The following is a 67,604-nucleotide window of genomic DNA, read 5'->3' as shown; positions in this document are numbered from 1 at the left end:
TCAACTTGGAAAACAAGAGAAGTAAGGCCTTTCTTTTTTTTTTTTTAATATGAAATTTATTGTCAAATTGGTTTCCCTGCAACACCCAGTGCTCATCCCAACAGGTGCCCTCCTCAATGCCCACCCCCACCCCCCATAAACCCTCAGTTTGTTCTCAGTTTTTAGGAGTCTCTTATGTTTTGGCTCCCTCCCTCTCTAACCAAAATGACATATCGGGCAAAGACTGGTAAGGCCTTTCATAATTCTGTGTATTACCAAATAGTTCAAGTGTTGTTCAAGCAGCAGATATTTTCCATAAAAGAACATCCCTTGACCGCAAGGAGCAGATTAGCACCTACAAACACTTTTAGCTCTAAAGGTTTCTATCCATATAGAAGAAAAAAAGTTACTTCCTCTGAGGCTGAGGGGGGAGGGGATAACTTAATAAAACCATCATTTATATTTATATTTATCCCCCAGGCAAACCAGAGGATAGAGGTCATCTAAGGATGTGCTCAAGATAGAAGCCACTCTATTGCCAAGTTCTCTCTGTTCACTCTCAATCTCTGGGGATAAGAGAGGACGAGTCATTTAGTGTCATTCTGGAGCTGACCCAGAGCAAAATGGGCTATTTCATATCTTGCTTGCCCTTTTGTTATCATTTGGATCCACAGTAATAATAACCATAGCTAATATTTATCAATCTCACTAAACACTGCCTTCAAGTCTTACTTGTTTCATGTTTGCAATAGCCCTGTGGTGCAGGTACTACTATTTTCTTTATTTCAGAAATAAAGAAACTGAGGCACAGATGTGCCTGGATCACACTGATGGTATTCTGCTCATCTTTTTGTTGCATGGTGAATTATCTCAAAACACAGTGGTCTAAAACCACATTGATTAGAGGCGCCTGGGTGGCTCAGTTAAGCGTGTGACTCTTGACTTTAGCTCAGGTCATGATCTTGCAGTTTGTGAGTCCCCTGTAGGCCGAGTAGGGCTTCGTGCTGTTAGCTTGGGATTCTCTCTCTCCCTTTCTCTCTGCGCCTTCCCTACTCACATGTGCGTGCGCCGCATTCTCTCTCTCTCAGAATAAAGAAACATTTTTGTAAAGACCACATTAGTTACTTCATTGTTACCTCTCCTGGTTCTAAAGCTCTGGACTCAGCTAGGCAGCTCTCACTTAGGGATTCTTGCTTGGGGTCTGCTGTGCAGTTGCAGTCAGACAGTGGCTGTGGCTGAAGTCGTTTCTTGTCGTGTTCCCGCGCTCGTGCGTCTGGTGGCTAGGACCTAAGATGAGGTCATCATCAAGAACCCCACACATGACCTTTCCACATTGCCTGGCCTTCCTCCATTGCATCCCAGCTGGGCTTTAAAAGCAAGCGTCTCTAGAGAACAAGTAAAAGCCGTACTGCCTTGGGGTGCCTGGGTGATTCAGGGGGTTAAGCGCTGACTTCAGCTCAGGTCATGATGTCATAGTTTGGGAGTTCGAGCCCCACATTGGGCTCTGTGTTGACAGCTCGGACCCTGGAGCCTGCTTCGGTTTCTGTGTCTCCTCTCTCTCTGCCCCGCCCCTGCTAGCATTCTGTGCCCCCCACCTCTCAAAACTGAATAAATGTTAAGAAAAAAAATTTTTAAGCTGTACTGCCTTTAAATTTTTTTCAGTTATTATAGATTAACAGGAAGCTGCAAATACAGAGTCCGATGAATCCTTCACTCAGTTTCCCCCAGTAGTGAGATTTTCTTGAACTGTGGACCAGTATCATAACCCGGAAATTGACATTTGCCCAATGCTATTAATTAGATTATGATCTTACTCTGTTTTGCCAGTTTTTACATGTACTCATGTGTACATGCGTGTATGTCTGTGTTCTGTGCAATTTGATTTCATGTTACGATGTATATAATCACCACAGTCAACCTAAAAAACTGTTCCACCAAAGGACTCCCTCATGTATCCCTTTATAGTTTCTCCTACCTCTCTCCAGCCCCATAGTTGTCCCTTGGCAACCACCCATTCTCGATCTCTATAGTTTTATCACTTTAAGAATGTTACCTCAATAAAATTAGATAGTATGTAACCTCTTGAGACTGACTTTTTTCAGTACATATACTGCTCTTTAGATCTATCCAACTGTGCACACATCAATAGTTAGGGCTGATGGTTCCTTTTACTGCTAATAGTCCATGTGTGCCTTTTAAGGCCTCATCTTGGAAGTCATACAATTTCACTTCTATAATAATTACAGTCCTGTCCCGATTCAAGGGGAGAAATCTCCCCCCTCGCCCTCTGCCTGGCCCCTCCCCCACCCCACCCAACCTTGATGAGAGTCTTGTTGAGATCTCCTTGTAAGACGTGTTGAGATCTCCTTCTAAGACGAGCATAAGGGACAGAAGAACTGTTGTGGCCATCTGGGAAAATATAAGCCACCACAGATGGTAAGTGGCAAAGGTAGAATTCAAACCCAGGTAGTTTGACTTAGAGCCCATATTTTTAGGGTGACGACCTGGGTTTCTTGCCACAATGATGGGGATGAAATCATTACAAAGTTAACTGAAGAATAAGGTTATAAGTACTGTTTAAATACACAACATTAATTTAATTTAAAGAATTTGGAGATGAATAGGAAAGGATTGGCAACATCAGAACTCTACCTGCTCACTGGGGAAAAGTGCTGGTAGGAAACATTTAGTTAAGCAGCCTGGAAGTAAAACAAAGCTTATCATTCCTTTCTCCTTTCTACAGAACTTCTGACCTCCTAACTTTCTGTTTATTAGAAATACTCCACGAGGGGCGCCTGGGTGGCTCAGTCGGTTGAGCGTCTGACTTCAGCTCAGGTCACGATCTTGCGGTCCGTGAGTTCGAGCCCCGCGTCAGGCTCTGGGCTGATGGCTCAGAGCCTGGAGCCTGCTTCCAATTCTGTGTCTCCCTCTCTCTCTGCCCCTCCCCCGTTCATGCTCTGTCTCTCTCTGTCTCAAAAATAAATAAATGTTAAAAAAAATTTTTTAAAAAAAGAAATACTCCACGAATGTTTACTACTGAGGAAAATCTCCATACTTACTGAAGTTGGAACCACACTTTTAGTCTATAAATTTCCTAAAGGGTCCTATCTTTGCTTGGTGAATTATCCAGGATAGTTTACTAACAGGAAAAAAAATTCTGGAGCCACAGCATTGCTACTACCCCAAATAAATCAATCCTCCATTCACCATGTGCCCATCTCTAGCCCACAGGCACCTTCCATAGTGAACTGGAAAAAGACACTCCTTCCACTGGACAGATGCATCTCATGGCTTAGCCTCTGTTGCTGTGAAATAATAGAAAACATATGTATTGGTCTCTGCCCCCAGTTCCTGGCACAGAGCTTCTAAAACCCTTGTAATTTCATAAGTGAAAAGAATACCAGGAACATCTTTTGTTCTAATTCTGGTCTTTGATCCTGATCCCTAATGAGGAACTCCTAAATTCCCTGGAATTTCCAGGATGATAGGACTATCTTTTGTTCTAGTGAGGCGACTTCGGTCGGGCTCCTGTATGTAGAGCCGGTACCCAGAAAGACCAAGCCATGATCCAAAGCTTGGAACTTTCAGCTGCACGCCCCCATTCTCTGCAGAGGGGCTACGAATCAAGTTAATGAGCCATCATGCCTCTATGATGAAGCCTCCATAAAAATCCCCAAAGTACCTGGTTTGGGGAGCTTCTCAACTGGTGAACACATGGAGATTTGGGGAGAGGGGTGCTCTCAGAGAAGTCATGGGAGCTCCGTGCCTCTCCCCACATACCCTGCCCTCTGCAGCTTTTGCATCTGGTGGTTCCTGACCTATATCCTAGTAAGCTGGTAATGTAGTAAATACACTGTTTTCCTGAGTTCTGTGAGCTACACTGGCAAATTAATAGAATTCAGGGAGGGGGTCGTGGATTTACAGCCAGTCGGTCAGAAGCACAGGTCACAAACAACTGGACTGGTGACAGGCATCTGAAGTGACAGCAGTCTTGTGAGACTAAGCCTTTAACCTATGAGACCCAATACCATTTCCAGGCAGATAGTATCAGACTTGAGTTAAATTTGTGGGACACCTGGTCAGTGTCTGCTGAGATGTGGAGAATCGCTTGGTGGTGTGGAAAGACAAGAACACATGCTGGAGTTGCTTTCGCCAATGCTCAACTCACAATCCTGGTAGCCCTGCCACCCAATCTTTCTTCCATTGGTTCCATCAACATGGAAGTGCCTACCATGAGGCAAGAGCTTTGCCAGGTGCTAGAGCTCCAAGAGCATCCACACTGTCCATAAGGAGCTCATAGACAGCAGGAGGAGCAAGCCAGGTAAACAGAGAACCCAACGCGATATTGCAAGTAGATGACGGAACAGACGCGACCTGGAGGTACTCAGGGGGATGTGTGACTAGAGGTAGGGAAATGGCACTCAGGGAACACTTCCCAAAGGAGGAGTTTCCTGAGCTGAATTTTGAAGGTTAAGTCCCTGGCAAAAAGGACCTAGCCAAGAGAATGGGGGCGAAGAGAGAGAATGCCAGGCAGTGACCATAGAGGTGGGCAGGGGTCACAGAATGGGACTCAGGACCACTGCTAGCTCTACAGAAACTTTTGTACAATTTTATAAAAAGGCTTCCCTGCCCCCTGAAATGCCTTAGAAAAAGCACCTGTATTCATTTTCTGGGGCTGCTGCAACAAATCGCCACAAACTTCGTGCCTTAAAACAAGAGAATTTATTCTCACAGCTGGGGAAGCCAGAAGTCTAAAATCCAATTGTCCACAGGACTGGTTCCCTCTGGAAGGTCTGAGGGAGAGTCATTCCCTGCCTCCCTCTTAGCTCCTGGTGCCTTCCAGCAATCCTTGGCCTTCCATGGCTTGTAGACTCGTCACTCCAGTCCTCACCCATGTCTTTAGGTGAAGAAATACTTTGCCATGTTTCTTTCCTCTATGTCTTTCTTCTTATAAGGATACTTGTCACTGAATTTAAGGCCCATCCAGTTAATCAGAATGATCTCATCTCGAAGTCCTTTATTTAGTGCCACCTGCAAAGATCCTTTTTCCAAACAAGGTCACATTTATGGATACCAGAAGTTAAGACTTGACATCTTTTGGGGGACCACAGCTCAACCCACTACACCCCTCTCAGTGAGATGGGACCTAGAACAAGGCACAACTTGTATATGCATCACAGTAGGCCTGGCCCTGCTGAATTGAGCTCTGCCTCCCCACCCTACAGCGGTAACGGGTGGACCTACGATGAAAATGCCAGTCTGTTATTCCAGGGCTTGTGCTCATCACTTGCTACATCCATTTCTCACTCTGAAGACCAATAAAAAGTATCCTTTAAAACAACCTACAGAACCTACCAACCTTTCACTCTGAGTTGGAACCCACTCAGAAATGAGACTAAGCCCTGTTCAAAAAATGGTAACAGAGGGGTGCCTGGGTGGCTCGGTAGGTTAAGCATCTGAGTCTTGGTTTCGGCTCATGGTTCATGGGATAGAGCCCTGAATCAGGCTCCACACAAACAGCATGGAACCTGCTTGGGATTCTCTCTCTCCCTCTCTCCCTGTCCCTCTCCCACTCTCTCGGTCTCAGATAAACAAACTTTAAAAAATGGTAACAGAGAAGTTGGATTTAACCAAGCAAATAATAAATTAGAGAATGTGTAACTAGAAACTTAGGAAATGGGAATCTTAGAGGGAAAAAAATCCTCTCACTAAATTCTTAAATATTTCCTCAGATTAATTTGTATACTGCTATGTTATAGTGGTTATAATAGTGAGTTCGTTCAGTCTGAACCCTGTGGTGGAGAGGGTTACAGTAGAGTATTTATCATCTCTGTCATCTTTCTGAATGATCTTCTTTATAGAATTCCACTTTCAGAGCATTGCCCAGAATAGTACGTGGCTTTAGAATTAGCATCAAGTCTAGAAGAAATCGTGGAGGCATTGAATAGACTGGCTGGTATTTATTTTTATACAGAAAGGCTGATTTAAGCACTCTTCAGCACTCAACATTTAGAGCTTGTGTCCAGAAAAAGACTTAGTTCATTAACTTTACCAAAGCCCATGTCGAAGAACATTTATTCAATGAAATTTTTCACTTTAGAATCAAGAAACAGCCGTTCCCAGAAATTGTGGTTTTAAAACAATCATCATAAAGATTTAAAGTGTGGCGATCTATTAAACTAAAGATTCTTTTTTTAAATTTTCTTAACGTTTATTCATTTTTTTTTTGATAGAGAGAGACAGAGCATGAGTGGGGGAGGGGCAGAGAGAGAGGGAGACACAGAATCCAGGCTCTGAACTGACAGCACAGAGCCCGACGCAGGGCTCGAACTCACGGACTGTGAGATCATGACCTGAGCCGAAGTCAAACGCTTAACCAACTGAGCCACCCAGACGCCCCTAAAGATTCTGAATCCTTTATTTGAAACCTGAGCCAAGATTTTAGGTGTTAGAAAGGTCACAAGGGGTATATTCTGCATATTACAAACCACCTGCAAAAGGGTCTCGTTGCCTGTACTCAAACACAAAACATTTACAACCAGACATGAATCTTCTCATTATGGGACAGATTAAAATCTATAGCCTCATATCCGTTCAGATTACATTATTAAAACCTTTCAGCTTTCAGAACTGCTCAGATTTTAAAATTGCTGAAGAGGTATTGTAGACATGGAGGTAGTATTTCATCTCTTCTTGAAGAAAATAATGATTACCTAAAGCTTATCCAACCGTTACAGACACAGCTTCCTTCCAGTCCAGCTGCTGATAATGGACTAGGTTAGTTTGAACTCTGGTTATCCTTTGACCACATCCTGAAGCCACACAATCTATGGTAAGATTGGAACTAGTACCTACGACTCCAGGCTTCCAATCCGAAACTAATTCATTTCTTATAGATTAAAATTACTGGAAGTAATTACTTCCAGTAATTTTAATGCCTATACTTTTGCTGTTAAAAATGAGAACTCACTTTTTTAAGGCACAGGGCATGAGAAGATTTTTTAATAAGTGGAAAGATATAGTGTATTTGCACATGGTAGGTCAATACTATAAAAGTGTCCAGCATTCACAAATTTAAAGGTGGAATGCATTTTTCAATCAAAAGCCAAAAGGGGAGAAAATTTGAAAAAGCAATTAAACTCTGTTGGGAAGAAAAACATGCAAGAATAGTCCAGAAAATTTGGTAAAAGAATAAAGAATACTAGCATAGACAGTTATTAAATAGTCAATCAACGATAAGGTGCTAGTGTAAGAACAGAGATTCTTTCATTTTGCCATTAATTACTTCAACAGGATCTGGGGCAACTGGGTGGCTCAGTCAGTTAAGCGTCTGACTTCCGCTCAGGTCATTATCTCACTATTTGTGGGTTTGTGACTCTCCTCAGGCTCTGGGCTGACAACTCAGAGCCTGGAACATGCTTCAGATTCTGTGTCTCCCTCTCTCTCTTCTCCTTCCCTGCTCATGCTTGCGCTCTTTCTCTCTCTCGCGCTCTCTCTCTCTCAAAGATGAATAAACATGGGGCGCCTGGATGGCTCAGTCAAACGTCCAACTTCAGCTCAGGTCATGATCTCAGTTTGTGAGTTCCAGCCCCACGTCAGGCTCTGTGCTGACAGCTCAGAGCCTGGAGCCTGCTTCGGATTCTGTCTCTCCCTCTCTCTCTGCCCCTATCCTGCTCACGCTCTGTCTCTCAAAAATAATAAATAAACATTAAAAAAATTAAATAGACCCCTTTGAAACAGCGCCATAATATTCTCAGAGTGCCATCATCACACATATGTAGGCAAATTCTTTTTTTTAATGTTTATTTATTTATTTATTTTTAAAATATAATTTATTGTCAAGTTGGCTAACATACAGTGTATACAGTGTGCTCTTGGTTTTGGGGGTAGATTCCCATGATTCATCACTTACATACAACACCCAGTGCTCATCCCAACAAGGGCTCTCCTCAAAGCTCATCACCCATTTTCCCCCATCCCCCACTCCCCCACATCAACCCTCAGTTTGTTCTCTGTATTTAAGAGTTTCTTATGGTTTGCCTCCCTCCCTTTCTGTTGGAAACTATTTTTTCCCCCATTCTCTTCCCCCATGGTCTTCTGTTAAGTTTCTCAAGTTCTACATATGAGTGAAAACATATGGTATCTGTCCTTCTCTGACTGACTTATTTCACTCAGCATAATACCCTCCAGTTCCATCCATGTTGCTGCAAATGGCTATTTCTGAGAGAGAGAGAGAGAGAGAGAGAGAGAGAGACAACGAGCAGGGAGGAGGAGAGAGAGACAGAGACACAGAAAGCTGTCAGCACACAGCCTGATGCGGGACTCGAACCCACAGACCGCAAAATCATGACCTGAGCCAAAGTAGGATGCTCAACTGACTGAGCCACCCAGGCGCCCCCTGTAGGCAAATTCCTATAGAACTCCCTTTGGAGCCTGTTGATGAGCCTTGCATAGCGTTTCCAGCGTAATAATTTGAAGTTATTCAGAATTTATTTCCAACTTTGTTTCCTAAACTCACACCTCCAAAGATAGATTGACGTGGGCTAAGGTTATTTGTTATCAGTGCCTAGGTTTTTAGTTTGAAGAAAACAACCTTTTTTGGAGATTAGGGGTCAAAGTTACCTCATTGCCAATCTAAAAGTCTAAATTTCATCTTTTCAGAGATGTCAAGTGTCAAATACACTTTCCCCTACTCGAACGATTAAAAAAAAAGCATTTTTGGGGTCAAAATTTGTTCCATTAAAAAATAATAAAGCTCTTTATTTTTCTAGCCCTTGATATTTTCTTTTGTTCTTTATCTATTCTGTAACATTTAGTAGGTTGAGTATACAGGCATGGAAGACACCTGGACAATGTCCTTATCCTTCCAAAGAAAGAAGGTTTTAAAGAACAGGAATTTTTTTTTATATACCTTTTCTGTAATTATTACAATGTTCCAATAAATGTGCATTAATTCTATAACTAGAAAAGAAGATAGTAGGGGTGACTGTGTGTCTCAGTTGGATAAGTGTCCAACTTCAGTTCAGATCATGATCTCATGGCTCACGGGTTCAAGCCCCGCATCCGAGTCTGTGCTGACGGCTCTGAGCCTGGAGCCTGCTTGGGATTGTGTTTCTCCCTCTCTCTCTGCCCCTCCCCTTACTCATGCTCTGTCTCTCCTTCTCTCAAAAATGAACATTAAAAAAAAAAAGAAAAGAAGAGAGTAAAAACAGAACACTCCAAATATCTTGCATTATTGCTCAAGACTGGCAAATCCTTTTTCATGTTATTTCAATAATAGCCCCTTATGCCAAAGTACATTTACCGGTCCACACATATCATAACTCAGGGAAGACTGTTTCTACCGATAGTTTTTCAGGCAGCATGGAGGCATAGACCCCCTCCCCCAAAAATAAAGAGGGAAACTCAGAACTGTTTGATAGCACCCTTCCAAACCAGAATGCCACGTTTCTTCCACGTCCTTTGGAATTCTTGAAGCACATCTAAAGGGATGTTATCGCAGACGCTGATATTGTTTTTTTTTTTTTTTTTTAATTTTTTTTCAACGTTTATTTATTTTTGGGACAGAGAGAGACAGAGCATGAACGGGGGAGGGGCAGAGAGAGAGGGAGACACAGAATCGGAAACAGGCTCCAGGCTCCGAGCCATCAGCCCAGAGCCTGACGCGGGGCTCGAACTCCCGGACCGCGAGATCGTGACCTGGCTGAAGTCGGACGCTTAACCGACTACGCCACCCAGGCGCCCCGCTGATATTGTTGACATGGGTGGACAGTTTATGTCCAACTGCAGCAGGAATATGGAGATGAGGATAAAAGATGTGTTTGTGGGAAGCACAGGGACATTCGGGGCCCGAGGGCCTGGACTGTCATGTTCAGGATCCGCAGAAGCGATTCTGAGTTCCACGTCTGAAGGATGACGTGAAGGTTGTCAATCGTGGTTTCACGGGGTCTAAAATTCCACCACGAGGAAGCCTCCCTGTGCATTGCTAGGATGCTTAGGCTTCCAAGAGTTCCCTATAAATGGTGAACCACCAGTGCCCTCCCTGACCAGTGCTCCCCAGCTCGCTGCCTGGAAGGGAGGAAGTAGAGACATGACAGCTACAGCTACGCTAGACCAAAGGACAGAGGTGGGGCACGAGACGGAGGCGGGCTGAAGACCAACTTCCTGCTTCCCAGGTTTCCTAAGTTTGGCCCTGCACACCGGCAGTGAGGTTGGACAACGAGTCCTCCACTCCCCTGCGCCAGACAGAGCTGCAGCCAACACTCCCACTCGCCCCTGAGGCACAGGGGGTAGACATGGTGCCTGGGCCCGCCTGGGCCTCACCCGCCACCGGGCTAAGAGCAGCCAGAAGCAAAACAGGCCGGGCAATCACAAAGGTTTCTTTAACGCTGAGGTTGATGGTAAACAGAAAAGCGTCACTAACAAGTTTGTCTGAGACCCAGATACATCCCTGGTCTGACCACATGAGTCTGTGACGTCACCGCTTCTAAACATCCAGAGCCACCATTTTAAAATGTCCCAATCTTGGTGGTGTGCCAGTGGCACACAGATTGGTGTCCACAGATGTCTTCAAGCTTTGGAAAAGCGCCATTTATTTCCACATATTTCTCTCTATTTTTAAAAATTTTTTGATGTTTATTTAGTTTTAAGAAACAGAGAGACAGAGCGTGAGCAGGGGAGGGGCACAGAGAGACTGAGACAGAATCTGAAGCAGACTCCTGGGTTCCCAGCTGTCAGCCCAGAGCCTGACGCGGGGGTCGAACCCATGAGCTGTGAGATCGTGACCTGAGCTGAGATCAAGACTGGGATGCTTAACTGACTGAGTTACCCAGGCGCCCCCTACCTATTTCTCTTTTAGTACCTTTATTTTCCTTTCAAGGTTAGGACGTTATCTCTGAATCCTGCAGAGAGCCACAAACAGTGCTTGCCACACGGTTGCAGATATTGGTTGATTTACAATCAGTACGAATTCTGGATCTAATCATGGTCGGACATAATTACCCCATGTCTCTTGCATATCCTCTCTTCAGAACAGCTTTTGTATCGAGCTAAAATCTGACAACTTTAATCCTAAGGAACATCTCTCTTGCATTATCTAAAATGGAGATTGGCAATCTTTAAACTTGCTGTCCGAAGTGAAAGTGAGAGAGGCTTCATACCGCCCTCAGTAGGCCAGTTGATTTAAGGTAAAAGTCAGTGAAAACAGCCACATTCTTTCTAGGAACTATAATCAAAACCCGGAGTGTAGGCAAGAATATCACAAGGTATGGGTCATGCTACCTTGAGGAAATCAGGGGAAGACGTATAAAGAGGGCACAGAAAGAAAGAAAAGAAAGAAAGAGAAAACGGAGAGAGGGAAGAGAGATTTCCATCCCTTCCCAGCCACCACCCCTGTGCTAGACTCTTAATAGGTTAGGGCATCTGGGGGAGCACATGAAAACACAGGATGTCCTGGGGTGCCTGGGTGGCTCCAGCAGTTAAGTGACCGACTTCGGCTCAGGTCATGATCTCATTGCTTGTGAGTCTGAGTCACAAGTCAAGCTCTATGCTGACAACTTGGAACCTGGAGCCTGCTGCAGATTCTGTCTGTCTCTCTGCCCGTCCCCTGTTAGTACTGTCTCTCTCTCTCTCAAATCTAAAAAATAAAACATAACAAAAAAAAGAAAGAAAATAGAGTTAAATTTGAAATTTAACTCCAGTTAAATTTAATTCCAGTTAAATTTGAATTTCAGATAAATGATGAATAATTTTTTAATGATGAATAATTTTTTTTAGTAACGTATACCCAGATGGAATATTCGGGATATACTTATACTAAAAAAAATAATTTATTGTTTATCACAATAAACTGGTGCACGCTGCATTGTGGTGAGATCTGCCAGGATTTTGAAATAAGACAAATATAGCGTGACTCTTGCAAATGACTTACTAGTCATGAGGCTCTGGACATGTCATATAGCCTCTCTGAGCCTCAGTGTCACATCTCAAAATGAAGAAATGGCATTACTTCATAAGGTTGTTCCCAGAAATAGAAATAAGCATATACCGCAACTAGCAAGCATTCGACGAGTGCTCCGTTAATTCACTTAAACTGTTGTTATGTTTGCTGCCTCACCCTTCTACTTCTGAGTCTAAAGTATCGCTAAACTCCATGCATTTTTACCGCCATCCCCTCCCCCCCATCACCCGTCCACGTAACATAGAGAGTGCACGTTCATTTTCCACAGCTTTTTCCCCCGCTACAGAAAATGTATTGTCGTAAAGTGGCACAAAGCGTCATACAGGCTACGGCATTTTAATTCCCCAGCTCAAGAAACATGGAGGGTCCTGCAGAATTGAGACTGGGGTTATTCCAGGGACCAGAGGACAGCAGACTTAGAAGGACTTAGCAGCCACGGGAAGCCAACACTCAACAGCGTTGACGCTATTCACTGGAGGTAAACTGAGAGTTGATCAGGTCTCTCTTCCCTCGTAAGCTCTGGGAAAGCCTAAGGGAATGATTTTTAAGATTAAAAAATTGTTCCAGTTGCCCCTGCCTGAGTCTTTAACAAGGAAGGAAAGGGTTTTCTCAGTACAATCCAGGTCAGATATTTACAACTGACCTGCCAACCACACTATGGTCGGAACACAAACTACTGCTGAGGCTAGAAAGTGCGCCTTACAAGTGTTATTAATAAAACGCGGCATTATGAAAGAAACCTCACAGACATGAAGGGAAATGCTCACCGCAGAAACCAGAAGTGCACAAAGCCTGTTTCATGTCTGGATCCGAATCCGCAACCGAGGAGTTGAAAGACTGCCCGAGAGTCCAATGTACTCTGAAATATTTGCCAAAATTGCTCCTTGGCTATTCATGCAAAATCCTGGTGATCCCCCAATTGCACCAGAAGAATTAGTTGATAGACTCTACACTCACTTGTCAGAGGAAGAGGAAATAGAGACAACAATTCTAACAGTTTCTATCGATATTTAAATGCACCTATCCCTTGAGTTGGCAATTCCACTGCAAGAAATCGATCTTAAGGGCATGCTTATTCACAAAGCTAAATATGTATTTATATAAAGATGCCACTGCAGAATTGCTTAGTGCAGCAAACAACTAGACACAACCCAAAGGTCTCTTTCTAGAGGAACTGTTAAATATATTACGATGTAATACTATGGGATGTACACAGCAGTTCAAAGAAATGAGGCAGATTTATATATCCCAATAAGGAGAGCTTTCTAAGGAGGTTTTAAGGGGGTGGGGAAACTATACAGAATATCACTATAATCCCATTACACGAAAAGAGACACATGTCACAAGTGTTTCTACATTTACCTATGTATGGAAAGGCTTTGTGTTATGACTCAAGTGACACATACTTAAATGTTTATAATGCTTACAACTAGAGGAAAAAAAGTTTGCTGGGAGATGGAAGGAGGCTGTGTCACATGACTTAATGTATCTCCATGCCATTGGAGTTTTTAGCAAGAGCGCGTTTGAGCATTGCTTGAAGCATTTTAACCGATAGCTTTTAAAAAGAAATGTAAAAATAATTAAATTGGCTATTTTGACTATCCTCCCCGAATCTTGTTTACTTCCCTACAAAGACCTTCTTTATGAAACAGGGATCTCAGAGAGAAAAATCTAAATCACATAACTGTGGCAAATTCACACATACCTAGGGTTTCCTGAGAATATTCACCCAGGATCCTGGGATCTAATTGCTTCAGGAATGGAAGAGACCACAGAAAGAATCCATACCATGAACCAAGTGAAAATACTTGGTTCAGGGATTCAAGCTTAGTTCAAGGGTTCCACAGAACCATGCAAAAGGAGAGCAGTCATTCGTGAGTATATTCATGGATAATGCCAGGAGTTCTCGGGTTGCTCTCAAACACAGACTTATAACAGAGGCTTAGAAAGAGAAAGCTATTTAAGACACCAACCATCCAACAAAGTAAAAATAATCAGAATCTGAGTCACCAAGAGTGTCAGACTGTAACGCATTGTAAGCCGTGAGGAGGAATGAACCTGGGTATGTGTGGGCTGGTTTCTCCGTACCTGAGAGAGGTGACTGCAGGATGAGTCTGACCCAGGAAAGGGGGTTGACCTTACAGCTAAGGAGCTGAGAGTGACCTGAGTCTCAAGCCACACGGATTGAAGGAGGTGAAAGTGAAAACGTTGGCAGTGACCAGGGAAGCAAGAGACCAACTGCAGAAGTGGCAGAATAAAACTACACAAGTCAGCCAGGAGGCCCCCGTGGAACTTTATGAGCTTTGGGGGGAGGCTTTGTGGGAAACTGAGGCTTCCTCAACTCTGGTAAAGAACGAGTCTATTAACATTGCTCCTTATCACAATTAGAAGCTTATTACAAACTCTACCTCAGCCCCATTAAATGGGGCCCCTGTTAAATGTATTTAACCCAGCCCCTGGGTTAAATGTACACCCAGGTTACATTTAAAAACCAAGTCCAGGGTGCCTGGGGGGCTCAGTCAGCTAAGTGTTGGACTCTTGATTTTAGCTCAGGTCGTGATCTCACGGTTCAGGAGTTCCAGCCCCGCATCAGGCTCTGTGCTAACGGTGTGGAAACTGCTTGGGATTCTCTCTCCCCCACTCTCCCTCCACCCCTCTTCACGTGTGCGTGCTCTCTCTCTCCCTCTGCCCCTCTCCCCTGCTTGCACGTGCACACACATACTCTCTCTCTCAAATAAAAAAAACCAAGTTCTATAAAGTATCTATTCTTAGATAAGAGAACAATGGTAACTTGAAGCATGATCTTTATCCCTTCTTATTGGATTAGTAGATTAATTTCTAAGTTGTTTGTTGTTTCAAGAAAGACTACTACAGGGGAGCCTGAGTGATTCAGCCGGTTGAGCGTCAGACTCTTGATATCTGCTCAGGTCCTGATCTTGTGTGGTGAGATTGAGCCCCCTGTTGGGCTCTGCGCTGACAACGTGGAGCCTCTTGGGATTCCCCCCCGCCCCTCTCTCTCTGCCTGTACCCAGCTCATGCACACACACTCTCTCAAAATAAATAAATAAACATTAAAAAAAGAAATACTATTGCCAAGGCAGTATTTCAGAATGATTTATCTCCTTAGGTTGGTTGAGAACCATGACCTCTGGGTCAGCCCAATCCCTCCCACGCTTCCAAAACCTCGCTCGGAAAAAAAAATAAAGGTGGCAATATTACCTATTACTTCTTCACTGTATGTTTCTTGAAGTCATGGTCCTTGCCCTGTTGTGTATCTTTCATGAAGCCAGTCACAGAATAGAACAGCACTTCCATGTTTAGAGGCTTGTAGCGTAATAAGAAGAAAAAATTCAAAAGAGGTTTATAAAAATGGTAGTATATTTTAATTGTTGAAATTTAATACCAAAAATACTTGAATTATAATGTAATATAAATGTGATGTTCACAAGCTAATGATAGGAAGAAAAAGATATGGATCCATGTTGGTCTAGAAATAAGATACCTGTTTAAAGTTGATAGGTAAAGGTTGTGTTTCTGTTACATGCAGCCGAATGTCCTGTATAACATATCTTGCTAAGTCTAAAATGGTGGCTTTGGGTGCCTGGGTGGCTCAGTCAGTTAAGTGCCCAATTTTGGCTCAGGACATGATCTCATGGTCCATGAATTTGAGCCCTGCAACAAGCTCTGGGCTGACAGCTCAGAGCCTGCTTCAGATTCTGTGTGTGTGTCTCTCTCTGCCCCTCCCCTGCTCACGCTCTGTCTCTCTCTCTCTCAAAAATAAACAAACATTAAAAAAAATTTTTTTATTAAAAATAAAATAAAATGGTGGCTCTGCCCCCAAGGAAAGATGGCAGCTGGTGCCCACCAAAGGAAATATCACTGCTCAACTCACAGTGACTATCAAGGTGAAAGGGATCTGAATATGGCACCCCCAAATACTTAGGCTATTCCTCAGTCTTTCACGGGCCAGTAATTCTCAGCCTGATCTGTATATTGCAAACCCTGGAGAAATCTGAAGAATATGGATGCCTGAGTCCTACCCACAGAGATTCTGAGTTAATTGATCCAGGGAGTTTTAAAAGCCCCTCGAGTGATTCTAAAGTACAGTCAATGTTGAGAACCACTGATGCAAATGGAATCTTGGTGTACAAATCTGTGGTCCTCCTGACTTGCCCAGATCTGCTCAGACATGTCTAAATCCTAGGGTGAGTAGAGTCAGAGCTTTGTAACTCTCCAATGTCTGGTCTCTTGTGTTCACAGAGAAGATTACTAAATCTCATCTCTTTTTTTCCCCCCCATGCAAAACCTGTATGCTCACATATGGTGGCTGGCCGTAAGCTATTTACATGTGCATACAGGTTTTTCTCCTTACCAAATGCAACTGCTAAAAACACTACCATCTGGTCAACGCCTGCTGACCACCCCCTTCCCCAGTTGTTCGACCACTAAGGGCAAGAACATGCCTACAGATGAGAGAGCAGAGCTTTTATTTGCTAAATGTGTTCAGAGTTTACATTACGTTCAAGACATAAAAAATTTCTCCATGCCAGACAATATTTAGTGAATCGTGATATGTGCAAAGCATCATTGTGCCTCTCTTTTGGGGAACACAAAGATAGAAAACATAATGTTTACACTTTGGGAGCTTACCATCTATCTAAGGGGATTCAATACAAATCTGCTAAGAATACATTTTAAAGAACAAAGGATGAATAAATTTAATTGATTAAGCTGCAAAACTATAATAATAATAACAACAACCTATAACAGACCTATAATGTTCTAGGCCAAATATATGACATTTCTAACATTTGGAAACCTATGAGATAGATTTTCATTGCACTTTACAGAAGTTGGAAATAAAGTACAGAAGTTGAGCAGCTTACCCAAAATCACATAGTTGCCACCCCGTTGTCTATTGTGTAATAGTATTACTTTTCAGTAATTTAAATATAAGTCTTGATGACGATGAAAAATTCCTATCTACATTCTGTGGAAATGTTCCACAACATCAAGTCAATATTATTACATGCAGATATCTTGAATACTACAGGAATCTTAGAAAGTTTGAAGAATACATCAAAAAGTCTGGTGAAGATGCATTGCCTTGGGGAGTCAGACCCCAAGTGGATTTTTCCTCCGACAAATCATTGCCCTTTCTATCCCTTAGTCTCCTTATGTATAAAACATGAATATTATTTTTATATCTGCCTCAAAGATGTGCTGTGAGAACTGAGAATTTCTTGATGTGGTAGAAAAGTGCTTTGGGCTGTTGCGTTTTGTTTTGATTTTAATGTCTTGAGAATAAGAAATATAAGAAGGGGTGGGTTTTCTCACAAAGCTAAAGCAGCCAATGTGGAGGTCTCCTCACTTTCTTGGGTTCTTCAAAGGTTGCACGAGTTCCCCATGGGGGAAGTGAGCAGGGGCAACCTAGGCAGCCTAGGCACCACCCTCCATGCCCTCCTGGTGGCTGCCCTGGCATTGGTGCAAGGCACATTGCTACCATTACCTCCGCCAATGCTGGGTCTTAGCAACAAGCAATCCCTGTTGGTCCATTGAGCACCAAGACCCTATCTGGGTTTTCCAGGACTGAAGCTGGGGAGGAGAGCACTGCAATTGATAGATCTTAGTCTTATTGGACCAGCTGCAGTGACTTCAGCTGTGGTGATAGGGAGAGGGGAAGGGAGGCAGGGGTGAACAGACCTAGCAAGGTCAAGGCTGGAGTTCTCCAGGGTTTGCCCTCTGGCAAGGAGCATCTTGGGAGCAAAAAACTGAGGCAAACGTTATAGAGTAGGCATCACCAACAGGAGTCAGTAAGCTGAAAAACAAATTCTAGTTTATTCTAGTATTTTATTTACAATTAAAAATAATTGTGAACAGCCACACTAGAGGCAAGACTGAATTGTCTTTCTAATGTCTCAATAGAAAATAATATTATAAAATCTCGGTCGTATTTAGAGAAAATTTTTTTAACATTTATTTATTATTGAGAGACAGGGCATGAGCATGGGAGGAGCAGAGAGAGGGGGAGACACAGAATCTGAAGCAGGCCCCAGGCCCTGAGATGTTAGCACAGAGCCCGACGTGGGGCTCAAACTCACGAACTGAGCTGAAGTCAGACGCTTAACTGACTGAGCCACCCAGGTGACCCCAAAATCTCGGTCATATTAAGAAATAATTGGCGCCTGGGTGGCGCAGTCGGTTAAGCGTCCGACTTCAGCCAGGTCACGATCTCGCGGTCCGTGAGTTCGAGCCCCGCGTCAGGCTCTGGGCTGATGGCTCAGAGCCTGGAGCCTGTTTCCGATTCTGTGTCTTCCTCTCTCTCTGCCCCTCCCCCGTTCATGCTCTGTCTCTCTCTGTCCCAAAAATAAAATAAAAAACGTTGAAAAAAAAATTAAAAAAAAAAAAAGAAATAATCAAAGAGTATTATGTTAAAAAAAAAAAAGAAGAATTTTAGGGCATGTCAGTTAATAATAAAGTTAATATTAATACTGTGATTTTTTTTGTATATTTTTAATGTGTGGTATTTGTCAACTCTTTGAAATGTAAAACTTGAGACACCTGGGGTGGCTCAGTGGGTTGAGCATCCAACTTTTGATTTCAGTCATGATCTCAGGGTCAAGGGATCAAGCCCCGTGTGGGGCTCTGTGTTGGACATAGAGCCTGCTTAAGATTCTCTCTCTCTCTAAAAAAAAAAAAAAAAAAAAAAAAAAGGTGAAACTTGTGATCAAGGGTTCTAAAAAACACTCGATTTTGTGTTCACAATTTTACGATATTTTTCTTAAATTGCATAAAATTCAAACTGTATAAACTTTAGGCTCATAAAACCTGGAAAGGTCTGGATAGAGCATAAATTCATTGTGGAGTGAACAACTATTCTCGAAAAGTCCAGATCTAGAGTTTTTACTGTCACTCATAAACACCTGAGACATCAAGTAACCAAGAGACTTGGTCGGTGGGGAGGAGTGGAAATGCTCCTGATAACAGATGCCCAGGTGTCAGTGGGCCAGAACAAACTCTGCTCTGTCCAGGAGTATGGGGGAGACTTGCACACAGACCGTGGCAAGTTTTGGTCTTCCGCTAAGAGCGGTGGGAAACTGTGAGCAAGCTTGAAGCAGGGGAAGAAGTACTCAGGATGAAGAGACAAGTGTGTGAGCAGGGAGACCCCCTAGCAGGAGGGAAATGGTGATGCCTTGCACCAAGATGATGGTTCTTCAGGACTCCCACCGCACTGTCATCAGGTGGAACCACCCTGAATGCTTCGGGGCAGACGTTCCCCAGAAATCCCTGCTCAGTCAGTTGACTCCTGGGTCTGCAGCCAAGTGCTATAAAAAACCCTGGGGGAGGGGAGGGGGACTTCTTGCATCCTCTAGGCTTTCCGATTAATCATTTAGGTGGGAAACCGAAGCCTGTTCAGGTAAAAAGATACGTGAACTCCAGGTCAGGATCACAATCCTGTCTAAATATATGACATTCTTTCCCCTGCAGGATGGCAGGGGTTGGAGGAAGGGAGGGGATGGGTAAAAACAAATTATTTTCATTCAGTCATTGTTTCCTAGCAACCAAAAAAAAAAAAAAAGGCATGTGTTTTCCTGATGTCTGTGAGCACCAGCCTAAGACGATGATGTTCAATGCTCCAGCACGCCTCCAGAAGCAGGGAGAGAACAAAAGCACCAGAATCCGTCTCTGGTTGGTAAGAGATTCTGAAAGGGGAATTTATTAAGGGCTGGGCACCTAATAGAACACAATCTGAGAGTCCTGTATCATAGCTATAGGGGTGCAGGGAGGGGATCTGCATGGAGTATACAGATATTTACAGATATTCAGGGCATGATATTCTTACAGAGTATGTGGGCTGTGACTTCTGGGGGGTTTCTTTCTATGAAACAGCTAATGCCTGAGACAGCTAACATCTTTCCATTAGACCCTTTGTGTGTATTTCCTGCCAGAGTCTTGGTTTTTGTTAAAGCTCTGTAGACAGAAAAGAAGAATGACTGGCTGAATTCAAATTTAAACCAAATAGTCTATGCAAATGGCCCCCTTTCAACCACACAGAGCTACTCAATGTACGAAGTCACTGAACTCTACAGCTAGAAGGGACCTCTCCAATCATGCAATGACTGTTTTGCAGAAGAGGAAACAGAAAAACACAGAGAGATAAATTCACTTGTCCAAGGTGACACAGCTAGCTGATAGCCTTACTAGGTCTTTGGACCTCCTGGGGGTGAGGCTCGCTCATATTTTTAAGATTTAAACCTTTGTTTATTATGCCACGTTGAATGGCGTTGGGGAGGGTGGTCCAAGGGGAAGTTATCACAGTGGGCAAGAAATGCATATTTTATAATTTAAGTCTGAAGTTCTAAGGGCTGGCTCAGAATTACAAACAAGAATGGGTTAAAGCAAATGCTAAGTCTTTTGCTTTTTAAAAAAGCATCAAAGCTAAGGGAGCCTATCTGCCCCCTTGTGAACGAATTGAAATAAGACAAATGTTCGGCCGACAAATGCGTTTCCAACTCAGTGAATTAGAAGAATCATAATTTGTGCTAGCCTTTATGAAGTTTCGAGTGGTAGGGTGAAAAATGCTCTTGGTGATATTAACCAGGCTCATCATTTTTTAGACAACACCTGAGACTGGAATGCAGAAGACCCAAGAAGCTTGGCCACAGCCAAGCCAGTCGGTCAGTGGTACAGCAGACGCTACATCCTGGCATCTGGCCTCCCCCGTCCAGTGCTTTTCCTTCTCTCGGTTATGAGGTCCCCTCTCTGGCTTATAGTGTTCTCTCCCACTTGACTCTCCTAGAGAGCTATATTACTGTCTATACAGTTCATTCATCTCCTGTGGAATGTTCCTACTTTGTTCCCCCCCTTTTATCTTCTCTACATCCCATCCAAGACTGAAGCAGATGCAGTGGCAGCAAGAATGGTCCAAAATAATTAATTTGGTCTGGTGAAGAATTCATGTAAATTAAGGACATCCTGTCTTCTCTCTGCTTATTGTTAGAGAGCTGAATCAAATCAAGCATCATGTTTAATGTAGTTTACAGACTACATGTTTTCCCAGAAGTTTCTAAAGTTTTATTCAAACCGTACTTAGGGTGGCAATTTAAAAACACATGCACAATTTCAAAAGCACAGAAGGTAATAGGATGAACACCTATAGATTCATCTTCCCAGAGTCGACAAATGTTAACATTTTTTTATATTTGTTCTCAGCGTTCTCCAGAGAAACAGAGCATATATGTATATATGTATAATGTATATACATGTACAAGAGAAATTTACTGTAAAGAATTGGCTCACATGATTGTGGTGGCTTGGCCAGTCCAAAATATGAAGGGGTAGCTGGCAGGCTGGAGACTCGGAGGAGAGTTCTTCTGGCAGAATTTTTTCTTATTTGGGAGGAATCAATCTTTCTTTTATCCAAGCCTTCAACTGATTGGATGAAGCCCATTGACATAATGGAGGGTAATCTGGTCAACTCAAAGTTGATCGATTTAAGTGTCAAGCTCATACAAAAAATACCTTCACAGAAACACCCAGCATAATTTTTGACCAAATATATGGGCACAGTGGCCCAGCCAAGCTGACACATAAAAATAACCATCACAATTTGCTTTCCATCTTGTTTAAGAAATAAAACATTGTGGACATAGTTGATATTCTACTTATACCTCTCCTTAGATGTCCCATTTAAAAGTGATGATTTTTTAAATAAACTCCTTTTTGTGACCTCAAATGCCTTCTGATGCCATCACCTAAACTCCGGTTTCTGGCTCAATGTGGAGATAAGAATTGAAGACATGGCCTCACCTTTGCCATGATGATGTATTCTTTCCAGGACCCACCGGCCATAGGAATTTGTACACAGGTTCTATAGAAAACTCCATTATGAGCCATTGTACCAAGGTGGATTCACTGGGAGTCACTGTGTGGAATGCACACAGAACTCACATGTTCAGATCACAGCATGTTTGGATGTTTCTGTCCAAATAGTCTCATCTACTATTACATGAGCCATGACTATTTTACTTGCTTATTTATTGCAAGGATAAGTAAATGGTGAATGTTGGGAAACTTGGAAAGAATAAGAGGTGTCAGACAAATTCAAGGTACAGTGCACCGCCCTCCCACCCCCAAGCCAGTTTAATTCCAACCTGGAACCGGCTGGATAAGAGGCCTGAGCTCTGCACACTCCCGGATCCCTTCCAGAGTCTAGGACTCCATGACTGGTATTTGGAGTGATAGCATCCCTAACTCAAATTCTCTCTGATTTGCTGCTGTAGCTTGTAGGCTCAAAGAGGCTGACTCTTCCCCAAGGATATCAGGGGCAGTGTAAGCTACAGATATCTGCTCATCTGGACAAGCCTTAATCATGGAAAGAAAGCTCCTAAAGAAGGAAATGAAAAAACTCCTGTAAGTATGATTGAGAATAAGCTTTCGTTCATTACACTCGGCATTTGGTGGGTTTCAGGTCATCGATGGTTTGGATATTGGCAGAGGGTAAAAATCTGAGAGAAGAATGGATTCCTGCACTGTAGGAGAAAGCTAGATGATCTGGCTTCTGCCTCCTGCCTGAGAAGCCTCACGTGTGGTGCAAAGCAGGATGCTGACTCTCTTGGGAGAGATGTTTCTGCCAAGACCGTGCACTGCACATCCGAGGCATCCCCATTCTGGAACCTGACAGCTGAACCCCCAGGCCAGGCTGCCTCTACTGGACAGGGCGTGCCTTTGAAAGGGCCCTGCCAGGAACACAGGCGAGATTTCTGCAAAATGTGCCCAAAGGTACATTTATAAGTGTAGCCTGCCTCTTTCATTGTTAGTCTTATCAACTAAATAATTCATCTCCTTGTTCTTGCCATTTGAACTTAAAAAAAAAAAAAAGCCAAGTTCTCCCATGGAAAAATCTTTTTTCTCCTACGGTAGCTTTTCTATGATTTGGTACTTTGTTAAGAGGTTGGTGAAAATCACAGACCATATGAAAAGGGGAGAAAAGGCTGTTCTGTTTCATATATATTATAGGCACAACAATAATATCCTTTTTATCAAAGACCTTATCACAGTCTTCATCCAATGTCCTTTCTCTACCTACTAAGATAATTATGTTTTAACAAGTCCTTAAGAAATACTGGAATAAAATATGTAGGACTACACATAATTCCATGTATGGGCTTGGAAGCCAACATAATAATAATAATAATAAAAAAACCTATTATCAGGAATGTCAATTCCTCCATGTAGAACTGGCATTTCAAAACTGATATAAGAATAATTTTATATCTAAAGAATACATTTAGGCTACTTTAAATAAATTGCCTTGGAATTAGAAAGCAAAAATTTGAGAATTTTTTTTAAATCTTAGCCTAGTGACTCAGAACTTTAAGAAACCAGACACAAACTTACCACCCCCAGCCCCCACCCCACCCCACCCCACCCCCCACAGTAACTTGCCCATAGTGCTTGGTAAAGACCTTGAAAACAGAACTGGCCTTATGTAAAAGTGTGCAGATAGACCCGGGGAGCCAGAATCCTTTTTCCTTTATCAGGTCCTTCAGGCTCTTCTCCCTGGGGGGCTGGGGAGGGGGTGGGGAGCGGTAAACCACTTTCTCTTTTCCTGCCAGGACCCCTCATTAAAATCACTGGTAGGGAAGGATCGCACAGGACACACTAAAAGTGGAATTTCTGGTACGCTTTTCTGTATAACTCCTCCTCAGGGTATTTGCTTTCTAACGGGGGAAAAGGGGCCTTAGGGCGAGAGAATACATCCATACAGAATATCACAGAGCTAGAATTTTTCAACTGTGGACATTCTGCCTGAGTTTAACACGGGCAGCAAGGGAATTTTTGTTTTAAACAGTGGATCTCAATCCTTTGGGTTTTGTAAAACCTTTTCTGCGTGTGGGAATTTGTGACGCAGCCCCGCCTCCTGCTTTCCCATGAATCCTGTTCCGACTACGGGAGTCTAATTTTTAGATAAATGTGAGGTATGCTCATAGTGGTTGAACATTTAAACCTGCACCGTTGCAGAATTGCCTTTTAACTCAAAGTGAATATTGGCTGAGCTACCAGAGCTCTTGGGTTTTGGTGGGGGAGGGGAGGCACTGGAAAGAGCGCGCTTCGGCAAACTGAGCTCCCCTCTCCTTCCCAATGGTTCAATGCTGCTCTCTTGCTTTTAAGGGGAGATTATATTGGCATCAGACTTCGGGAAAATGAATTTGACCCAAAAGGAAGAAGGCAACTCACCTTTCTAGATGATATGGTAAAGAAAGGCATGCCGACGCAAGTCACATTTGTGTTTTTTTGTGTTCAGGGGACAGAGCTAGGACCTAATGTATATCCTAAATAAGCCTAATCTTGATCCTCCCGTAGTGTCCTCATCCTAGAGTCCTCCACACGGTCTTTTCGACTCATTACACTGAAAGCAAAAATAACGAGAAAGTCCAAGTTATAAGACTCTTTGCTCTTGGCTATTTCTCTCCTAGAAAAGATTAAAAAGCAAAATGGATGCAAAGTTAAACGTTACATACATGTTGTTCAACAATTTTTTTGACAAAATAAGTTATGCAGTTCTCTAATTTTATTTATTTATTTACTTACTTATTTACCGTTTGCATTCATGGAGAAAACCAAAGAATGGAATAATCAAAATCCTTCATCATTGTTAATGTTGAAGTTCAGATTCATGTTCTGTAATGAAAGTTCCCTTCACGGAAATTATGTAAAGGCCTAATTCACAAGAAATTAGTAAATCCTCAGCTTCTTTATGCTTACCTGTTTGCACTATTAAGGAAGAAAGGATGTGTCCCTGCCCTACCCTCCGTCCCTGCCTGACTTCCCTAGAGCTGAATAAGCAGTTAGGCCTGGTGTTCTAAAGTACATCTCTGTGCACATGTTCAGTGGGGAACTTAAATCGATCAGATAAGTGCTTTCAAACTTTAATGAGGTCTCATCGCAAGGCCCTTTTGATTCCGGAAGTTGGGGGGGTGTGGCTGGGGAATTTGTATTTGTAATGAGCAAACAGGCCACGCCCACACAGCTAGCCCTGCATCAACCTTTCCATTAGGTTTCAACCACCAATCACAGTTCTTTTTGCTGTTGTTGTGCACTCTCTAGTTTTGTTTAGTCACTGGAAGAAGTAAGTACAGTTGACCCTTGATTTGACCCCAGATTTGAACTGTGTGGGTCCACTTATGCACAGAATTTTTTAAATAAATACAGTACAATACTGTAAATGTATTTTCTGTTATGATTTTCTTAATCAACTTTTCTCTAGCTTACTGTATTATAAGAATGCAATATATAATATATACAACATATAAAATATGTGTTGATTGACAGTTTATGTCACTGGTAAAATTTCCAGTCCATAGCAGGCTATTCACAGTACACAGATTTTAGACTGCAGGGGTGGGTGCATCTAACCCCTGGGTGTTCAAGGGTCAACTGTACATTGTTTTGAAAAGGTTAGAACCTTAGAACCCATCTAAAACCCCGAAAACAAAACCAACCTTCCCTTTTCTGAAGGGGGGCAGGGTAGAGAGAGGAGAAAGAATATTTGGATGGGGGACAAGGTGAATATGCTTAGAAATTACCAGGAAAAGATGGTCAGCAGGCAAGGAATGAACATTTGAAGTGCTCCTCAGCTTTTTACTGCATACTAGACTCTTAGCAAGCCACTCATTGGGGTCTACCTCTAGTCCTTTGCTCATGCTGGTCCCTCCACCCTCGAGTCCTCCACCTGTCAACATTCTCCTCATACTTCAAGCCCCAGCTCCACCAGGACCCTCTCTCTGAAGCCTCCCGGGATCTCCATGACACCCCAGGTGGACACACCACTTCCCTGGTGCCCCTGGGAGCACATTTCTGACGTTCTGTTCACAGAATTCAAAATTGTTCTCTGAGGCCCTCTTCCCCCCACCTTCACTTTTTTCTATGTTAAAATTTGAGGACAGTGAGGTGCTGAAAACATCAATTGCTTACCCGAAGATATACCATGAGTTGTTGGCAATACCTAGATTTGAACCCAGATTCCCTGATTCCCAGTTTTCTTCCAAGAATCCACCCTTTCTTTTCCTGTCACCATAAAACAAAAACAAAAATCAGTTCTAGTGAGAGGTAAATGTAATGACTGAAGATCCCTAAATATTTCTGTCTGGGAATCAGGTTACTGGACATAGCTGACGATCCTCACCTTTGTGGATGTGACAATGTAGTAGAATAGGCTTAGCAGTGCCATTGTCATTGGGTCCAGGGAGTGCTTCGGCCAATGTCTAAGCCCATCCCTTTTCTGTCTGCTTCCCGCTCCCAGGCACACTATGACTTGGCCATCAATGTTGCTTTGCAATGGCTGGATCACTTGGAAGACTTCACTTGGCTGGAGTGGGAGAAAGTGTAAGTAGAAATGGTTTCTTTCTTTCTTTCTTTCTTTCTTTCTTTCTCTCTTTCTTTCTTTCTTCTTTCTCTTTCTTTCTTTCAAACGTATGACTATGAGTAGTGTTAGAGAAAACTTCTATCTGGCATCATCCACCACGAGGCACTCTGATTGGAAAATACTGCAAGGTGGGGAGCCTGGGTGGTTCAGTCAATTGACGGTCCAATTTCGGCTCAGGTTATGATCTCACAGTTCATGGGTTCAAGCCCCCATCGGGCTCACTGCTGTCAGTACAGAACCTGCTTCAGATCCTCTGTCCCCATCTTTCACACTCCTCCCCTGCTCGCATGCACGCTCTCTCTCTCTCAAAAATAAATAAACATTAAAAAAAAAAAAAAAAACCATTGAAAACACTGCAGGGTGAGTATCCATCCCTCTCCAGCTAGAATTGGTTTCTGTCGGATGAAGATCCTTCTCCCACATAATGTTCTGTCTTAGAAATATGGACCATACTTTACTGTGCCCATGCCATGATTTTTAAAATGGTCAATTCTGTGGGTAAAGGCTCTTTCGAAGGACTATCAAACACAATTTCTTAAGCATTTAGCTAAATATCTACCTGGGCTGAGGTGTTTGAATTACAGCTGTGTCAATCCTTTCCAGGATTATTGGCGTTTTCTGCCATGTTTGCCAGGCAGACCCACTCAACTGACTAAAAATAAGGAACTAATGAAGACAGGATTGAATAGCTTATTCCAGAGGCCAGTTATTTTTTCTGTTCCATTGCCTTAGAACACACACCTTGTCCTGGCTCGCTATATCAGTTAGGGTTTAGTTGTAATAAGCAGAAAATCCAGACTTAAGCCTTACCCCCCAAAAGAGGAGGGAAGAAGGAATTTATTAACTTTAGGTTTGAAAAGTCCATGAGTCGGTCTGCATTAGGCAGGGCTTAATTCAAAACTCAAATCGTGTCATCAGGATTTACTTCTGGACTATTTCCCCTGGGTGGACATTATTCTTAATTTCAGCCCATTTTATTGCAACATCCAGTCCAAAGGAGAATAGATTTTTAAAAAAAAATCACAGGATTGTGTCTCGATTGTGCCTCAGCCCCTGATTTGTCTGGAGGTGGAGGGTGGGGGGCATGGAATACACTGACTAGCTTAGTCCACAGTGTTTTACCCTTGGAATCTAGGGGTGTTCATGGCTTCCCTAGAAGCACATAGGCTTACAGTGGGTAAAGCAGTTCCCTCCATCAAGAAGGGGAAGAGGATACGGGTTGGCAAAACCATAAGCGTCCACCATAGTGGCCAATGGTTGCTAGCTGTGAAAACATGGACCAACGAAGGCAAATTCATCACCATTGTTGGAAGATTCAGAATTCTAAGTGTGTACTTTACTGAGAGCAGATTCACCACATTAATTTTGTAAATAGATGCATAACACATGGCCATTGGAGATTACTTATGGATTATTATTATAAACTTAATAGATGTCCAAAAAACCCAAAAATAAACCTTCCATTGTTATTTACTCCTATTCCCCCTTAGGAAAATGCCATTTCATGGCAGACCCACATATCCAAACCGGAAAGAAAGAGAAGCAATGATTTTATCATCTTACGCTGGAATCTTAATGGTAAGGTAAAGAACACTGTTTGCATATATGGGGATTTTATATTTACTTATGTGCATTTTGATATTAATGCATATTTATTTTATTTTTCAACCGTTCTTCCTAAATGCTTAAGGTTTACTAATATTAAATGTTCCGGTTTTAAAGATACAGTAAAAAATATTTTATGCCTATATGGTATTGTGAAAACCTTCATTTAAAAGGCAAAAAAAGGGGCGCCTGGGTGGCGCAGTCGGTTGTGTCCGACTTCAGCCAGGTCACGATCTCGCGGTCAGGGAGTTCGAGCCCCACATCGGGCTCTGGGCTGATGGCTCAGAGCCTGGAGCCTGTTTCCGATTCTGTGTCTCCCTCTCTCTCTGCCCCTCCCCCGTTCATGCTCTGTCTCTCTCTGTCTCAAAAATAAATAAACGTTAAATAAATAAATAAATAAAAGGCAAAAAAAAAAAAAAAAACCCCAGAATGAAAGACATAAATAATTGGATACAGGTGATTCTGATTTACCTGCTTATTCAGAAATTACTTGTTTAGTGCTCATGCTATCCAGGCATGATGCTGTACATGTTGGAGCTACAATTGCTTTGTGTCGTAATAAAAGAAAAACCATGACATGATAATACATTTGTTGGTTCTGTTGTTTTTTTTAACAGAACAGTCTCCCAGTTGAGGAAGTCTTTAAAATGTATGGAGCCGATTCTTCTACCAATTTTGGGGCCACCAAGGTAGGGGAGACCCGAGACTATCAATAAGAGGAAATTTTAGAGAGGATTTCTTTATTTTTATACATTTATAATGGATTTTTAACATTGTCAACTGCATGAAATAACAGTTGTTAATCGAAACATACAAACCCAGAGGGGACCACGCCTTACCTGGCTCATAAAGGTTTGTAAAACGCTTTCCTCACGTGAGGGCTGTGTTCATAAGGACAAATGTGTTTTGCGTAAGGCTAAGTAGAGGCAGCAAACAGGTCGCCAAGCTCTGAGTCTAGATTTTGCCTCTGTCTCTGGTGAACAGAATCTCTCGCTTACTCTGTAATGCACGTTTGGCAAGCCCAAGAACTCCCCTTGCATGATGCACCAGAACATCCAGAACTCAGGCAAGATGTGCAAGGTTTGTTCTCGTGATACATTCTGTAGTTTGCTGCTGCCACACTTCTTCCCGCGAGGGTCCTTTAATCACAACAGTAGACGCGGCAATTATCACAATTCCAGTGACCTGAGTTCTGACACCTCTTCTACAGAGCCCTCGGTCCTTGCCTTCTTTGATCTCTTCCATATACTGATCTAAAAAAAAATTGTTTTTTTTAGAATTGTGAATGGTCTTTACAGCCAATTCAGTTTTTGCTACTTATGGACGTATGGACATTTAGTGAGCATTAAACAAGAGGTGCTATTTAGATGTGAACTACCTATCCGTTTACCTTTAGATACCTGTAGAAAATGGATGAGGAAAGGCGGATGTGCAGTGGGAGTGAGGGACAACCCACACCCACATACCCAGCCCTCTGCTCACACGATCACTGTGGATGCCCCCACCAGCACTTGGCAGGGAGGCCAGGGCAGGGGCAGGGCTATGGTCACAGAAAAGCCCCCCCCCCCCCCGCCCCCGTTCTTTACCTGCAGACCATACAGCAAATCAAGAACTCACCATGTCCAGCTTGTGAGTCAAGCATTTACAAAAAGAAAGAAAAAAAGGAAAAAAAAATCAAGCATTTACTAAGAAGTGTTGTAACTTTGAATCCCACTGTCCCATCACCTTAATCCATATGTAAACTGGCTCTAGTTCTGAGACTCAAGTTCCCTTGATCACAGAGGAAGTCAGTACCTTTTCTCCGATCACTCTAGCTTCAACTACATTGATTGATTGATTGATTGATTCATTCATTCATTCATTCAATATGGTTGTAGGTGCAAGGGATATAATGGTGATTGAATCAGGCAAGATTACTTTTCTCATGGGTTTTATATCTTGTACTGGACCTGACATTCCACCTGGTTGAGATAAAGCCACTCTGTGCCCAGTTTTCCTCAGAGACCAAGCTGTTTTTGGTTTTTAAAGAAAGCCCAACCCTTTTGGTTCTTTAGAGAGCCAAGCAAACCATAATGCTTCATTCCTGCTGGGTTGTTTGCTTTTTTTTTTTCCCTGCAGCTTTCTCCCTTTCAGGCTGCCATCTTTCCCCCTTTCCCCAATACACCCAACACATACACATTAATATCTCAGCTTAACCCTTTCCTTTTAGCCATTGTGTTTTTCCTTATCTTCCGGTGCCTTGGAACAGCTGGGCAGTCATCAGACACTGATTGGTTGGTCTCACTCAAATGGCCAAAGGGCAAATATAAAAAAATCATATCCTGGAGGGGATGGCCCTGTGAACCTTTCTAGTTTTGGCTGGGTTACCAATTAAGAAGGTTTGCAAACATGGGTGTCTGAGTAGCTCAGGCCAGGTTCCTTTCAAAGGGCCAGAACAGGAAGTCATGCTGTTTAGAGGAAGGCTGGCCAATTTCTATCTATACGTCTGGTCTTTCACTTTTTCAGTAAAAGAGACTTTATTGCGCACCTTCTCTGTTCGGTTATACACAGTCTCTATCCTCACAATGGACAATGGGTGACCAGTAACAAAAAGCCCAGATGTGCACATGGACTACATAATGACCAACTCGGAAGGGAAATACATAATATGGTCATGGAGGGGGCGTTCCTTCAAAGGTCTACATTTATTTATTGTTACAGGATCTGTCAGCTCATTTATTGGTTTGTACAGGAAAGGCAGCTTGTGTAGGGGTTAAGCATGAGGATTCTAAAGCTAGACTTCCTGGGTGTGAACCCATGCCCCACCAGCTCCAGGCAGAGTGGTCTTGGGTAAGTCATCTGAGTTCCTTCAGCGTCAATTTCATCATAAAAACTGGGACAAGAAAATGGGATTGTTGTGGGAAATGAGGTGAATTAGTCAAGCCCCTAGTGCTGGGCACATGGTAACCTCAGTAACTATAGTTAAGGTTCTGGTACTTGGGATTTGGGTATTCGATTTCCTCTATGTTCCTATAAATCAGGGTTTCTCAATATTTCAGGCCAGATAATTCTTTGTTGTGTGTGTAGGGCCGTCCTGTGCATTGTCGATGTCTAGCAGTATCTCTGGCCTCTATCTACCCTTTAGATGCCAATAGCTTGCCCCAATGTGATAACCAGAAATGTCTCTTGGCTTTGCCAAATGTCCCTTCAGAAGCAAAATCACAGCTAGTTGAGAACCACTGCTCTAAATATTCAAAAATTAAAAAGCTCATCAAGCATCCATATATATTATTAACACAATATAAACTTTGCCTATTTTAGACACCAAATGATCACAAAGGGTATGATACCATTTGAGCTACAATAAAAAAGTCTGAGGATCCTCTACCCTTGTGGACCTCATAAGCTCCTCCCTGCTGCAAGAATGCCCACCCAGGCCTTTCTATTGTGGCTTTATATCAGCTCAACTCAGGGACCTCCTCCACATCTTATTTAAAAAATTAGTAGAACCCTCAATGGAGATGTAGCATTTCAAAGATTAAAGTGGAAGAGCTATTTTAAAACAGTCTTTCAGGGGTGCCTGGGTGGCTCAGTCGGTTAAGTGCCAGACTTCGGCTCAGGTCATGATCTCGTGGTTCATGAGTTCGAGCCCTGCATCGGGCTGTGTGCTGACAGCTCAGAGCCTGGAGCCTGCTTCAGATTCTGTGTCTCCCTGTCTCTGCTCCTCCGCTGCTCGCACTCTGTCTCTCTCTCAAAAATAAATAAAAACATTAAAAAAAAAATAAAAGTCTTCCAAGGTTTAACATAATTTCAAAAAATTGATTTAACTAGGGGATGAGGTTGTTCAAAAGAAGTTATTGACAAAGATTCTTCTGGAATTACTGCATATACCTGAATAAACTTTTTTGAGTTGTTTTAAATGTTTATTTATTTATTTTGAGAGAAAGAGAGAGCGAGCCCGTGCACACTTGTAAGCCAGGGAGGGGCAGAGAGAGAGAGAGAGAGAGAGAATCCTAAGCAGGTTCAGCACTCAGTGCAGAGTCCCACACGGGGCTCCATCTCACAACTGGGAGATCGTGACCTGAGTCGAAATCCAGAGTGGGATGATTAACCGACTGAGCCACTCAGGCGCCCCTATCTGAATAAACCTTGATTCCTTTGGATAAAATGTCTCCTAGACAACAGCTAAAATCCTCCCCAAGCAAGAGCTTAAAGCCCTGTTGAATACTAATCAGATTATGTAAATTTCTGGCCACTAGAATTGGCTACAGTATATAGTGGGTTGTGCAAAGGCTTGATGGTTTTCTTCAGGAGTATTTGCTGCCACCTGGTGACAGAAAGGCATCATAGGCCCAGGATTGTTCTGTCAATTATCCTCAGGTTCTATTCTTGATAGGGAGCTGTTATTTAATGACAGGGAGCCATTTTTCTGCTGAGGGCCTTGGACCTATAGAAAAAAAATCAAGTAAAGGTCTCACACCACTGACAGTTATTTACAATTACTTTAGATAAATATAAAATAGGCTACTCGATTTTAAACTAAAAAAAAAAAAAAAAAAAAAAGGAGCATAAATCTGCCTTCAACAAAGCAAGCCAGCAATAAAAACATTCCTCAGCTCCATTTCTCAGAGAAAGAGGAAAAAAGGAAAGGGAGGCAGAGAGAGTAAAAATCAGTGCAACCGAGACAGGAGAAAGACGGGGAGAGGTGGTAGAGAACATCGGAACCTCTCTGCTTTCCTTCTCTCTTCCTGTAGCCACACCCCAGAGTCTGACCCGCCATCGCTTAACTGCATCCAAAGTTCAAAGCATGCTCTTCAGAGATTGGCGTCCAGTCCCCGTTCTGTCCCTTACCAGCTGTGTGGCCTTGGATAAGTTATTAACTTCCCCGATTCTCAATATCCCTATGTGTAAATATGCATGATTCCACTTACCCAACCCTGCTAGGTCGTTCTGAGCATTCATATCAGGTGCATGATGCTGGCACAGGGTGGGGGCCTTCAACACACTCAGGGTGGTCAGCCTCCTTCCCCCCACCCCCCGGAGTCCATTGATAGCAGCCTGATTTCTCCGCAGCAGGCCCATCTTCCACCCTCAGACCCGTTCACAGCCCCAACCTCAGGCACTCACCACAATAATCTGCCAAGTGTCTTCTCTTCTTGACCCAGCCTGAATCATACAAAAATGAAAAAGTGTTTTCATGATAAAGACAGGGACCCACTGCGTTTATACAAAAGTTCAGTATTGGCAGATCTTCTTGATGGGAGATTGAAAACCACGCTTTCAATATCCACGATGTCCAAATGAATACTCACAATAAATGTTGAAAGTATAAAGGCCAAGCAAACAACAGATCCGCCAAGTGGATGAAATTGGACGTATCAACCGTTTGGGAGCTCTCCCTGCCCCTACCCTTCCTTTTGCTCCAGGCTCCCACTATCTTGAATCACGAGTTTATCATTTTCTTTTCTTTCTTTCTAGTTTGACCGCATATACATGTCTAATCAATGTATCGTTTACTTCTGCATATTCTTTGAATTTGATATAAGTAATATAAAAGACAGTCTTCGTAAATAGAGCAAATGTTTTATTCCTTTTTTCATTCAACGCTATGCTGCACAAATTCATCCCTGTTGTTACACACAGTTTATTTTCACTGCGTATAGTATTCCGCTGTAGAAGAGTACGCCACCGTTTATTTATATATTCTTCCATTATAGACATTGGGATGATTTCTGTGATATGTCTCTTTGTGTACAGTAAAAGAATTTATTTATTTGTTTCTTTCTTTATTTATTGAGAGAGAGCAAGAGAGAGAGAGTGCATGTGAGTGGGGGAGGGGCAGAGAAAGAGGAGGAGAGAGAATCCCAAGCAGGCCCCACGCTGTCAGCACAGAGCCGGACTTGGGGCTTGATCTCACAACCGTGAGATCATGACGTGAGCCAAAATCAAGAGTCAGACACCTAACCGACTGAGCTGCCCAGGCGCCCCGCCCTTGTATTCAGTGAAAGAGCTTCTGCGTGGTCTATAACTAGGTGTGAACCTGCTACGTCATAGGGATGTGCATCTTCAACTCGACATGAAGTCTAATTGCTTTCCGAAATGGTTGTACCAATTTACACTTCTACCTGCAGTGTAGGTCATCTGCTTGCTGCTTTCAGGCTATTTAAGCTTGTCCGTCTGTTAAGTGGCTGAGGTCTTAATTTACATTGTGGTCTTAATTTTCAGTCCTCTGATTATCAATGAGCAGCTATTTCTACGTTCTTCTTTTGTGAAGTGCCTGCTGAAAATCTTCTGTCCATTTTTTTGTTTGTTTGTTTATTCTACTACAGGATATATAATCAGTCCTGGATTTTCCAGTACTCTTCCTATTTGAAATTTGCCGTTTCTCTTCACAGACATTAAAAGGTTTGGAAAATACGATGTTGCCCCATCCCAAGCACATTTGAAAAACTTCTTGGACAGATCCAACTGTCTTTCCAGACCACGTGCCCTGCCTTTACTTTGGAAAATATGATTGTCATACGCATATACCTGATCACTCTGACATCTAGAATCAGAAACTTTCCACCTTCTGTCTCAGTGATACCAGATGACATTTTAATAAGTTACTGCTCAAGGCTGAAAGAAAGGTTCGTGCAGATTCCTGTCTATGCTCTTCAGCCCTTAATGATGTATCCGGGGCCTTTCTTGTGCACATTCCTACGTGACACATCCCCATCTTCTCTCCCTCTTCATGCCTCCAGTTAGAAGAAACTCTCGTTGAATGTGCTTCGGACATAATATGGCACCTAAGGAGAACTTGAATCAAGAAATAAGAATTGCCATAATACTTCCACACTGACACGATGATGATATTAGGAAATAGCTTTAAAGGAAAAAAAAGAATGTACAATCAACTCTAGGTTTAGGATTTACATTTCATCCTACTTTGAAAATAATTTCTCATACAAACCACACAGGAAGCTATAGGAACTGCTTGCATGAGCCATCAGATTATCAGGACCATAGAATATTTGAGCTGGCAGTGACCTTTAAAATCATCAGGGTCTGTCTTCCCCAGTGGATAGGGAGCTAGAGCATGAAAAACATCAAGTCTTGAATCTTCAAAGGCATCGAGAACAACGTATAAGCCAGTTTTCTTTCTCTTATACCTGGCATATGTTGTTCTGAAGGGCCGTTCTCATAGCCATAATCGCCCCACCAATACGAATCCTCATTTTATTACTTTCTGTGTTTTAGGGCCATGTTTCTGAATAGATATCTACTTCTTGAAGACGTTGCTTATGCTTATGTTTAATTTTTTACAATGCTGGATAGCAGGTATACTCTGTAAATATGTTAGCCATTTAAAAGAAGGCTGAGGTTTGGCTTTGATTTTCCTTTTCCTGTAGTGTACTTGTTTTCTATTTTTTTGGAATTCTTTATTATTTCATTCCTTCTCTTTTATTTGAGCAAATGTGCTCTTCTCTGTCCGGTTTAAGGCGGGGAGCTTAAATCATGGATTTTGAGCTTTTCTAATATATACACTTAAAGCTATAAATTTTTCTCTGTAAACATTTACTACTTTAATTGTATCCCTCTTATTTTGTTACAGATGTAGTTAAAGCAGGGATTTTGTTTCTCAAATAAACATATTTTCTAATTAAAAAAAAAAAGGAAAGCTGAGGTCAAATTTATTTTTTTAAGTTTATTTATTCATTTTAAGAAAGAGAAAGAAAGAGAGAGAGAGAGAGAGAGAGAGAGAGAGAGAATGAGTGGGAGAGGGGCAGACAGAGAGGGAGAGAGAATCTTAAGCAGGTTCCACACTGTCAGCACAGAGCCCGATGAGGGGCTCGAACCCACAAACTGTGAGATCATGACCTGAGCCGAAATCAAGGATCAGAAGCTTAACCTACTGAGTCACCCAGGCGCTGCGAAAGCTGAGGTCAAATTTAGAAGGGCTCCTGCTTAGGTGGCTATAAACTATTCTGTCAACAAAGAGAACACAACCACATTTATTATTTAATCCATGTTTTCTGTGTGATAATAACCAAAAACCTATAGTAATCGTGAAAACCAGAATCTGTTTCTCATGTGAAGGAGTCTGGAGGTGGGCAGATCAGGGTCACTACCAAGGTTCCACAGGGTGGTAAGGAACACAGGCTTCTCCTGGCTCTCTGCTCAGTTATTCTTATTGAAAATTGCAAAATAACACATAAATACAGTACCTTCCTTCACAAAAAAATACACCCCCAGGGCGCCTGGGTGACCCAGTCTGTTAGGTGTCCAACTCTTGATTTTGGTTCAGGTCATGATTTCACAGTTCATGAGCCTGAACCCTCCGTCAGGCTCCTTGCTGACAGTGTGGAACCCGCCTGGAATTCTCTCTCTCTCCCTCTCTCTCTCAAAATAAATAAACTTTAAAGAAAAATAAAATAAAATAAACAAAAAATAAAAACTATCCCCCCCCCCGCCAAATCCCACCTATGTATAAACCACACAATTATCTTAAACTCAAGTTCTCATGGAAATGAAGATTTCTACTTACTTTGAAGGAATACCAGTGATGTGGGAACTTGATCATTAAGAGTTTGGATGGTAGGGTAGAAATGGTCTACTGACCTGGAAATCTAAAAATGGGTATTTATTTTATTGTCCTTCTCTTTCGGTATTTGCCTCAGTTATGTATCATGTAAAAGTGTCCTATTGATGAAATGCCATATTTGTTGGAATGTACACATAAAGAGAATTGTATAATCACATCTTGCTCCTTAGAAATAAGAGTTCTGTAAATTCTGTAAATGTAATGCCTGAAGCTCTCTCGGTGAGAAAGCAGAAACTTGTTGGTCTTGCAGAGGGATATGAATTACTTCAGGCCTGCTGGCTCTGAGTAGTTATTTGTTATTAGTTATTCGATTAGTTATTTCCAGGCAGGATCCTGTAAAGGAAATGGTGGCCAAGTTGTTGCCCTGGGTAATTCACTACAATAGAGAGAGATGAGTCAGGGAGGAAGATGATGATTATGATGGTGATAACAAACATAAATAATAATTACTGTTGTCATTAATTTGAAAGCTAATATATGGTACTATGTGCCAAGCACTATTTTAAGTCCTTTACATATGTTAACTTTTCAACCCCTACCACAACCCTGTAAGGTCACTGCCGGTGTTATTATTATCACGTGAAGAAACAGGAGTTAGGTGACAGGCCCAAGGTCACACATCTTGTAGATGGTGCAGCCTGCCTTCACAGCCAGCCAGTCTGAAACTAAAGTGTCTGCTCTTAACCACTATTGTTTGACTGGAATGGGAGTTAGTCAACCAGCCAATGACACTTGAGGGCCTCCTCTCTAAGGCACTGGAGAGAAAAGGTTAAATTAGCTAACTGGGCTCCCTGCTTCCACACTCCAACCTGTTCTCCACACAGCAGCAGAGCTAAACCAGACCTGCTCAACCTACTGCTTAAACAAATGTCAGTGGCTTCCATTGATTCCTGGAATCGATGCAACGTAAGCTCCACACCATGGCCAACAAGGACCCAGGGCATCTGGCTCCTGCCTCCCTCTTCAGCCCCAGCTACAATTTCCCCTTTCTCGCTATGCTCTTGCCACCCTGGCTTCCTTTCTGTGTCTGGAAACGCAGGTTATTCCAAGAGGACCTTCTCATTCCCTTTGCCCGGAGTACTCCTCTCCAGCTCTTCCCAGGGCCGTCGGCCACTCACTCTGGAAATCTCAGCTGAAACACTGCTTCCTTCTAGAGGCTTCCTCTGGCCACTCTGAAGTGGTGGCTATCCAGTCACTTGCTAGTACACCATCTTGTTCCATTTATGAAGCCCATCACAATGTAGGATTACCCTGGTTGTCTAATCATTTATTGTTTGTGATTCCTTACTCAGCTCCAGAAGGGCAGGAACCTGGTCTGTCTCAGTAACCACCGCTCCTAAAAGAGGGCCTGGCCTGTAGTAGGTGCTCAGTGAAAACTCACTGAAGGAATGAACGAATGAAGAGACAGTCCTAACCTTGAAGAAGTCCCCGGTGTAGAGCAGCAGACAGTGGGTTATGACTAAGTGCAGATATTACACACTGCGGCTCTTCTATGTGAGTGCGTGCTTTGAGTTCACAGAGGAGTGAGTCAGTAATTCTGCCTGGGGGGTAAGGTGGGGGGGTGGGGTGCCAGCATAGGAGAGTGGAGGTGGGAGACACTGGGGAGAGTTTCTCAGAAAAGGTGATATCTGAGCTCTAGCTCAATGGAAAAGGAGGAGCCTGTAGGCAGAAAAGGAGGGAATGGTTGTCCCAGGCAACTAGGTGAGGAGCGGGGTCAGCGTGTGAACGAGCCTTCCGGGCAAAGGGGACCAAGCGCGGCAGCAAAGGCAGCGAATGAACGTGCATACGGTGTGAGGCATGAATTCCACCAGCAGACGTCCATGCTCTGTGAGGGGCCTACGGCTGCTTCAACAGACCAAGTGCCGCGACTCGCGGCTGTTAACGGCACAAAGTGTGTGCAGCTTTTAAAAACAGGACTGTTTTGGGGTGGCTCAGTCGGTTAAGCATCGGACTTTGGCTCAGGCCATATGATCTCACAGTTTGTGGGTTCGGGCTCCGCGTCGGGCTCTGTGCTGACAGCTCGGGGCCTGGAGCCTGCTTCGGATTCTGTGTCTCCCTCTTTCTCTGCCCCTCCCCTGCTCGCACTCTGTTTCTCTCTCTCTCTCTCTCTCTCTCTCTCAAAAATAAATAAACATTAAAAAAAATTTTTAAGGGGGCGCCTGGGTGGCGCAGTCGGTTAAGCGTCCGACTTCAGCCAGGTCACGATCTCGCGGTCTGTGAGTTCAAGCCCCGAGTCAGGCTCTGGGCTGATGGCTCAGAGCCTGGAGCCTGCTTCCGATTCTGTGTCTACCTCTCTCTCTGCCCCTCCCCCGTTCATACTCTCTCTCTCTCTGTCCCAAAAATAAATAAAAAGTTGAAAAAAAAATTTAAAAAAAAAAATTTTTTTAAGGGGCGCCTGGGTGGTTCAGTCAGTTTAGCGTCTGACTTAGGCTTAGGTCATGCTCTCGGGATTCGTGGGTTCGAGCCCAGTGACGGGCTCTGCACTGACAGCTTGGAGCCTGGAGCCTGCTTCACATTCTATGCCTCTCTCTCTCTCTCTCTCTCTGCCCCTCCCCTGCTTGTGCGCTTTCTCTCTCTCTGTCTCAAATGAATAAACATTAATTTTTTTTTAATTTAAAAACTAAAAATAAGACTGTTTTCCTTTCAGGTTCCCCGAGCTCCACCTTTCCGCCTCTCCTTGCACCCCTTTGCCATGTTAACGGCACCCAAAGCAGCAGAATACGCCCGCAAACAGGGTAAGCCTGCTTACTTCCACTGCTTGAGAAATTTAAGTAAAACTAGGCGGTGAATACACAAAGTAAGGCCAAAGTTGTGATAGCAATAAGATTCTTCTGTCCAGTTGAACAAAGAAAAAACAAACCAGAAGCATCCATGACTTAATTTCCCTTCATGTTATAGAAGTCAGAGAAGTCTTATTTCTCAGACCCTTTAGCATTGGGAGCAAAGCACTCTAATTTTTTTTTTTTTAGTTCTTAAAAATGTTTTTAATCATTTTTGAGACAGAGACAGAGGGTGGGTGCAGAGAGAGAGAGGGAGACACAGAATCTGAAGCAGGCTCCAGGCTCCAAGCTGTCAGCACAGAATCTGACGTGGGGCGGGAACTCGTGAACCAGGAGATCATGACCTGAGGTGAAGTCGGACGCTTAATCGACTGAGCCACCCAGGTAGCCCTGGGAGCAAAGCACTCTAGAAAGGAAGAATCTAAAACCGTGGGTGGACTCATTTTTTCAAAAAAATTTTCTTATACCGATACGGTTACTGCATGTGTCTCTAGGTGTCAAGTTAAGAAGGGGAGCAAACAAAAACGCCGCCAGCAGCTCTGCAAGGGAAGTACATGTCACAGCGTGGAAATCATCAAAAAATGTATCTTTGGACATCCAGCCCAAGAACAAAGTAGGTCTAAAAATGCAAATTGGACCAAACTGATAACGGAGAGTTTGGGGAGTATTTTACTTATATTGTGGTTAAAAGTCTAGCCTTTGGAGAGAGATGCTGTGGGTCTGAATATCAAGCCACTCCTTGCTGTGTGAAGCTGTGTGACTTCAGACAAGCTACTTAACCTCTCTGTGCCTTAGTTTCCCCCTCTACAAAACAGGAAGAATATGGTTACCTACTGTCCAGGTTGTTGGGATGAGTAACTGGGATTATGCATTTTAAGAGATTAGATTAGTGCTTGGTGCAAAGTAAACCCTAAATAAATACTAGCCATTATTATCTTTTAGCACTTAAGAAATACTATTCACAAATTAATCAGCTGTTATTTTTTGATTCAAGTAAATGTGTTGAGGAGACTTATATGAATGCCTGTGTCCTAAGTGTTTCTCTTCTTGGTCCCTTTCACATTAATGAAAATTTATCTTTGCCTGCTTTGCATCTCTGCTGCTTCTGCCCTGTCCATCCGATTCCTGGCACATTTATGCTGCAGAATTCAGAGAAAGGTCAGAGAGGCACTGGGCTGGAGAAAAAGGAAAAAGGCAAGCGAGTTCTTTGCCCTTCCCGCCCTGGCTCTTTACTGTAATGTGCAAAGTGAAAAGGAAATTTATAAAGACGTCAGGGAACCCAGTTGGTCAACATAATAAAAGCTGAGAGGGGAAAGAGTCAGATAAGTGGTACAGCTGGGCGTCTGGGATATTGTAGGGCTTTGCAGAATGAGGGACTATGGGTCAGCAGCAGGGCTATAAGCTAGGAAAAGGAAAGGGAATTTTGAAACTTGGTACACTGGATTATGAATTGGGTTTGCTTTCAGAAACACAAGTGAAAATTAAAATTTCTTTTTATGGGGCACCTGGGTGGCTCAGTCCCTTAAGCGTCTGACTCTCAGTTTCAGCTCAGGTCATGATCTCATGGTTTCGTGAGTTCAAGCCCCGCATGGGACTGACTCAGGACTGACAGTGCGGAGCCTGCTTCGGATTCTCTCTCTCTGTCTCTCCCCTGTGCATGCTGTCTCTCAAAAATAAATCAAGAAACTTAAAAAAATTACTTTAACAAAATAAAAAAAATTTATCTACTTTGGTTGCTGTACTGTTCATTTTTTTTTTTTCAACATTTTTATTTATCCTTGGGACAGAGAGAGACAGAGCATGAACAGGGGAGGGGCAGAGAGAGAGGGAGACACAGAATCCGAAACAGGCTCCAGGCTCCGAGCCATCAGCCCAGAGCCTGACGCGGGGCTCGAACTCCCGGACCGCGAGATCGTGACCTGGCTGAAGTCGGACGCCTAACCGACTGCGCCACCCAGGCGCCCCAATGTACTGTTCATTTTTTAATGTGAATCTCTGAATAGACTGGACCACACAGGGCTCAGGATTTATTTAGGTTTTAGAGGCAAACTATTGGCAGGTAAGAAATGTATCCTTATCATAACAATTGCTTTAGGAACTGCCTGAATTCTTTGGTCATATCAGGGTTTTAAGAAGTGTTGTTCTGGGGCAGCTGGGTGGCTCAGTCGGTTGAGCTTCCGACTTCGGCTCAGGTCATGATCTCACGGTTCGTGGGTTCGAGCCCCGCATCCGGCTCTGTGCTGAGAGCTCGGAGCCTGGAGCCTGCTTCTGATTCTGTGTCTCACTCTCTCTCTCTCTGCCCCTCCCCTGCTCACGCTGTCTCTCTCTGTCTCTCAAAAATAAATAAATGTAAAAAAAAAAATTAAAAAAAAATAAGTGTTGTTCCAGTAACATAGCAATCCCACTATTGGGAAAGGTTTACTATATTGTTTTCTTTTAAAGATATTTGCTATAATGAGATTTAAAGACGTGGCTTTTCTAGAACCATATCTGTGTTACTGAAGAACTATTTGAATTAAGATGTGTGTGCTGTTGTTCTTTTTTTTTAATATGAGTTTGGAGATGGCAAGTTTTAGAAAGTAAAACAAAACAACAGGAAAAAAAGTAACAACTCCAGAAATAACACACAGATGTACACTCATGTATGCATGTGCACACACACACACACACACTGATATCTAGATGTTAAACTTAATTATGAAAAAGCAGATCTCTAAAATGGGAGTTCATAGGCCCATTTATGCATCTTAGGTGCCGAAAATCTGGCTCGCAAGATGACTCACTGGTATGTTTTTTGAAAATACAATTTCATTTCCTGTGTGTTTTCTTCCACTGCCATTGAGGATTGTTGGCTTCTTGATGGAAGCAGATCTTTTCTTTCCTTATTTCCCACATGTATATATAGTACTTTGCAAGCAGTGGATATTCAGTAATTATTGTTCATTACTGAATTGGCAATAAACTGCATTGTCCCGAGTGCTCTCAAACCACTGTGCTCTGTCTACACTGACCGACAGGCTCATTTCTAGAGACCAGCCATTTCTATAGGCTAATTACTGCCTGTAAGCCCAGGAGTGCCCAAAAAATAAGTGCCCGTTTTGTAGTAGGGCCAGGTCTTGAGGTGGATCCCTTCCATAAAGTCCTGTTCTTGATAATCAAACAGCAGAAAACACATTTATGACTTTCGTTCATTCCTTTTCCTTTGTGTATGTTAGGCATCTTTTCCAACTCCTGGGTAATGTACTTTTTAAATTAGCTCAAAACATTATAATAGTAATATGTGCTTATAGTAAAACTTTCAAACAATACAGGCAATATAAACTGAAAAATAAAAGAATTCCACCTTCCCCACACTCCTGTCCTACTCCTCAGAAATAACCACTGTTAATATCTCTGTGATATTAAAATATTTGTTGTACATGTACATATAAATATACATACATTTGTCCTATTGATTTGTTAGAAATAACAAAGAAATTAATGAAAGCAATATCTTTATTAAATGGAAAATATGCTTTCACAGTTTATTGCTTCAAGTTTTTCAAATTATCTATTTGAGCTTCCTAGTCTTTTTATCCATATGTTTTATGGATATCGTACCGTGTCTTTTAACTGGTGAACATTTACAACCTCAAGATAAAACGATGTCTCATTCAGAACTTTCTATTTATTTCCAGGCACAGAATTGCTTCATAAAGTAAGGGACAAGGAGAATATATATTTTTTTAATCCAGGTAATTTGGAAAATAGTTTTAAAGATTTATTTTGTATTATATTGACATTGGTAATTCATTTATTAATTTTTTTAATGTTTATTTTTGAGAGAGTGAGTGGGCAAAGGGCAGAGAGAGAGGGAGACAGAGAATCCCAAGCAAGGCTCCACACTGTCAGCACAGAGCCCAATGCGGGGCTCAAACTCATGAAATGTGAGCTCATGACTTGAGCCAAAATCAAGAGTTGGATGCTTAACCAACTGAGCCACCCAGGTGCTCCTCATTTCTTAGCCAAAATGAATATGAGCAACACCATACCCTAGAAAAGTGTTGACATTGAGCACATTACCAGGAAATGGACTCGGAATGGACAGGACCATACAAAAGAGCTAGAAAACAGCATGCTATAATGATTAAGAGTATGGACTCCGGAGTCACACAGCTCAGAGTTGACTCTTGATTCTCCCATTTAATAACTGGAGTGAATTGTTAAGTGAATCCCTCTGTGCTTCATTTTCCCATTTATAAAGAGAGGATTACAGCGGTACCTATCTCATAAGGTCGCTACAAGGACTGCCTATGTGGAAGGGCTGAGCAAAGTGCCGGGACCTAGCTAGCCAGAATACAAGTGCTTCCGTTACTATCACTCCTGACAAAATCACAAGATCATGGACCGGAACGAGATACGGAGAGAGGGCAATTTGAGGGTTTCTGGTTTCTGGTTCCACACAGTTTAGAAACTGCCGCTCATCCTAACAAGTAAAAAGCTGAAGAGGCTGAGAAATGAACTCCTCTTGGATCTGTAGGACAGGGGAGGTCAAAAGGCAAACCTCTGCCCCCAAAGGTTGGAGAGACAGACAGGTGGATATAGGAAGTTACGGTTTACGAGAGCAAAGACTCACAAGTGGAAGCTTCCAGGGATACAGCACTGGAGTATGAAAACCTCGACTGTAATTGGCAAATTATGGGAACCTCAGTGCAGACAACTCAGAGGGTTAGCAACTCCAGGGGGACCAGTCATAGCAGGACACCCACAATATGGTGAAATTTACCTCCAGGAGCTCTGCAGGTTCTCACAGTAAGTATTGGAGAAAATTCCTTTCATGCTTCCAGCAGCAGGAGGAGAAAAGGAATCATGTTTAAATATAGCACGCTGTTCTTAACCTGGCCTGCCCCAAGTGGAAACTAGTTAACTAGAACCTCACCTTCTGGGGTTTTATCAGAGCCTAGCTGACCAAAAGGAAGGGAAATACCAACTCTAGTTAGCTGTAGTCGTCTTGTCCCAGCTGGAGGAGAAGAAAAACTGAGAAACACTTGTGAGGCTCACAGTCCAGAAACACAGGCCCACCAAAGACTGCGTTCTAATCAGAGGACTATTGAACTATTCCCTCCCCAACCCCACACACACACCCCAGCACCACATCACTAAAGGTGTATTCAGAGAGTTCCTTTTGCCCAATACATCATATCTAACTATCAAGAAAGAATGACAAGGTATAGTAAGATGCATAAAACATAATTGAAACAGACAGAGCAAGCATTACAAACAGATACGGCAGGGGATGTTGGCATTATCAGACCAGGAATTTAAAACAAATATGATTAATATGCTAAGAGCTCTAATAGGTAAGGAACACAGCATGCAAGAAGAGAGAGCGATGGAAGCAGAGAGGAGAAAATCCAAACTGTTAACTGGAGAATCCAGGTGGGGGCGTGTGTATCTTCATTGTACAAATATTTCAACTCTTCTGCATGAATGTCTTCATGATGAAATTATGAAGCAGAAAAAAAAAGAAACGGTCAGAGTGGATTGAAAAACAAAACCTAGTTATGTGTCGTCTACAAGACACCTGCTTTAAATATAAAGGTACCTATAGATTAAAGATAAATGGACAGACAAAATAAATCATGCCAGCACTAATCAAAAGCAAGGAAAAGCTGTACTAATTTCTGACAGAGCTGACTTCAAAGCAAGGAAAATTGTCAGGGATAGAGAAAGGCATTATAAAATGATAAAGGGGTCAATTCTCCAAGAAGACAATCCTTAACACGTGCGCATGGGACAACAGAGCATCAAAGCACAGGAGGTAAAAACAAGTAAGGCTGCAAGGAGAAATCGCTGACTCCACTATCATAGCTGGAGACTTCAGCATCCCTTCATCAGAAATGGAGAGAGGGCGATTCAAGTTTAAATTCAAAGAAATATATTAACAATTCAAAACAATATAGTATAAGAAAAACACGCAACCGCTCAGGGGCAAAAAAGATTGATTTGCTCTGGGTACGGTTAGTCAAAAGAAGTATAACTTTTATTATTTATGTTTCTCTTTGGAAGTAATTTTGAGCTTGGAGGAAGTTTGCAAGAATGGCACAGATTTCTCATACACCTTTTACTCAGATTCGCCAATTATCAGTGTTTTGCTCCATTAGCATTACCATTTTATCTGCCTCTGTCACTCTAACTCTCTTCCTCTGTGTCTCTCTCTTTCTCTTGGTATATAGTACATAATTTTTTTAAGTTTATTTATTTATTTTGAGAGAGAGAGAGAGCATATTCATGCATGCCCACAGGTTGGGGAGGGACAGAGAGTGAGGGAGAAAGAATCCCATGCAAGCTCTTCCTTCTCAGTGTAGAGCCCGACCTGGGGGTCGATCTCATGAACCGTGAGATCATGACCTTAGCCGAAATCAAGAATTGGACACCTAACAGATTAAGCCACCCAGGTGCCTCCAAATTTGATATTTTTATATGATCTACCACCTATATATCAATTTTGTCAATTGACCCAGTAATGTCCTTCTCTTTTTTAAAAATTTTTAAAAATGTTTATTTATTTTGTGCTGTCAGCCCAAAGCCTGATGTGGGGCTTGAACTCATCAATTGTGAGATCATGAGCTGAGCCAAAATGGAACACTCACCTGACTGAGCCACCCAGGTGGCCCAATAGTGTCCTTTTCTAAACATTTTTCCTTTCTGTCCAGGATTCAGTGTGGGATCCAATACTGTATTTAGTTGAGAAATATAACTCAATTTCCAAACCTCTCAGAACAATTCCATGGATATTCTTTTGTTCCTACATGTATTTTAATCCATCTTTGTCAGTAACTTAGTATTTGATATTTGACCTTAACTCCCTATAGACTGAAAGCTAATGTCTGTGTACATCTGAAACTGATGTGCTTGATACCAGAATCTTTTTTTATTTATTTTTTATTCTGCAGGTCACTTAGAAACATGGAATTGCACCACGAGAGTCTATAATACAGTCTCCAGGAGGGGAAAAGAAACATCATCTTAACACTGTAACTCTTGCCAGCACCGTTTTTCTTTGTGGTTAGCTTTTGGTGCAAAGTTTGTTGAAGGGTTACTTTGGATGTTGGGCTTTCTTCTCTTAGAATCCTATTGTGTGGCTAGAGTGTGGTTTTTAAAAAATGTATATCTTAAGCTACTTCATGGTCACTGGAAGACGGCTGGTCGGAGAATTTCGAGACTATGTAGTATTTCTACGTCAGAACAGACTGGCTTTGCAGCAATGCCACAAGTGTTTAGCACTGAGTACTGCAGGCTGAGGTGGGTAGGAGGCAGCTTCCCGAAGTTTTGACCCCAAATCAAATTAATCTGTCATTCACTGCCCTTACTATGTTCTCCGATGGAGACATTTAAAATCATTTCAATAAAGCAGTAAAGGAAAAATGAGTGTAGGCTTTCTTTCAATAAATATAATATCTACTAGGAAAAGAAAATGTTCTAGTCCTTCAGCACTTTGCAAAATGCTGATTAAGCACTGGTGTAGCTCGTAAATACATGTAGCAATAATTTGACCAAATGAACGTGAGTACAGATTTCACCCCTTCTGAGGTTTTGATGTGTCACCTTTCTGCAGAAACAGGTGCAAAAACCGGTGTTTCGTTTGTTGGCTTTTGCTGAAAATGGAGGGGTGTCCCGATGCGGTGGTATGGCTGGGGAGACCGATGCCACCTTTTCCACACGGGTTCAGTTGCGACTGTAACTGAGGTTTACCTGAGGCCTGCAGCACTAGGTGGAGACTGAAGATACATCAGTGACCTGTGGATACACTGTCTAGCTTCCTAGGACTTCGCCGGGTTTTCTTTGGTCTAGCCCTGCTAATTGTGAGGGAACATTTTTTTTTTTTCCTCTGTGGCTATTGCTGTCTCTCCTTTTGCCATCTGCACATCTGCTTCACGTGCTGCCCAAGGACTTGCCCAAATGGTGTTGTGAACACTCACTGGTAGCTGTGGTTGGCTATCCTCTCGGAGCCCTCCATGAATCACAAACTGCCATCTTTCTACATCCCCACAGGGGACAAAGACGAGTCAGTAGGTTGGCAGCGGTGGAGAAAGCTCTTTGGGCAGTCACTTGGGTTCTAGGAAGCAGTGACACTCCAGGAAAGGAAAAATCAGGCAAATCATGATGCTAGTTCTGAAAACAAAAAGCAACCTTAGACGACCGTTGGTGGGAGAGAGGGAATGGAAGGATCCTGTATGTTTTCCTGCTCTCAGAGGGTCTCACAGGGTCTCGGGAAATCTCTTTATTTTTAGCCCAAGGAGAAGTGTTCGAGCTCAAAACAAAATATACTTAGTTTCAAAATTTGCTGCTTTTCACCAGCAACTCAAAGTTATACATTACAAATTGAGTTTGTTTCTCATCCCATGAAAGTAATATATACTTATGTAAAAAAAATAAGGCAATCAAAAACAACCAAAAGGAGAAATAAAAACATAAAACTAGGACCTATCACTTTGCCATTTATTGATAACCACAACTGACATTTTGGTGGATACATACACCATTGTTATCTTTTTTTTCCCCTACATAAGCATACGCAAAATGCTTTTATCAAAACCATATCATACTGATGAGGTAGTTTAGAAAATGTAATTGTCGCTCAATTAGAGGATTTTTTGGTCACCCTTAGCACTTCAAGTCCTTCTGGAACTCGTAGGATTGTCATGAGTCACCCCAGATGGAACCACCAACCTCATCTCAGCAGTTTCCATAGGCAAACACCACAAAATGCTGGGCATGTAATGTATTTCTAGAGAGCTGCATAGGATGAGAAGTGCGCCCTTTGTCTCCAAGGTCATAATGGCTCTGCTGACTTCAATTCCTTTCACTGGAGCTAGTGAGGAGAACTCGAAAATGCCAGAGAGAATGAGAGCCCCCTGCCCCATGATCCCAAATGAAAAAAAGAGAGAGAACATAGAAATCCCCTCACGCACTACCCCCAGGCCCCTTTTGTGTTGTTCTTGCCAACGCAGCAGCCCTCCTGCTATATATACCGGCTGCCACTCTTGTCCCCATCACACTGGACGCTGATCATCGCTGCCGACAACCATGGGGAAGGTGAGCCACCCGAGCGAGGTGCCATGCCATGTCTGTTGAGCGCCTGCTGTGTTCGGGGCACTTCCCCCGCTGACTTCTGGCTGTCCCCTTGTTTTCCACCTCAGATCACCTTCTACGAGGACCGGGGCTTCCAGGGCCGCTGCTACGAGTGCAGCAGCGACTGCCCCAACCTGCAGCCCTATTTCAGCCGCTGCAACTCCATCCGCGTGGACAGCGGCTGCTGGATGCTCTACGAGCGCCCCAACTACCAGGGCCACCAGTACTTCCTGCGGCGCGGGGACTACCCGGACTACCAGCAGTGGATGGGCCTCAGCGACTCGGTCCGCTCCTGCCGGGCCATCCCTTACGTGAGTCTTGCTTCAACCAGACTGATGCAAAAGCATCACTGATCCGTCGTGGTAAATTCCTGTTTGTAAAAAAGTCAGTTTGTTTCAACCCAGGACTAGTGTTCACAGTAAGGATAGCAATGCCTGGCTCTCAAGCCTTGAAAAGAAAATTGTGAGTAGGCTTATGAATCACTGGAACCTGTCTCTCTCTTTTTTTTTGTTACTTAAGGACAAGACTTAAAAAAAAAAAAAGGACAAGATTGTTTTTAGGGCACAAGAAATCACAACAACATAGCCTCTAAAGTTAAATTTGGTGGCTTTTAGCTGATCCCTAAATTCGAAATAAACATCACCTTGCTCAGAAAAGCTAAAAGCCTATTCTAGATCATTACCTTTTATTGATAGAAACACTTAATAGACTCTGGGAGAACAATATCAGTGTAATGTGTGCTGACTGTATTAGTGACTGTTTTCTATGCAGCCTCTATGGCATAAGGATCTAGAAACTAGAACGATATGTCTCAGCTTCCTCCCTGCCTCCCGGGAGTCATTATCACCTAGTTTCTCTCCAGGGTCGTTAACTGAGATTCACGGGCCATGGTCCTCCTCAGAGCACTGCTTCATGTTTGTCAAACATGTTGAGTTTGTGTCTCTGATTGCTGATGATACCAAATTATGTGGTATGTCAAGTGGATTCAAGAAGTGAAACCAAAAGTAGGCTAGAGAAATTTGTAGATGCAAAAAGACATATGAATATAAGAGGAATTTCTTTGAAGCAAGAACTTCAAATGGCTCAGGTGACTTGGTAAAATGTCAGACATGTCAGAGTAAATACAAACTGTTGTACATTCTGAGTGAAAAGCGACTTAGAAACAAGCTTGTTAGGACTCAGTTATATGCAGCCATAGTGGAAAAGAGTTCACATCCTCCCTGCAGACTCACTAACTACAGTTGGGCCCGATGGTTTCCTACAAAGGACTTTTGTGACCTTTATTTCAATGTTTGTTTCTTCCACAAGACAGTCCACTGGTCAGGTCAGTCTTATTTTAATATTCGTCCTGACTTAGTACGAATTTCCAACAATGTGAGGAAAGGACACATACTCGGCAGGATGGTTTGAAAACCATGCTTCATGAAGGTACAGGCTGACTGAGCCACTTTTACGGAGATCGGGGAGGCACACAACTGATTTTTCTTCTTTTGTTTATTGTCACAACAGACCAGCTCTCACAGGATAAGGCTGTACGAGAGAGATGACTACGGAGGCCTTGTGTCCGAGCTCACTGAGGACTGCTCCTGTATCCACGATCGCTTCCGACTCAATGAGCTCCACTCCCTCCACGTGCTGGAGGGCTGCTGGGTCCTCTACGAGATGCCCAACTACCGGGGGCGGCAGTACCTGCTGAGGCCGGGGGACTACAGGCGCTACCACGACTGGGGGGCCATGGATGCCAGAGTGGGCTCTCTGAGACGGGTCATCGATTTGTACTAGGCTGTGTGTTTCTTGTGGTGATCCACGTCAAAATGCAATAAAGATACAAATTGTGTTCCTGGCACTAAGTGACTCTTGTTCATATTTAAACAATAATTGAGTTCTAAGGAATGGTGACCCCTGGCAACTTACCTGACGCTGAAGATCAGGTGTTTTGAGTGTTTACGGACTTCCTCTCGGTCAGGCAACTGTATTTGTGAAGGCCCCACTCGCGTCATGGGAAGCAGGGAGAAGCACTATGTCTGCTTCTACAACCCACGATCTGCAAAAGAGAGGAAGGGCAGATAGAATGAAAAACTATTCGACTATCGACAAAAGAAAATAGAATGAGTTGTGGCTGGGACACCAAAGACAAGAGATTGCTGGAAAGCTTAGGGCAGCTGAAGTCTCAGATAAGATGAGTCAAAAAAAGCTGAGTGAAGACAGGTTTTTACCCAGAATTCCCAAGGTAGAGAAAGTCAAGCATGCTTGATGCGTTCAACTGGTAGGAAAAGTGTGTATGCTAAGAGTTAAAGGGCCTGAGTCGTTCCTGCTTCTGCTAATTACTAGTAAAGTGACCAACTCAGATGAGTTTTTTTAGGGACTCTCCCAGTTTTAGCAATGAAAGTCCTACATCGTGGGAAGCCCCTTAGTCTCAGGTAAACCGTGATGGTTGGTTACCCTACTTAACTGGCTTATCTCTTTGATCAAGTCACTTCTTACCCTCTCTGTGCCTGAATTACCTTATTGAAGACTACAAGTGGATAAGAAATTCCTGCTTCACTAAATCCCAGTACACTTATGATGAAAACATAAGGAAAGATTGTGAACACACTTTGTTCTTTTTAAATTATTAGACAATAATTATTATATTATTATTCTACATTACAAATGCAGAAAATTCAGGCACCCTCAGTGTCCCCTCATTTTCAACGGTGCGATATGGTCATCTTTGTTTTGGATTCCAATATGAATTTTTATCAGGACTCAATTACCAAAGACTCAATCATGCAGAATGAAGTATTAATATTTACTTCCTGCGTACCTCTGGAGTTTCTTTCCACTTAAAGCTGCTCTCCCAGAATGCCAATTCTCTTTCCAAATTTATATAAGCAAAAATAGTGCCCTGTCCCAGTTAACTTCTTTGTCAAAATTGAGAAGCTGATTTTAAAATTCATATGGAAATGCAAGGGACTTAGAGAAGCCAAAACAATCTTGAGAAAGAAGAGTGAAGTAGAAGTATTTCTCGATTTCAGAACTTACTACACAACAACAGTAATCAAGACAGTGAGGTACTCGCATTGGGTAGACATAGAGGGGAATGAAATAGACAATAGACTCGAGAGTCCAGAAATTAACCCATGTGTCAAGAGACTTTTGGGGTGCCTGGGTAGCTCAGTCACTTGTACATCTGACTTCAGCTCAGGTCACAATCTGCACTGACAGCTCAGAGCCTGGACCCTGCTTCAGCTTCTGTGTCTCCCTCTCTCTCTCTGCCCCTCCCCTCTTTGTGCATGTGCACTCTCTCTCTTGTTCTCTCTCTCTCAAAAATAAATAAACATGAAAAACAAACGAACAAAAAAAGCAAGACAGTGAGGTCCTGGGTACCTGTATGTCTATATGGGCAGACATATAGATGAATAAAATAGACTCGAACGTCCAGGAATTAACCCATGTGTCAACTGATTTTTGACAAGGATGCTAAGATGATTCAATGGGGGAAAGAGCAGCTTTTCAATAAATGGTGCTGAAACTACTGGACAATGACATGAAAAAGAATGAAGTTAACCCCCTATTTCACACCATATATAAAAATTAACTCAAAAAAAAATCAAAGACTTCAGTGTAAAAACTCAAGCTGTAAAACTTAGAAGAAAACACAAACATATATCTTTGTAATCTTTTATTAGGCAATGATTTCTTAAATGTGACACCAAAAGCATAAACCACAACAACAAAATCAATTGGACTTAATTATAATTAAAACATTTTACACATCAAAGGACACTATCAAGAAAGTGAAAAGACAGCTTATGGAACAGGAAAAAAATATTTACGAACTATATACCTGAGTACATGTATCTAGAGTCTAGAATATATATATATATATATATATATATATATATATATACACATATATATATACATATATATATATATATATATATACAGAAAACTTGAATATATATCTTTCTGAAGAAGATATACAAATGGCCAATAAACAAATGGAAAGATGTCCAACGTTATTAGTCATTAGGGAAATTCAAATCAAAACCACAAGGGGATACCACTTAATACCCATTAGGATAGTTATAATAATTTTAGGGAAAAAAACCAGAAAATCACAAATATTTGTAAGGACATAGAGAGATTGGCATGCTTATAAGTTGCTGGTGCAAGCATAAAATGGTTCAGCTACTATGGAAAACAATTTGGCAGTTCCTCAAATAGTTAAACATAGAGTTATCATATGACTCAGCAATTCCACTTCTAGATATATATTCAAAAGAGTTGAAAGGAGTGTTCAAACAAACATTGTTTATAGCAGCACTATTCACAATAGCCAAAAGGTGAAAACAACCCAAATGCCTATCAATGGATGATTGGATAAATAAAATGTCATATACATATTATGGAATATTATTTGGCCGCAGAAAGGAATGAAATACTGATACCTGCTATAACATGAATGAACCTTGAAAACATTATGCAAAGTGAAAGAAGCCAGTCATATAAGAATATGTATTATAGGATTCCATTTATATGAAATTCCCAGATTAGGCAAATCTACAGAGACCATAAGTAGATTAGTGGTTGCTTAGGGCTGGGTGGGGGATGGGTGGATAGGGAATGAAACTAAAGAGTACAGGATTTCTCATTGTGGTGATGTGCATGTTCTAAGACTGACTGTGACAATGATTGCACATTATCTATGAGTATACTAAAATCACTAAACCTTAGGGGCCCCTGGGTGGCTCAGTTGGTTGAGCATCTGACTCTTGATTTCAGCTCAGGTCATGATCTCATGGTCATGAGATTGAGCCCTGAGAAGGACCCCACGCTGACCATGGAGACTGCTTAAGATTCTATCTCTCTCTCTCTCTCCCCCTTTGCCCCTCCCCTGCTCTCTCTCAAAAAAAAAAAAAACAAAAAAAACAAAAAAAGCAAAAAATTGTTTAATTATATACTCTAAATGGGTGAACTGTATGGTATGTGAATAATATCTCAATAAAGATGTTTTAAAAAAATAATGCTTTAGGGCACCTGGCTGGCTCAGTTGATAGAACATGCAGCTCTTGATCTTGGGGTTTTGAGTTTGAGCCCCATGTTGGGTATAGAGATGACCTGAAAACAAACAAACAAACAAAATCAAATAAATAAATAAATAAATAAATAAATAAATAAATAAATAAATCTTTAAAAAGGTAATGCTCTGCATAAAACCTTAAGTAATGAAGATTCTTTTAAAATAAGATTCCTTCTTGTTGAAGGAACTTGTGGGATAAATTATAAATATACACATATTATCAAAATGTTATGGCTTTTATCAATACCAAATATGCAGAAGATTTGAGGTTTTCTTGCTGGCCTAGCTAAATCATTGTGTTGTCCTATAGTTGGGTGACTAATGACATATGAGCTTTGTTGTTTTTTGGGGTCTTTTTCATATGAGTTCTCTTTTAACAAAAAATTAAAAGCCAAGTGACCTGTGTCACTGAAAATAACTTTGTTAATTTAGGATTTGGTTTTGTTTTAATCTGGTGAATTTACAGGCTTAGAAAATAGCATTTCATCTCACAAAGTTCAGTCTGCCATGAGTTTCCTTCTTCGTAAAATGAAGGGTATGGACAAGATGAGCTCTGTATTTCCTTCCAGATCTGATACTTTAAGACTCTTTTGGGTTTCAAAGTGGGGTATCTCAGTGGTTACCAAAGTGGGGTATCTCAGTGGTTACCAATGCAGACTTTGAGGTCCATGGACTTGGATTCTGGCTTGACCACCTAATGGCTGGGTGACCTTAAGCAACTTGCTTTACCCTCCCTGAGCCCCAGTTTTCCCACTTACATAATCTTATGAGGAATATATGAGCTACCTCATGTACAGAAGCTAGCCTATGGCAGGAGCTCAGTTACTAGTAGCCATGACTCTATCAGTTGTGTCTAATTGTGCTACATACATGGACTTGATAAGGAAAAGGGGTCGGAATAAACGAGCTGTTTTCCAGAAAATTCTTTTAAGTCAAGGAAATGTGAACATCTTCAATGTCCCTTTGACAGTCACCCAATACTACTGTCTTAGAAGTCTACACCCAAATAAATAAACAGGGGATTTCAGAGCTTTTTATGGTCAGTTAATGCTGATTTCTTCAGCCTGGCAGCAGTCAGTCATTGAAGAGTCCACTAGAATTTACCATAACTGTTAAAGACAAAGATTTCAGGGTTTGTAGGGACACAGCAGGCCAGTTGGAGGCTGGACCTTTGCAAATTACAGAAAAAAAAAAAGTGTGACATTGAGAAATGTGTAATTTAGGGAAGAGATACCTAGAAGTGTATAATTTAGAAGTGTATACCTAGAAAGGTAATATCTAAAACAAACCATTATTACATGGAAAGGCAATTAGTTTAGGCCTTGGGGGCTGACAGACTTGAGTTCAATCCCCAGTTCCTCCACTTACTAGCTACATCTACCTTTTTGGATTTGTTTCTCTATGGTGATCAGTACTGTTATTAGACTTAGTCAGTCAGAGATCTTGGCTTGAACTGGGTGCTTCAGGGAGCCTTACTCTAGACTCCCAGCTATAATCGTTCCCACAGGACAGAAATCTGTTGGATCCTGGAGACAAGCCTACACTTCTTCTAGACCACACACCTTTTACCTGGAGCTCCAGAATTCCCTCTATTTAGACCCTTGTTTCCAAGACTTAAAGGAGAGTCTTTGCCTGGCCTATCCTCCCAAGGCCACTGGGAGTCAAAAGGCAGCTGTTTATGGGAAGTGGAGGGGGCAAGGAGCATGCGGATAGAGTGTGTATACGTGAGGGAGTGAGAAGCTGGAGGGGGCTTGATTTATGCTCTTGCCCCAGATCTCACAAACATTTGGGAAAGTTTCCATAATAACTGTGCTGTGTTGGCTACATGATGTACTTTGTACCAGATTCCTGGTACAATGGCTGGAACATACTAGACACTCTTTATACAGTAGGCTATTCATTAATACCTATTATTAATAGGTAGGCTATTTATTAATACCTATTGTTATTTCATCACCCGAGCCAAATGAGTGCTGTAAAATTTGCTGCAGTTTCAATCCTAACCACTTAAATGAAGGTAGACATGGCTTCCTTCAGCAGAGTGTCATGTCAACGATGTGCTGACGAACTCGAGAGATTTCTCTTGGGAGTGGTTACCAGTGAGTCAGGAGAGAAGTCTGCAAATGCTTCAGGAAAAGCCAGCATGTAAACTAAAACATTTGTGTGGGGAGAGAGGCAAAGGGTAATGAACTATTTTCACTGAGGCTCCTAACAGGCCTCAGGCAACTATAATGGCTCCTAAATGAATGATTTTGTTTTTACAAGAAGCCAGGCTTGAGGCGCAGGGTTGGCTCAGTCAGTTAAGCGTCCAACTTCAGCTCAGGTCATGATCTCCCAGTTTGTGAGTTCGAGCCCTGCATTGTGCTCTGTGCTGATAGTCCAGAGCCTGGAGCCTGCTCCAAATCCTGTGTTTTCCTCTCTCTCTGCCCCTCCCCAACTCGTGCTCTATCTTCCCCTCAAAAATAAGCATTAAAAAAAATTTTTTTTAAAAGAAGAAGCCAGGCTTACAGTAGATACTTTCAGATATTTTGATATACAAGTTTATTTAACCATTGAGTTCCTAGAGGACCTTAAACAGCTTTCTAATTTTTTTTCCTGATGTAAATGAGACCAGTTCTTCCAAAAGAGAGTTTTACAGTTACTTTTAAAGAAAAATAAAATGCTTGTACATAACTTGAGAGATAAACTCAGTATTCAAATATTTCTGATAAAAGCCTCATTGGCCTCAGTGCCCTAACCTCTGACATATTTTAGCCTGGGCTGCTGGCTGATAATACAAAGAGACATTACAAAGCATGCCTTGCAGCCCCCGGGACCCCAAGTCTCATTCCATTGATCCATTCATCTTTTAAAGTACAAGGAGGTAGCTAAGAATCTTCTTTATCATTTTCCTTCACAAAAATGTCGCTTATCACTTTTTCCTTCATTTCCGTTCTCTTTCTCAGGCCACCTCTCTTGTCTCTCATGCTTAGACACTAGAGGTAAGTTCTGAAACCTTCACAGCATACCCCACTGGTGCTTAAAACCTCCCCACTCCAAGAGCAGGCCTCGCTGCCCTCTGCACACACCAGGCTGCCTGGTTTCTGGGCCATTTTTACCTCCCTTCAAGTCCTCCCAGGTCAACAAAGGCGGGCAGAAGAAGAAGCATCAGAACCAGAGCGGTAGCTGAGTGAGTGGGAGAAACTGGCTCCCGTGTCTCTGAGCGTCCACACGGGTGACCTCACACGGGAGAATTATCGTTTTCCAAAATAGAATTAGAATCATTATTTTTTCATGTTCTTCGTGCTTCCAGGGCTCTATTTATCCACCCACCTAACTGATAAATCATTATGGGGGATAAAGGAGTATGACATGCTCTTATTCTTGAGCTCATGACCTTGCTGAAGACAAGGAAAAGAAGTAATTCGACAAGAAAGGCAAGGCTGCAGTACTAAGTTGGATGGTGACGAAGTGCATGTAGGTGCTCGGAGAAGGGACAGCCGAGTAACAGCTGGCCTGAAGAGGGGGTGTCCTAGGAAGACGGGCCTAGGCTGCCTTGAAGACTGGGTGAGCTTTGATAAGCCTCTGGGAAGGGAAGGCGTTCCAGTATCGAGGAATGATTCCTTCCCTGGGCCCGGATCCTCACAGACATCTTGAGTTCAAAAGGCAGAATGGGAACAGGTTCTCCCCAATAAGCCCTCCTGCACTGTCAAGATTGAAAACACACGCCCCCCACAGTTTTTCAGCTGGATTGTGTCTATTCCTACTATTTCTCTACTTAAACGTGAAAGAGTGTTATCAAACAATGAGAGCAGGGACACTTCTTCTGACTTGTGCTTTACGTATCAACTTCCCTTTCCCGTACCGCCTCAAAGACCTCAAAGGCACTTTAACAGAAAGGACACACAACTATAAGGTAAGGGAGAATGAAAGACAAACACATTTAAAAAGACTGCATTGGTAATATAGAAATGAGGAAAAGGGCAAAATGCTACTGTTGGCCAAATCAGGCCTAACTCACCGGTTGGTCTGAAATGCGCCCCCCCACACACGCAAGCACTCATACCCTGAGTCTCTGCTATGGCTGATGATGACCCTGGCTTCTGTATTCTCACTCCATCAACCACAGTGGGCTGGGTGTAGAACGGGGGTTTGTCAACGACCTCACGGCAACGTGTTCTTGGGGGGATTTCCCCTACTGCACGTTCCATCGCAAGTTACCTCTTCTGAGTGCAGCAACGACCACTCCAACCTGCAGACCTGTTTATCCACGGCAACAGGGTGTGTGCAGGTGGACAGCAAGAGCTGGACGCTCCGTGCCAGGGCGTCTGACACCAGCAGTGGATGGACTTCAAGGAATCTCTCTGCTCTGACTGCACAGCCCTCGCCTATGTTATTCCTTTTCTCGGTGCCTTGCTTCAAGACCACCTCCAAATGGTAGTCGTCACTTGACTGTGAAATCAAAGTTACCAAACAGAAGACCTTTGCTAAATTAGATCAAGCGTTCCAATATATGCAATTATCCACAGATCGCATTTAGTCTGTATACAATAAGCAGAAGTGTAGACACCATGACATCGAAGCCCGGAAGCAGAAACTTATTTCTTTATTTACAACATTTTTTAATGTTTTTATTTTACTTTTGAGAGAGAGAGAGTAGGGAAGGGGCAGAGAGAGAGAGAGCAAGACACAGAATCTGAAGCAGGCTCCAGGCTCTGAGCTCTATTAACGTTATCATCTTTAGCATTTATTAAAATGTGAATGATATGATATATATATATTTTTTTTACCACTGGTATTGCTTTACAATGTGCCATGTACTTTCAAATCCATTATCTCATTTGATTTTCATCACCATTCCTATTTTATAAGTCGGGAAACCGAGACTACACAAACAGCCACAGAAACTGCAGAAGTGCGTGCAGATGGAGGCGTGTAGGCGTTGGTCCCTGAATGCATTCTCCATAAATGGTGTCTATTCAACAATTTCATGGTGTTTGTAAGCACTGGGAAGAAAAACAGCTTTAGAGGAAGCAGTGTGGATGCAAGGCATGGGATAGGCAGGGTAGGTGGTCACAGTTAGTGTCACTTGCAAGGGTGTAGGTCCTGACAGCACCACTTACCCCGTACCCGCCCCCAGTCCAGGTCCCTGACGCTCGAACATTGGAAGCTGACCATTGGAACTGACAGGGCGACCATACGACTGACAGGGCCTGAGTGTAGGCCTCTGACGCAAGGCCTTAGAGGGTAAACCTATTACATGTCAACATAAATAACACATTTTTATGACTAATAACCGTATTTTCCAAAACAAAAACATTTAATGAAAGGATTGGCATTATTAGACATTTTTACAAATCTCTTCAACTCATATAGCCTCTGGACATAAACTCCACTGGGTGAAAAAAAGGTCAATAACATCTTGGTATTGTTGGGAAAACTGTTTTGACCTTCTGAACTTCCTGAAAGTGTCCCAGGGGCCTCAGGGGTCCCATACCACACTGTGAGATCATACGATCCAAAGGCTGCCATCTGGCTTGGGTGCCATCCACATCTCAAAAGTCTGAGGAAGTAGGTCGTTGGTATTTTGAGAGCTTCTACATTACTCCTTACAGTAGCTCAACCACCCTTACCAAGTGAGCAAGCGTCCGTGATGGGGGAGAGAGAAGAAAGATCTTAAGACGTTGAAGGAGGGCAAGGATACCAAGATTAGGACATTGAAGGCGGTAGGGAATACAATGCCAAAGAACAGCAGTACTCCGGGCAGCCACCGGCAGGAGGAAGGAAGGATTTAGGCTCTCGGGGAGTCCTCAGCAAGGGAAGGAAAGTCATAACTATCTGCTTTCTCTCAGGTCAAAGCCAGGTATTGAGGGCCCACTATGTGCCAACCCTCTGCTCTAGGGCCCGGGGCACAAAGAAACAAGAGAGAATTCCCAGCCCCCAAGAACCTATGAATTTCCAGTCAAGTATCGATTTTACTCCAGATAGACCCCAAAATACAAACAATGATGACCACAGAGTCTTGAACCCGAACTAAGCTTTGTGCTTTTTAAAGCACTTTCACAGATTGCTTCACTTGGTTTCCTCTTCCTTAAGATTCCTCATTATTTAAATTCTGCTTTTTAATACGTTTTAAAAAAATAACACCAGTCCCCGAGCAGAATACATTACTTAGTTTAATTACCTTTGAGGAGTCAATGAAGCAGATTAGGCGACAAAATCAAAGCACGGGGGATAGAATTTCGCTCATCCTTTTGCTCAACTAAAAGAGTAAAGACTCTTTTCATTTTGGTGGCAACAACAGCTTTAGTGAATGAGAACAACCCGAACCTACCAGAAAGAATGAGAGAACCATTCAGCTAACCCCAATGACCAGGGGGAGGGGGAGCGGGGAGCTTGCAAATCCCCTTACTCACCGAAATGGGCCCCTTTTGTGTGATTTCCTGCGGAGGCAGCAGTCAGGGCTGCTATATATACAGCGGCACTCCCCCTCGGTCCACACAGCACCCAGCGAACACCTCCTGACCACTCTCTCCAAAATGGGAAAGGTAAGTGCTGGGTCCCTGATGCCGGGGGTTTGCCCTGGCGCAGCATCCTCAGCGGGGGCACATGGCCTCACGCTCCCGCACCTTCCATTTTGCAGATCACCTTCTACGAGGACCGGGGCTTCCAGGGCCGCTGCTACGAGTGCAGCAGCGACTGCCCCAACCTGCAGCCCTATTTCAGCCGCTGCAACTCCATCCGCGTGGACAGCGGCTGCTGGATGCTCTACGAGCGCCCCAACTACCAGGGCCACCAGTACTTTCTGCGGCGCGGGGACTACCCGGACTACCAGCAGTGGATGGGCCTCAGCGACACGGTCCGCTCCTGCCGCCTCATCCCCCAGGTGAGTGTGGCTCTGTCTTTGTCTCTGGTAGCTTTGGAAGTGAAAGCCATGAACAAATACCATTCTTCAACCAAATCATTCCAACTACACAGCAGAAGGTGGGAGTGAGGCTATCGCATGTGGTCTGTTCTAAAAGGCTGTCTCAGATGGGAAGTCGGTCTTCATGAACCCTATGGTGTGTGCTTTTTTACTCACATGGTCCCAGATTTTTATATTTTAAATGGAATAAAAAATTAAAAGGCCAAAGTCTAATTAGGAAAAAGCTGGACAAATAGAAAACAAGTTGCCATCTGTGTAAGATATAACCTCTTTTTTTTTAATGTTTATTTTTGAGAGAGAGAGAGAGAGAGAGAGAGAGAGAGAGAGAGGATGGGTGGGGGAGGGGCAGAGAGAGAAGGAGACACAGAATCCAAAGCAGGCTCTAGGCTCTGAGCTGTCAGCACAGAACTCGACATGGGGCTTGAACCCATGACTGTGAGATCATGACCTGAGCCAAAGTTGGATGCCTAACTGACTGAGCCACCCAGGCGCCCCAAGATATAACTTAATGTCATCATTCTGAACTGTATCAACTCAGAAATAATATACCAAAACTCAGATAGATATAATCTGGGTCGGCTTAATTTTTTTTTAAGTTCATTTATTTATTTTGAGAGAGAGAGAGAGAGAGAGAGAGAACACAAGTGGGGGAAGAACAGAGAGAGAGGGAGAGAGAGAGAGAATCAATCCCAAGCAGTCTCCGCATGTCAACACAGAGCCCAATGTAGGGCTCAAACCCACAAACCATGAGATCATGGCCTGAGCTGAAATCAAGAGCCCGACACTTAACCCAATGAGCCACCCAGGGGCTCCGGGTCTGCTTACCTGATAAACATATGTTTGCTTGCTTTGGCTCACTTTCCTATTTAATTATCTTCCTGTCCTCTATTTTTTATTCTGATACCATGGTCATTACCTATTAGTTTACTTAGAGGTATAAATTAAAGGAAAGGCCAAATCCAAAATCAAAGTTTGAGTTCAATATTTCTTAGAGAGTGATTTCACAGTTCTTAGAGGAATGTGTTGGAGTGTGGGAGGCACGGGTAATAGTGTCATCCAAACAGAGCTTAATGGAGATGGTTCTTGTTGCTGAGGGAAATAAAGACGGGAAGGGAAGAGACCAGAAAGGAAGTTTAAACACCAGATAAGTTGATATTGAACACAGAGATAAAGAAAATGTGTCATCTTATTTTTTACAAGAGATTAATAATCCTGTGTTCCATAATGTACATAAAATAGCTAAATGTTCATTCCTCTTTAACAAAAGTAATGTATCGAATGGGACTTTTCTTTCCAATGACTTACACTTTTCACCTTTGAGAAGGACCTTCTCTAACAACAAGCACTAACATGATCAATTTTATTTTGGACAAATCTTGTTGCTAGGGACAGAGATGTGGATGGCAGTGAAGGGTGGCTGAGTTCTGTTCCTCATATTACCCATAAATCACTAGATGCCTGGGTAGGTGATGGCGTGGGGGGTGGGCAAGGCTCTTTAACACTGCAACGTGATTGTTCTGGAAGCAAACCTGGACTCCAACAAGTTCTGGGTAGGTGTGGCCAGGGAGGTGCAGGAGCTAGAACACTTTCATTTCTCTCCACTTGTGTTCATTTACTTTTTCTTTTCTGCCACCCCAGCACACCGGCACTTTCAGAATGAGGATCTACGAGCGAGAGGACTTCAGGGGACAAATGTCAGAGATCACAGATGATTGTCTCTCTCTTCAGGACCGCTTCCATCTCAATGAAATCCACTCTGTCAATGTGCTGGATGGCTGCTGGGTCCTTTATGAGATGCCCAGCTACAGGGGAAGGCAGTACCTGCTGAGGCCCGGGGAGTATAGGAGATACCTTGACTGGGGGGCCATGAATGCCAAAGTTGGTTCTTTCAGACGAGTAATGGATTTTTACTAAAGTACTTACATTCTCCGCTCTTCTCTTTTAGAATCCAATAAAATATTTAGCTTGTGTTTCTCGCACTCTGGAGTCCTGCTTTTCTTTTAATCTGTTAAGATTTCCTGAGCAATAATGGCACTTCACCAAACATAATGACAGATGTTTTCATGATGGGAAACCATAAGAGGAGTAAAGGATATCATCACCAGCCTTCTTTTAAAAACCATGTAGGCTCAAGGTTCGATTCGACTGGGCAAAAGCCATTTATGCTTTTAGAAGGATATGCTTTTAGAAGGATGCTCTTAGAAGGATAATTTTGCAGCTACAATGATAAATAAATAGTTATTGTAACACCCCAAGTTATCCTTCTAGGTTATCCCCGCCATCTTTTATATATAGTCCAAGCCTTAGCTAATGAGGGAAGTTGTTCTCAGCATCTAGACCCTTACTTTAGCTTCAAAAACAAACGAACAAACCGGCCACCCTCACCTGTTACGTGCCTTATCCTTCTAACAGCAGCCAATTCCATGTTCAGTACTTCATTCCTCCCTGAGGTTTTCAGTCCAAACAGAATTCACTGTCTCTTTGCTGTATATGCTTTATAGAAGAATTTCAGGATTTCTACCAAAACCACATACACATGGGGGAACTCAGCCCCATATCATTTTAATAGGAAGTAAAGAATTATGACTATACATGGAAAATGATACTAAATGGAAAACCAGGAATTGAAACTTCCTGGAGAAGTTTGTTTGATGGCATGTATATTTCCTTTTGGTATGTTTATTTTCCAGGGGTGAGGTTCAAGCCCAAGTTGCATGTTGTTATCTACTGCACTATGTTGGCCATAGATAAAGCCAGATTTGAATCCAGCAGCCAAGACAGAGAGGGGAAACAAGATAAGTTCCATGACTAACAGAGTCCGTAACACAAATCAATTAATTACTCAAGGCTAACCTAACTGTTCCCAGTATCAAAACCTAAAAGAAAGTTTTCATGAGGGTCCTAGTAAAGAGAGTACTGAGCAAACAACATCCTTAGTATCATCCTGCAGTAATTAAATATGGTTCTTGGATCTTTCTTACAAAGTTGCACAATGAAACTGATGGCTTCAGATCAAAATTCAGCTAAAGTGCCCCATTCTTTGAGATTCTAATGAAATGGCTGAAGTGTCATCTCACGTGGAGTGGGATACTTGTGTACCCACTTTCTCCAACACATATATCCTCAAAGTCTCTTGGAATTCCGGAAAGGGAATGGGTTGTTTGTGCTTTTCCCAGTAACCCTCCACTCTGAACCCCTGCCTTGTCATTGGGTGGACCATTTTGTTCTCCCCCACATGACCAGCCCCATGCGTCTCACTGACTCAGATGGGAGAAAGTTTCTTTCCCTTGAGTTCCTGAACTATCTCTCATATAAAGCCTTCATGGGTGCAGATAGCTTTATTATACAGGTTGTGGGAGGAGAGATACATGTTTAGATCACAGCAGCACAACAATACAAATTTAAGATTAGATGACCTTGCTCTAAACAGTCTGCAAGTTCCAACCTGCTACCGGATGGCCTGGTCTTCTTTCTCATTCTTGTTCCTCTCTCCTCTATTCAGAGCTGTACCCACATGGCTGTTCATTCTTTATAGCTTCCTTCCATCCTATGCCCTCAAGGGCTCCATATCTCCATATCTATGAACAGAGCAAGCATCTAATTTGTTGCTTAACCTGAGTCATTTTTGAGAATGAAAGGGTATTCTATTAAGGATTACACTGGGGCAAGAGGCATGAACCAGGAGTATTCCAGGCAAACTGGGGCACAAGGTTAGGCTATTTATAAAAGTTCTTTCCCTGGAAAATGGTCAGATTCTTGAATTATTTGGTATCAATTATTCCTAACTCTCAGTTCTTCAACCTTTAAACTCCCAACGATAGTATTAGCTTACTGGAAACATCAGCCAGAATTCTGTTTGTCAGTAATAATAACATCAGGCATAAATTAGAAAGCCAAAAGCTTCTTGGAGTGCTGGATTTCACATTATTTGCTTGGTAGACATAAAATCACAGACTGCAGACATGGAAATTATCCTGAAATACCTGAACTGAAAGCATGTAAAATTAGAGACCCTGGACGTCACTGATCAAGCTTTTCTTTGTGAAAATTATATTTCCATCCCTGGGGAACAGGCAAAGAGAACGGTATCCTCCCTCTAATCCCAGCATTAAAAAAAAAGCCAACAGAGGGGAGTAATGGTGGCGGGAGAGGGATAACGCTCAAACTAGTCCCTCACTTATGCTTCCTCCTCTCTTTCCTCTCTTGAAAGTGCACACTGGGGGCGCCTGGGTGGCGCAGTCAGTTAAGCGTCCGACTTCAGCCAGGTCACGATCTCGCGGTCCGTGAGTTCGAGCCCCGCGTCGGGCTCTGGGCTGATGGCTCAGAGCCTGGAGCCTGTTTCTGATTCTGTGTCTCCCTCTCTCTCTGCCCCTCCCCCGTTCATGCTCTGTCTCTCTCTGTCCCAAAAATAAATAAACGTTGAAAAAAAAAAAGAAAGTGCACACTGGAGCCTCAGAGAGGTGAAAGGGTCTGAGATGAAAGCAGGCTCCAAGAGTGGAATGCAAGAAGGGATACCCTACAGGATCCCACATACCTTTTCCCCAGGATGATGAAAACACAATTCAAGATAACCCTAGTGTCAGCCTATATACCCTATATACACCAGTATTTCACATAGGTCCTAGTTTGTAATAAGCCCAGGTTTTAGATCTTTTTTTTTTTTTTTTAATGGAATGCTTCAAGAATTTTCACATCATCCTTGTGCAGGACCATGCTAATCTTCTCTATACTGGTCCAATTTTAGTATGCATGCTGCCAAAGTAAGCACCAGAATCTAAATCTTTTTATTCCTTTTCCTCTTTTCTCTCCCTTTGAATCTATAGCATCTTCTGGCCAATCTAACCTTATAGAAGACCCACCAAGCAAAGTAACTGAGGTCATTCCATAAAGAAGTGCCAAGAACTGCCATACTGATGGATACCCTCAAAGAGTGCTCCTCCTTGTGGGTTCTCTCTCCAATGATCCTTCCTCGCTGCCACAGGGTTAGGTCCTGATGTTAGTTTTGTCCTGTTCCTTCTCCTCCAGACTTTAGGAGTTCTTCTTTGTGGGTTTATTAAAGCTAAAGTGACAATCACAACCACCCGAGCAAGAAGAAATGTATTATGTTTAACACGAAAGACAATTTGATCCAAATGGAATGCCATAGGAGTTAAGCAGAGGTGGGTCATTGGTTGCCCCCTGTCTTCTTGTCATTTATTGAACAGTCCTCAAAGACAAGCGGAGAAAGAGAACCAGAGGCTGGGGCTGTGATGGTGATGCTTTGTCTCTCTCCCAGTCTCCTTGTTTGGGATAGTTTGGTCTACGTAGCTGCCAACCGGTTGACCTTTTCTCATTTAACCAAGCCTGTATGTGATACAAATGCTACATGAATTGTCAGGAAGCAGGAGGGTGGGCTTAAGATCAACTGCTGGCTGGACCTCGGACACTAGCAATACTCTGGAATTGGCCACTGCTGTTGTGACAGTGACTTGGCATCTCAGGAAACACAAAAATTAGACAGAATGACCAAGGAACAGAGGGTTTAGGGGACAACACAACATTCCTGTTTTCTCTCTTTTGCTTACTCATCTCCCCTGTTATAAAGGCCCATTAAATAGATCAAATGCAGAGTGCTTGTGTCATCCTACACATTGAAAGTTGCAAATACTGAACTCTGATGGGAGCCCATATGCCTGTTGTGCTGAGCATTCAAAATAGGTCTCATGGACTATCGCAACAATGGGTTTCAGACTAGGGAATAACATTCATATCCTCCAGGCATTTAATGAGTTGCCTTTATGTGCCTGTCTGTTTTGCCGATCAGTGAGAATACAAAAATAAAGGTGGAATAGTCCAGAAATGAGCTCTCCTCAGTTATTTCGAGGAACTGATGTCTAAACAACATAATTAGATAAGCGATCATCACCATCACAGTGGTATGAGCAAGATGCTTGGTAGAACCAAGTAGGCAGCACTGAATTCAGCCTGAAAGATTAGGAAAGGTTCAAGAAAATCTTCATAGAGGAATTGATACCTGAGTTGAACCTTTAAAAAAAGGGGTAAGATTTCTCTGGGTGAAAAACGTAGAACCGGTGTCTCAGTGGGAAGGATTGCTACATTAAAAAACAAAAGAAGCATATAGGACAAACTTCCAGCTGTGAGATGAATAAGTTCTGGATATCTAATGTACAGCATAGTGATTATAGTTAATAATACCGTATTATAAACTTGAGAGTTGCTAAGAGAGTAGAGCTGAAATGTTCTCACCACAAAAAAAATTAATTATGGGATGTGACACAGGTGTTAGCTAACACTATGGTGGTAAGCATCTTGTAATATACAAATGTATCAAATCAGTATGTTGTACACATTAAACTTATATAATGTAATATTTCAATTATATCTCAGTAAAACTAGGGGGTAAATGAGAAATGTGAAAATAACATTGTGCATTTGGGAAACTACAAGTGATTCAGAGATCCAGACAGACAGAGGATCTCGGGTCAGGTATGCCATGCTAAGGAACTGGTACTTGATTCTGGCTCAGGTCATGATCCCAGGGTTGTGGGATTGACCTCCATGTCAGGCCCTGTGCTGAGTGTGGAGCCTGCTTGAGGTTCCCTCTCTCCCCCCAACCTGCTCTTCTCCCCTGCTTGTGCACGCTCTCTCTAAAAAATATTTTAAAATAAAAAAATGCCATGGACTGGATGACTTAAGCAAACATTTCTTTCTCATAGTTCTGGAGACTGGGGAGTCTAAGGTCAGAATGCCAATAGATCTAGTGTCCAGTGAGAGCCAGCTTCCTTGTCCAAGGAGAGCAAGCAAGCTCTTTCCTGGCTCTTCTTATAAGGACACTAATTCTAACATGATACCTTCATCCTCATGACCTAGTTATCTCCCAAGGCCCCATCTCCAGACATCATCACACTGGGGATTAGGGTTTCAACATAATGAATTTGGAGGGGACACAAACATTTGGTCCACAGCAAGAACATGACTTGATGCATTTTGCTTCTTTTTACTTTATCTTATTTAAAAAAAATTTTTTTTTTTTATTTTAGAGAGGAAGAGAGCACAAGCGGGGGAGAGGGTGACAGAGACAGAGACAGAGAATCCCAAGCAGGCTCCACACTCAGCATGGAGCCCAACTCAAAACTTGATCCCATGACTCTGAGATCATGACCTGAGCTGAAATCAAGAGTCAGATGCTCAACCAACTGAGCCA

At 42.6% G+C, this 67,604-nt stretch overlaps 3 protein-coding genes and 1 non-coding gene across 7 annotated transcripts; 3 read left to right on the top strand and 1 right to left on the bottom strand.

Annotated features, from left to right (window-relative positions):
• Positions 1-19,502: 19,502 nt before the first annotated feature.
• CC1H2orf80 (chromosome C1 C2orf80 homolog) lies at positions 19,503-46,714 on the top strand. 4 transcript variants are annotated; one of them, XM_043577651.1, is made up of 10 exons: positions 19,504-19,631; positions 22,222-22,351; positions 24,113-24,194; positions 26,244-26,326; positions 27,857-27,944; positions 28,589-28,660; positions 39,182-39,269; positions 39,809-39,927; positions 42,992-43,048; positions 46,250-46,714. In XM_043577651.1, the coding sequence occupies exons 2-9, from the start codon at positions 22,311-22,313 to the stop codon at positions 43,013-43,015; spliced, it is 597 nt and encodes a 198-aa protein (XP_043433586.1). In that variant the 5' UTR covers positions 19,504-19,631; positions 22,222-22,310; the 3' UTR covers positions 43,016-43,048; positions 46,250-46,714. The 4 variants fall into 4 exon arrangements, with proteins under 4 accessions (XP_043433584.1, XP_043433587.1, XP_043433586.1 ...); XM_043577649.1 differs by lacking the exons at positions 42,992-43,048; positions 46,250-46,714 and adding an exon at positions 40,460-40,863 and having other exon boundaries at positions 19,503-19,631; XM_043577653.1 differs by lacking the exon at positions 42,992-43,048.
• Positions 46,715-48,264: 1,550 nt separating this feature from the next.
• Positions 48,265-50,274, top strand: LOC122481709 (gamma-crystallin A). The gene is made up of 3 exons (XM_043577654.1): positions 48,265-48,392; positions 48,497-48,739; positions 49,938-50,274. The coding sequence occupies exons 1-3, from the start codon at positions 48,384-48,386 to the stop codon at positions 50,208-50,210; spliced, it is 525 nt and encodes a 174-aa protein (XP_043433589.1). The 5' UTR covers positions 48,265-48,383; the 3' UTR covers positions 50,211-50,274.
• A 9,658-nt stretch (positions 50,275-59,932) lies between these two features.
• On the top strand, positions 59,933-62,379 carry LOC122479720 (gamma-crystallin B). The gene is made up of 3 exons (XM_043573450.1): positions 59,933-60,023; positions 60,119-60,361; positions 62,039-62,379. The coding sequence occupies exons 1-3, from the start codon at positions 60,015-60,017 to the stop codon at positions 62,312-62,314; spliced, it is 528 nt and encodes a 175-aa protein (XP_043429385.1). The 5' UTR covers positions 59,933-60,014; the 3' UTR covers positions 62,315-62,379.
• A 2,683-nt stretch (positions 62,380-65,062) lies between these two features.
• LOC122482291 lies at positions 65,063-65,168 on the bottom strand. Its single transcript, XR_006297089.1, has one exon. It is a non-coding gene; the product is annotated as a U6 spliceosomal RNA (small nuclear RNA).
• Positions 65,169-67,604: the final 2,436 nt, after the last annotated feature.

The sequence above is a fragment of the Prionailurus bengalensis genome, chromosome C1 (genome assembly GCF_016509475.1).
Source record: "Prionailurus bengalensis isolate Pbe53 chromosome C1, Fcat_Pben_1.1_paternal_pri, whole genome shotgun sequence".
In the NCBI taxonomy this organism is placed as follows: domain Eukaryota; kingdom Metazoa; phylum Chordata; class Mammalia; order Carnivora; family Felidae; genus Prionailurus; species Prionailurus bengalensis.
This window is presented reverse-complemented; position numbering and strand designations above follow the sequence as displayed.

What these genes read in the sequence shown, in the direction of transcription:
- CC1H2orf80 (XM_043577649.1), top strand. Translation starts at nt 22,311, where the DNA reads ATGGAAAGAAAGCTCCTAAAGAAGGAAATGAAAAAACTCCT. An exon ending in TGGCTGGAGTGGGAGAAAGT is followed by an intron (nt 26,327 to 27,856) that starts GTAAGTAGAAAT and finishes ATTCCCCCTTAG; the next exon opens with GAAAATGCCATTTCATGGCA. An exon ending in CCAATTTTGGGGCCACCAAG is followed by an intron (nt 28,661 to 39,181) that starts GTAGGGGAGACC and finishes TTTTCCTTTCAG; the next exon opens with GTTCCCCGAGCTCCACCTTT.
- LOC122481709 (XM_043577654.1), top strand. An exon ending in CCTGCCGGGCCATCCCTTAC is followed by an intron (nt 48,740 to 49,937) that starts GTGAGTCTTGCT and finishes TTGTCACAACAG; the next exon opens with ACCAGCTCTCACAGGATAAG.
- LOC122479720 (XM_043573450.1), top strand. An exon ending in CCTGCCGCCTCATCCCCCAG is followed by an intron (nt 60,362 to 62,038) that starts GTGAGTGTGGCT and finishes CTGCCACCCCAG; the next exon opens with CACACCGGCACTTTCAGAAT.